This window comes from Diabrotica undecimpunctata, chromosome 11, assembly GCF_040954645.1.
Source record: "Diabrotica undecimpunctata isolate CICGRU chromosome 11, icDiaUnde3, whole genome shotgun sequence".
In the NCBI taxonomy this organism is placed as follows: domain Eukaryota; kingdom Metazoa; phylum Arthropoda; class Insecta; order Coleoptera; family Chrysomelidae; genus Diabrotica; species Diabrotica undecimpunctata.
Window position 1 is genome coordinate 33,002,192 of NC_092813.1, and position 72,089 is coordinate 33,074,280.

Genomic DNA, 72,089 nt, shown 5'->3' on the forward strand with positions numbered 1-72,089 from the left:
CCTGTTGGACTGAGAACTAAATTTGAAATAAAATCCATGGAAACTGTATTTAGTTTTTCATATACAACATTAGATTTATATGTGTTCTGGTTTTTGAAATTCTTTTCTTTGTTTAGTTGACATATTGGGCATTGGGTAGTAATTTCTTTTGCTATACTTATGTCATTCTTTGCAAAATAATTGTCCCTAAATAGCATCCATAGCTTTCTTGAACCAGTATGCATATAATTGTTATGTAAATTTTTCAATATTTTCTTTGCTAAAGTTCTAGTTATTACATATACTTCTATGCCATTTATTATTTTATAATATACTCCATCTTTCCTAAGGACTTTTTGTTTTTCACTCAAATTGATCTAATCTCTTATAATTTCTTCTTTAGAATATAATCCAGTACTTTCTACTAATTGATTTAATCCAATTTTTATTGTTCGCTGCCCTTTTTGTGATGTATTTTCTAACCTTGATAAAGCATCTGCCACTATATTGGATTTTCCAGAAATGTATTTGATTTCAAAGCAGTATTCACTAAGTATTAGACTCCACCGATGTATTCTACTGTTTCCATATTTGTTATTTAATATAGACGTTAAAGCTTGGTGATCTGTTTCTATTGTAAATTCATTACCCAACAAATAAAATCTTAATTTTGTGACACAGTGTATTATACTTGCTAGTTCTAATTCTGAAAATGAGTAACCCTTTTCATGTGGCTTTGTAATTCTTGAAATGAATTGTATTGGGTATTCGACCCCATCATGTATTTGTAATAATACCCCTGATAATCTCTCTATGGATGCATCTGTTCTTAATATGAATGGCTGTGTGTAGTCAGGATAGTATATTTTCAAATTTGACAGAAAAATGTTCTTAATCTCTTGGAATGCTAGTTCTCTTCTCTGATCCCATCTCCATTTTACACCTTTTCTCAGTAGTTCTAGTAATGGAAGTTCTTTTATACTTAGATCTGGTATCATCCTTTTATAATAATTAATTATTCCAATAAATCCTCTTAAAGTTCTTAAATTGTGTGGTGTTTTATATTCCTGAATGACTTGTGTCCGTTCTGGATCCATTTCGATTCCCTTAGTATTAAGTTTATAACCTAAATATATTATTTCTTTTTGAAAAAATGTACATTTTTCTTGATTTATTTTTAGTCCAACTTTGTCTAATCTATTTATTATAATTTTTAGGTGTTTCTCATGATCTTCAGCCGTTTTAGAAAAAATTAAGATATCATCAATGTAGTGAATTACAAAATGTTCATATTGATCCAAAATATCATGAAGACATCTACATAGAGCACTGCAAGATGATTGAAGTCCAAATGGTACTACTTTGAATTGATATACTACTCCATCTATCTGAAATCCTGTATACTGTCTACTTTTTCTTTCTAGAGGTATTAACCAGAAACTATGCTGTAAATCGATTTTAGTGAAAAATGACATTCCTGTAATTCTTCCTAGTATTCCATCTATACTCATTGGTGCTTCAAATTGCTTTTCAGTAATCTTGTTAATATTCCTTGCATCCAAACATAACCTGATTTCACCTGATCTTTTTCGTACTACTACTATGGGGTTAATAAAACGTGTGTCTGCCTTCTCAATGATTCCATCTTCTAACATATTATTAATTGTTTTGTTTACTTCTTCTCTGTATTTATATGGTATTGGGTATGATTTTGTTTTAAAATCTTTTTCTTCTTTAACTTTTATACTATGGATATAATTTTGTGCAATTCTATTTTCTTTATTGACAAGTCCCTTGTGTTGCTGCAATATGGAAACGATTATTGATTTATGTTTTTCAGGGCAATTTACAACTTTCATCATATCTTCTTCATTACAAATAACATTATTCTTCATTATGTACTCATTATTCCTTGCTTCCAATTTTACGCACTCCGCCTCGTAGGCATCCATCTGCTTAAAATTTCCATTCCTTAAATATTCACTACAATAATTATTCTTTACATTCTTTTGGGACATTTCCCTATCATCAAAATACATTTCTTCTTCATAAACATCATTATTTTCTTTTAATAATATCCTATCAACTCTTATTCCTTCTTCCACCTCATCTTTCTGCATAAATTTAATTATTTGCCATTTCAAAGTTACCATTTTTTCTTCAAAATCTATCTTTACTTTCTTCTTTTCCAATTCATCATTTCCCATTAATATATCAACACATAAATCCTTGACAATAAATCCTTGCATATTAATTTCTTTATTAAGAATATTAATTTTAAAATTGGCTAGTTTATCAATTTCACCCAACTTCTTATTATTTGCACCAACAATTTTAATTTTTGGAATCTTTATTATATCTGATAGTTTTAATGTATTAAAAATAAAACTCTCCGAGACTAAAGTACTTTCTGAACCAGTATCTATCTTAATCTTAATCATTTTATTTTTGGCCAAAGCATTTATATAAATTAAATTAATAGATTCAATAATTTTATCTTCATCTAAAGAAATAAATTCAGAAGGTTTTTCATAATAGCAATGGCCTAACTTGTAATTCAGAAAGTTTACTGCACAAAATTTTGATTATTAGAATTGTCAGATTGTATCTGACCACTTGGATCTGATGTCCTATGTCTTTCCCTACTATGACTTCTACTCACATTTTCCTGCCTTGTACTATTTCGTTCCCTGTCTTCGCAGCTTCTATTCCTTCGAACACAATTTACCTGTCTGTTATAGTTAGGTCGCTCTGTAATTTTTCTATTGTTAAAATCTTGTCTATTATTATTAGTACTGTTATTAAAATGTTGTCTATTATAATTAGTATTATTATTAAAATTTTGTCTATTATAACTAGTATTATTATTAAAGTTCTGTCTATTTTAATTACTGTTATTATTATTAAAATTTTGTAAACTATCACCATACCTAGTATTATTGTTATATGATTGTCTATATTGTTGATTATCATTTTTATTATATTGAAAGTTATTGTTGTTTTTTCTGTTGTTATTATTACTTGTCATATTGCCTCTTTGTATTCTTTGAATAAAATTAATAAAACTATCTATTGTTTGAATATTTTGTACAGTTACGGTTTGCACAACATCAGCATCAAAATGTCTAGATACATTTAAGACTGTTTCATCCTCTCTAAGTGGTGGTTCTAAATATTTTGCAACTGTTATCAATTTCAATGCATAATCTACCATATTTGATTTTAAATTTTGATTATACTTTCCAAAATATAGAATTTCTCTAAACTTGGCTTGCTCTAATTCACCCCAATAATAATTTAAAAATTTATTTTCAAATGTTTGAAAATTATCTAAATCATTCTCAATACTAGCAAACCAAGTTGCTGCATTGTCATTTAATGTCACTCTAATATAATCTTTAATATCATTAATATTATTCACAAATCTTAATTTATGTTTTAAACTATTTATGTATACTCTAGGATGCAAATTTTTTATATTACCAGAGAATTTAATCCCAGTCTCATTTGTTAAATTTAAGTAAGGTCTCCCTATGTCTCTCATTTGTGAAATATTATCTATTATCTGTTCCACATTTCTTATTTGATTACAATTTATTTGGATATTTTGTTGTATATCGTCTAATTTGTCTTCTGTGTTTCTCCTGTCTTCGTTAGTTTTTACTTCTAAGTTACATTTCTGTAACTCTATTTTCTGTTCTATATCTATCTTAATATCTTGAATAATCCTCTTTACTTCTGTCCTCTCATTGTCTATCCTTTTCTTGTAGTCATTCCGTATACTTTTTATTTCATTTGCTACTTTTTTCTCTGCAGCTTCAAGTTTTTTATCCATTTGTTTTACAATTTTATTATTATTATCTTCTATTTTCTTTTCTAATTTTCTATAATTCTCTTACAATTTCTGTTCCATTTTTTTCATGTCTTCTTTGACTTCTTTTGAATTCTCTTCCAATTTTTTCGTATTCTCTTCCATTTTCTGTTCCATTTTTTTCATGTCTTCTTTGATTTCTTTTGAATTCTCGTCCATTGTCTTGTTCATCTGCATCATTAATGACATCAAAGCTGCCATATTGACATTTTCCTCTCTTTCTGGATTCATTTCTGCAGTATCTTGTGGAACTTGAACTAAACTCTCCTCTTGTATAGGTTGTGTTTCTACTTCCACATCTTCTTCATTCTTTTTGCTTCTTGTACCTTTCTTTCCTTGAGACATTTTGAGACTTTACTTGTTCAAATATAATTAAAAATAAAATCTTTAATTTTTTCTTTCTACTGATAATTAATTTACTTATATGAGAGCACTTATCTTCCCAAACTAATTCTTTTAAATAGAGAGCCACCGCGTTGGGTGCCAAATTGTTATGATGTGTTTTTTGTTTGAATGATGAGCAATGAGTATTTTTAATAATATACCTATAGGGTTTTTATCGCGGTTCTCAAAGAATTAGTTTGTAAGTACTTTTTTAAATTATCTTTATTATAACTATTATGAAACACACATATATATCTAACCTAGCCAATGTAAATTTAAAATAAACTATCTTTAAATTGATATTCTTATAATACTAATTAAATTCTATAGACAATGTAAAATTTAAACAAACTATCTTCAAAATTGAAATTGTTATGACACTAACTAAATTATATTAACAAAATTTTGTACCTTTCTTTCACTGAATGACTAAATGAACTGTTTTCCACTAAATAGATTCTAATCACCACTGTGAATGTACTTCAGTTATCCTTGTTTTTTGTGAAATTACTTTTTCCAATTATCAGCTTCTACCAATTTAAGATATAGTTTTCTTCACCAGCATTTATACACCACCAGCAAACACCATTTATATTTATTCTTCTTTTCAATATACCAATATCCAATTATTATAAGTTGATTTATACTAATCTCCAATCATAATATAATTTTAATTCCTTCCAATGTCCATCCAATATTCTTCTAATATACTTTTATAATCTTCAATAATTATTTGTGTATAATTATAAATGTGCATTAAATATATGCATAATTTTTAATCTTCATTTAACTCACTATATTAAACAATTGGACTATCTCCAAATAACTTTCATATTTCTTATTAAACTGCTTGACTGACTTACTAAAACTGTGAACAATTGACTTCACTAACTAATCTACTAACTTTCATAATAAACTGCTTGACTTCTGACTAAAAACTCCCTCTTGAATCCAAATCACGGGTATTTATATCCTTTTTGATATTCCAGAACCATCTGGTAAGAGATCATGTTCCAATTTGTTCCATTACTTCTATATAGATGTTCTCGAAAAAATATCTGTTCCATCCACCGACATAATCATTATTCCAGAATGTTCGACCGTAAACAATGGTCACACTCTGCACTCTGGAGAATTCGTTAATGTTCCATTGATAATTTTGTTGACATTTAGGCTTTTCAGATCAGAATAAACATTCAAATTAGTAACTAACACTCTAATTTAATAAAATACACAATTCAAACAATATATTATTATAACCCCACTTATATTCGTAAAAATTCTTAATATGACACTTGGAGTATGTATAGTTGGTTGCCTAGTCACATGGCTCACTTAAATCTATTTACAACATTAAAATACAACTTTTTTCACTTATTATGCTAATTTATTAAAAATGCCCTCACATAAATATATTTTTATTAAATTCTCTAGTATATAACTTATTTAAAACAACCAAATATCTAATATTATGTAGTATATAACTTATAAATTATTTTCTATAAACCCTAATTGTCACAATATATATATATATATATATATATATATATATATATATATATATATATATATATATATATATATATATATATATATATATATATATATATATATATATATATATATATAAATGATGTTTGTAGGTCCAAGAACGATATTTTTAAAAAAGAACTTTATTTACAAGGGACTACTTACTACAGTAAAATGCAAAATAAGAGTGACGCCATACAATGCAAAAGTAAATTTATAAGCTCGGTGACGCCGAGATGTGGCATGCTGACGCTGTCCTTTTATTATAGCTGAATTAGCAGTTCTGGTTTCTTAACTCCTCCGGGGCTAGATGAGAACTATAGGGTGGCATAGTTCGAAGAAATGGAAAATTATCTGGTACCTATTTTTTCTCGTACTGTGGATTCTTTTGGTGATTCTGGATTTGTACTTTTTGTGTATATTTGCCAAATGGTGTAGACAAGGAAAATAATTGCTAAGACATATAAAATTATGGTATAAAAACTGACATGTTGAAAATGAACAGGAATTGTGTCTAGATTGTCTATTTTGTTTTCTTGATCTGCTAAAGCACTTTGCACATTATTTAATTCATCAAATTTTATCGAGTCTATTTTTATTGGTTTAAAGTTTAGATCACTGACCGGCATTTTTAGTAATACTTCTAAATTTGGCAGTTCCATTTTAACAAAATTTGGAGTTTTTAGGTCAAATGTTTTTAAAACGTAATTGTCTATATATTAATTACTATTTAACTGGGAATAAGCCACAATTAAAGGTTAAATACGTTTATTGACGTTTGTTATTATTAAATATTGTCTATATATATTTCGCACGCACTATTGAGTTCGATTAAGTAACTACCGTTTAATGGAATATTGTCCGAATTCTTATCGCATTTTTGAATACTGATCACTTTGTTTAGCGTTATTACGATCCACTTATTATTTTCTAGTTTTTGAATTTTTATATTATTAATTTCTGTTGGCACTGATTGACATTGATTTACAAACTTTGAGTACTGTATGAGTTGAACTTCGCAAGGGGCTGTTGGTGTTACTTCAATTGACTGAACATCGTGGCATAAATATTCTTCTTCTACCAATTTTTGACATTCAACGTTGGCAAGTGCATATTGGTATCGATTGGAAAGTAGGAACTTGGATTTTGGAATAATTGTTCTAAAATGAGTTTGGTATCTGGTCGGAAAGGAATAAAGATGATAATAATCATAGTCATTGATCTGAACAATAGGTAATTCAAGTACAAAAATTATTTTATTTGCTTTACTATAACTTTTTATCTTAATTATTTTTTTGAATAACAAAATATTTTGCAAAGATAATTCAAAAGGGAGTTTGTTATTTTTAAGAAGTTTACTAACGTTTAAAATTTCGAGAAATAGTTCATTTGGGTCGGCTATTGAATTATGAAAGGTATTTAGTTTTGAAAAGCTGATAGCAACTTCGATTTTTTCTAATAGGTCATAAATAATTTGGAAACTAGTGTAAAATTGCGATACAAGTTTTTCTAGTGCAAAATAATGAAATGTCTCAACTTTTTCTATCTTTATATCTTTAATTAAGTTTTGAACTTCTGTTATTCGTGAGCTTAAAATTAACTGGTTATGGGCTAAGATTTTTTTATTATTTTCAAAATTCTTTATTGAAGATCTAAATAAGGTGATTTGATTTTTAACTATAGTTTTAATATTATTTTGATTATTTGTTAGAGTTGATATCGACGGTGTCACGACAGAAAGGCATAAGCGCCATTGACAGTTTTTTTCAGGAGACACAAAAAACGTTTAATATCGCTTAATATTTCTTTTTTTACATTTTTTTGGCATTTTATTATTATCGAACTGAGGCATTCTGACTTACCATATGTTATTTATAAAACAATTATTATAAACATGAGATATTTAACATTTTGGTGCTTACGCCTTTAATGTTAGGTTCTGTGGTGTTTAAGCCTTTTTGAAAGGCGGTTACCATATTTCGAAAAAAGTATTTTGATCAAAAAATGTCGCTTAGGAACTTGTACGCCTTTTAATTTTACGGAATTATAACAAAAATGGAGAATAAATCTTTTCATTTTAAAGCATAACAATTAAGTAAAAATAATACAAATTAAACAATACACAATAATATATTTATGAGTTTCTTAGAGTTATATTGGTGTAAAAAAATACAAAAATAAAAGTTAATATAATTATCACGTTATATTAAGTAAAAAACAACAAAAACTATTAAAACGTACCATTTTTTCTACATTGATAACTAAGTAAGTCGTATTATAAAACTAATAGAAATAAAATGCAAATCAAAATTTGATAAACAGAAAATAACATTTATCAATAACAAAACAAACTAATAGAAACGAAGAACCGATATAACAGAAAATTGAACCAGTTGATGAGCTAGAACGTAGTGAGCTAGAACTAATGCTGTCAGTTTTAGTCTCATTTTTAAAAAATACTGTCAAGGATGATGAATCTGATTCGGAGTTTAAATAATCATTTTGTTGTATAAAATCATTACAACCTATCTTATCATCAACTAATGAACTAAATACTATTGCGGCATTATTACTACTATCATCAGTATCATCACTATCCGAGTAAGGTACAAGCTTTTTATCACAGGTTAATAAATCAGTCTCTTCTTCGGCAGTTTCATCAATATTCGAAAATAAACGGCTGTCAATATTCAAATTTAGACTTGAGGAAAACTGAAATCCACAATGGCATCATCATCTAGAACAGAACTAGGCATTTGGAGTTCTTGTTCATGGTCTTTTAGTACAGGCTCTAAAATAATATAATGCTTTGGCGCTTCATTGAGGACCTCATTTTCAGTGGAAAATGAACCATGGTTTTTATTATTTCCGCTGGATTCCTTAACATTGCTTTTCTGATTTTCACAATGCAAGATTCATTATTTTGTGTTCCCGAGAAAACCATTCTAAAAACCATTAAAAAAAAGAAGTAAGCGCCATTCAAATGTTAGTTTTTTAAAATAATATTACTACCAAAATATAACTTTAAAATTAAAAACAAGAAAACTATACAACAAAGTCAATATATATTTTATTTAGGTTCAAACCTTATTTAAGTCGGTTAAGTAGTAACTTTTCTATGTCAAATCTAAGTCATAGTGTATTTTAAATGGCCAAATGGCGGTTAGATAAACGAAAAAATTTTTTCTGAAAAGGCCTAACCGACAGTCGGTAAAATTGTACATTCTTATGGTATATTATGATTTCTTAAGATAAATAATCTAACTAAACGCTTAACAAAACATTAAATATTAATAATATTTCAAATTATTGTTTACCTTATTGATATAACCACGTTTTCAGACCCAAGACGTAAGCACCACCTTCCACTACGGATCTTGTCGCTTACTAATTTCGGTGTCTCATCTTTTAAGAAACTCGTTTGGCGGTTAGAAAATTCAAAGCTTGTTTTAGTCGAGTTGGAATTTTTTACAGCTGCGTCATTTTAATAGTCGATAGGACGTAAAATGTATTTTATTTTAATACCAAAACATAAATTTATAAATTTTGGCGCTTATGCCTTTTTGTCGTGACGCCATCGATATAGCGTCGTCGTAACGTTTTGCATCGTTTTGGTCCAGGTTTCCAGTTATAAATTTGATTGCAGAACCTACACCATCAAATAGATCTGGTATTCCAAAAGGGATTTAATTGTTTTAACTCAAGATAAATTTTGTTTTCCAAAATTTGAATTAAATGATAGGAGTCTTGAAATTCTTTATTAAAGCTTAGAATTTGAGAAGTAATTGAAAGGGTATTGCATGGAGAGGGCATGGAATCATATTGATTTTGTAGAGTTAAAAAATTTGTAGTAATATTTGTAATGTCATAGATATGTATAAAAGTCCAAACATCTGTCTGAATTCGGGCTGTGCCTAAATGAAGGGGTAAAAGTCCGGGATTGTCGTTTAAGTTATGGAATTTGGATGTGTCTCGTCTTGCGTCGACGTTTGTTGTCCAGAGGATGAACCTGCAATGGGAGGTTTCTTTAGTTCTTTGATATGTATAATTTCTGTCTGGGTAATGTCTTTTTTATATTTAAGTCTTTGTCGTACAAGTTCTACTCGGTTTCTGTCAAGAATTTTAGTTATTTTGTAGGGACCTAAGTATGGTTGATGTTTTTTGTTACGTTTTTGGGTATTAACTTTATAAACTACTTGTCCAATTTTGAATTCTGGAGTTTTATGTACTTTTTGGTAAACGTGTTTCAATTTGTCTTTATGATTATTTATATATTCGGAATAGAAATTTTGAGAAAGAAATAGTTCGTTGGGGTTTCTAGAGTCTGTATGTCCGAAAGTCAATTCAAATGGGGTAAATTTTGTGGAACTATGAATAGAATTATTGTAAGCTATAAGAGCATAGTCCATTAAGTCATCTTCGTTAGGATATGTCTGTTTTAGAAGTCTTAAATGTTCGATTAAAGTAGAGTGTATTCGTTCAACTATTGAATTTGATTCATGGTGGCCAGGAGTAGTAAAGTGAACTTTGATTTTGTGTATTGCTAATAAATCTTTTATTACTTCGTTATTAAATTCTCTACCTTTGTCTGCTATTATTAATTGGGGAATGCCGAAAGAAGTGAAGTATTTTATTAAGGATTTCGCAATGTGAATCGCGTTTTTACCTGGAATACAATAAGCTTGGGCAAATTTAGTAAATGCGTCCGTCATAGTCAAATATTTGTTACCGTCATATGTAAAAATATCTATATGAACAACTTGAAAAGGTTTGCTGGCGGTTTCCGTAAGCATTAGCGGGACATAGGGGGTGTGTCTACCGTATTTATTTTTCTGGCAAATAGAACATTCGGTAATGTAATTAGTAATATATGTCTTCATATTTTTCCAATAATAATTTTGACGTAATTTTTCGAAAGTTTCATTAATTCCTCTATGGTTAGTTTTTCCTTCGTGGTAATTTTTTAATAAAATGATTTGTTTTTCTTCGTTTGCTACTGTATTAATTAATCTAGTGCATTTAATTAGTTTCGGACCATGTTCAGAAAAATGTTTTAGATAATACTTATTAAAATCATTATACAGGTTGTCTTTACTAAAATATAAATAAAATGTATTGTTAAGATCTGTGTATGCCATAAGAAATTCAAAAATATATTTTTCATTATCAGTTTCAGGAATTTTGACTTTAATCATTTTATGGTTTTAATAAGTTTCATGAGTTATGTCGGTTTTTGGGTAAACGTTTGGGTACACTAAAATTTGGTGAACTTTGTTATTTATTATTTCGTCTAAAATGGGTATTCCTTGATTCGTTGTTTCATTTGCGGTTGAATGTTGTGTAGATTCATCTGAGGTTTCATCTGGTGTATCTATTTTGTCTGGAGGTATTCTTATAGGTATCAGAAATAATGTTAATTTGTCTTGAGTCGTTATTGTTACTTGTTGAAGGTTGTGGGTCTAATGGATTCTCTGCAAAATTTTGGAGGTATTTTAAAATATCTTTGTCTACGTCTCCAGGATTATTTACTATTGATTCATCTTCTAATGCGTTAATTGTAATGCGAAATAAACAGTCTGCGTTTGTATTGTGTTTTCCTTTTTTATAAATAATTTTGTAATCGTATTCTTCTAGTTTTAGACGCCATCGTATTAATTTTGAGTTTGGCTCCTTTAGGCTGAAAAGCCAAGATAATGGTTTGTATGGTCTAAAATGTTTACAGGCCCATACAATTGCTAATAGCTCCTTTTCTATAGTTGAATAATTTGTCTCTGATTTATTTAGAGTTCTCGAGGCGTATGCAATGGGTCGATCATTTGGAACATTTCCTTGTGATAATACAGCTCCAATTGCAAAATTGCTAGTATCTGTCGTTAAAATAAATGGTTGGGAAAAATTTGGATATTGTAGAATGGGGTCGTTTGTTAAGATTTGTTTACAAGTTTCAAAACGATCAATAAAATCTTTCTCGTGGTTTACTTTAGAACTTTTTTTCAAACATTTGGTCATCGGTTTAGTAATTTTTGCAAAATCTTTTATAAATCGTCTATAGTAACCTAGTAATCCTAAAAAGCTTTTTATTTCAGTTTGGGTTTTTGGAATAGGAAATCTTTTTATGGCGGAGATTTTATCAGGTTTTGGTTTAACGCCTTGAGGGGTAATTACATGTCCTAAATACATAACTGTTTTTTGTAAAAATTCTGACTTGTCTAATTGTACTTTTAAGTTACTCTTTCTAAGTCTTTCGAAAACTATTTTTAACTTTTCAAGGTGCTCTTGTAAAGATGTACTATAAATTAAAATATCATCTAAATATACTATACATGTTTCGTCTGTTAATCCTCTTAAAACATTATCAATACCACTCTGAAAAGTCGAGGGTGCATTTTTCAAACCAAAAGGCATTCGTTTAAGTTGGAAGTGACCTTGTGGTGTACTAAAGGCTGTTTTTTCAACATCTTGTGGGTCTACTTCTATTTGGTGGAAGCCACTTGCAAGATCTAGTGTCGAAAAGTAATTTGCTTTCCCTAATTTATCTAAAATTTCTGTTATGTTTGGTAACGGGTATTTATCATCTACGGTTCTCTCGTTTAACTTTCTATAATCTATTACTAGACGCCATTTTCTTTTTCCTGTAGCATCTTGTTTTTTCGGGACAACCCAAATGGGACTCGAAAATGGGGAATTGCTGTCTTCTATTATACCTTCTGCTAACATCTTATTTATTTGGGATTTAACTTCTTCTCGGTGAACTTCCGGGAAACGATATGATTTTGTATATATTGCAGAATTACCAGTGAGTTTCATTTTATGTTTAATACTATTAGTAAAACTTAAGGGTATTCCTTCGCAATAAAATATGTCTCTATATTGGAAACAAAGATTTTTTAGTAATTCTCTTTGTTCTTTGTTACAATGATTTATCCTTATATTTTTTAAATTCCTCTTTAACATGTTATCATCATTAATAGACGTTTCTTCATCAGTTTCCATCTTTCTTATAAAATTAATATTTACTATATCTAATGGTTCTATATCAAAGGGTTCAGTAATACTTAACGTTGTCTTATATTCGCTTATATTCGTAATAGTGGTTATAGCAAAATTATTTTTTACGTTAACTACTGCTTTAGGCATTTCGATTCCTTTACCGAAATTCTTATATTCTAATAAACCTAATCCTACATTTAATTTTACCGGTATTTTGACTATTTGCTTAGTTCTAGGGGGAATAATTATTGTATGATTAAAAGTTGATTTGGGATATAATATATTCTTTTTACTGAGTTCAAAAATTATGGGTATCGTTACATAAGGCGTTTTCATTTGTTGCATGTTGACATTAATTGAAGCTTTTAATTTTTGTAATAAATCTATACCAATTAATTCACCAAAATTTTCGATAAATTTAAAAACATAAAACTTCTTATATTGATTTACTTTAAAAATGTTAAAAGCTGGATATTAAAATTTTCGTAAGAAATAAAATTTTTATAAAATTTATGCGCTAACTGTGCAGATATCAAACTTTTGGAAGACCCTGTATCTAATAAAAATCTGGCAATCTGGCAGGAATAATAATATGTGGTAAATCTGCTATAGTTGTATTTAAATATATTATGTCGGATTGTAATTTTCTTGGCGCATGCAAAAATTTGTGTTTTCAACATTTTGAGTGGGATTGTGATATGATCTTTCGTTTGTCTCATTTGGATTGCGATAAGGACTGGATTGAGTTTCATAATTGTTATCGTAAGGCGGTAATGAACTTTGAGTTGGGTGTACGTAATCAGTGGGAATATTATTTTCAAAGGGGTTTTTGAATTGTATTTGATCGTTATTAATTTGTTGATTAAATAATTGGGTGGAGGTAAAATGTGGTCTAGATCTTAAAGAAGTATTTCGTGAATTTGTATCCATCGGTTCTGGCTGGTATTGATTTTCATTTTGGGGTTTATTATTAATATTTCTTTGTTGAAAATTAGGGTTATTAGTATGGAGGTTCCATGGTCGGAAATTAGAATTATTATTGTCGGAATTTCTTGGGTTGAAATTAGAATTATAATTATTGAAATTTCGGAAGTGATTTTGGTGTGGTTGAAAAGTATTGTTGGGATAAAAATTATTATTTTGGTATTGCGGTCTGATGGTTTGATATTGGTAAGGTGGAAATCTCATATTAGGGCGATTTTGTTGAAAATTATTTCTAGGAATAAAAGTTCGATTAGGATTACTGTTTCTCGTAGGATTATGTATTGATGATGGTCTAAAAGAATTTTGTGAGTTTAAATTATTTTCACGTTGTAACGAATATAGAAAATTTTCTTCTTCGATAACGAAGCTCATAGCTTTCTCTAAACTGTCTGGGTTTCTCAATCGTATATTTGTTTGTAACGATAAGGGTAAGCCTCTAATGTAAGTTTTTAAACATAAGTCATCGTAACTATTTATTCTAATCAATTTCTCTTGTGCATTAATATTAAGCGTATTTAATTTTTGTGTGACTAAACTACGTGATTCTTGGCATCGCATGCCAAAATTATAAGGAGTTTCATACTTGAAAGGCCTCAACGTTATCAGGTCTTGGATAAGGCAATCGAGATCTCTCTGGTCTCCAAAACTAAGATTAAGGGCATCTTTTACGAGTTGCCGTGTATTTAATTCTGTCCTAGAACCTATTAACATTTGAGCTCTTCCATTTAAGTTACCTAATATAGCTCGAAGTAAAAATGTGTTTAAGGTGCCGTCTGTTTGGCTAGCAAAATTAGTTATTAAATTTTCACAATTGTCTATAAATATGGTTAAGGTATGTGGATTACCATCATATGCTGGGATAGAATCTAAGTAAAGTTTTAACAATTGGTAGTTTGTTTGAGCCATTTCGTTATTTTTATCGCCATTTGGTTCTAAAATTGAATTTATTTCTGCTACAAGGCTACTTAAATCTAATTTACTATCAGTTTCACTCATTAAATATTTATTCTTTTTTTTTCAGATAATATATCAAATTGTAATAAAATATAAAATGTGTTTCAATATAAAACTTTCAACTTAATATAATCAAATATTTTCAAAAATATGATAATACAATATAGTAATATTAATCTTTCTCTTATTAAAAATATCTCATAACATCATAAAATCTTTAAAAATTGTTTACTCTCGTTAGCTCTCTGACTATAAGTATTTTCAAATATGGGAATAATAAAATGGAAAATAAAATGGAAAAAATAGGAAACACTTACATTAAAATGTAGATTTTTAGTATTTCTGCCTATAGGATTCGACGATTTTGTTCTTCTCCCAGGTCTCGTTGAAACTACTACTTAAATCTGCTGCCTCTAGGGTTCGACGATTTTGTTCTTTCCCCAGGTCTTGGTGATACCTTGTCTAAAGCTGATCTTGGACACTTTCACAAAAGGTTCAAAAAGTTCGGTTTTCCGGTAAATCGTTAAAACGAAAAACTACGCGAAACGGTTCGATTTTTGTAACGGTTAGCGACGTAATTCCCGAAACTCTGTACTGACTGCGCCAATGATGTTTCTACCAAGAACGATATTTTTAAAAAAGAACTTTATTTACAAGGGACTACTTACTACAGTAAAATGCAAAATAAGAGTGACGCTATACAATTCAAAAGTAAATTTATAAGCTCGGTGACGCCGAGGTGTGGCATGTTGACGCTGTCCTTTTATTATAGCTGAATTAAGAATTAGCAGTTCTGGTTTCTTAACTTATATATACAAAAGTAAGTACACAAATATTATTTTAATAGTTGTAGAGGTACAGCAAAAAGTAGGGGTCTTCAAAAATGAACCAGTCTTAAATAATTTAAACTTGTAATTTACCTTTATTAGTTACGGATATTGACAAAAGAAATACATACCTTTGAGGATCCTTGGGAAACGTAAAAAGCGTACCTCCCGTCTTCGAACGTGAATTTTTGCAAGTGTTCACAGCATAATGGTCTCCAGGCATATTGAAATTACAAATATCTCTTGGAAACCACAAAACTAATATAACTAATATATACCTACGTATATAATATACGAAGTTGAAATTTGATAATACAATTTAGTTATAAAAAGAACTATTTTTAGACTCAATTAAACGAAAAATAAAACGACACAAAAATAACCAAACAAATCACGACAGATGACTACACGTCACATTAATACCAGTCGGATGTCACTAGCGGTCGGTCTGTTTTCAATATGGCGATATGGCCTGCGCTAAATGATGCGCGTACTTTTTCCCGCCTGTCGAGTGTATTCATTGTGTTGGTCGTGTGTGTTTTTGGATGTTTTTCTTGTTTTGGATGGCTTCGCTGTCCTGTTTTAGGCTTTTGCCTCTTCAGGACGTGATTTCCTTGGTATTGGGTGTATGGCACTGGATTTTGGTATGTATCCACTGGTGTGCTGCGTAGTGTTTGTTGGTGGTTGTTGCTGCTCTCACTAGTCCTGGACAATCGGGGGCGAAAGGGATACAAGTGAACGGTTCCTTTCAGAATTTTTGGTCTATAACAAAATAAGTAAGTATATGAAAATTTTATATGTTTATTAATTAACAAAATTTTTAAATTATTGTAAGAATATCGCGACGCGTGAGAGCAGCTGTGGACTGGTACCTCAAAAAAATCGACGGGGTATCGTTGTGCAATGGGATCGGAAAACCACAGAAACCCGATCCCCCCCGTCGGTGTCAGTTCGAAGTGAACATTTAGTATTATAATAAGCGACGGTAAAAGAGGGGAGTTGCCTCCTGAATGTCAATGTATTCGTTAGGGAGCTCGTTGCTGGCGAGTTCCAGCAGAATAGCGGGTAGGAATGGGAGTTTGGGTTTAGGTTTTCTTCTATATACATTGCCGAGGGATAAGCAGGTAGTTTTGAGGATGCTTTGGGCTCTGAGGTTTTGGCCCCGGATGGTGCGAATTGTATAACTGCTGCTCAGAGAGGAAAGCCTCTCATTGATGGGCTGGATATTCGACAGGCGATGAATGAGTGCGGAAGGATAGTCGCATCGTTTTCTGTTTAGTTTACGTAAGATTCTCCTTTCCAGTGTGAGTAGTCTATTGCTGAGATGTTTGGGCGTCACAGCACAAATGCAAGATCTGTACTCGATGACCGGTCTGATAAATGTTTTGTATGTATGGATAAGTCTACGTGGGTGTGTGCGGCCGAATTTGCCACAAAGAGCGTTGAGGAGTCCGAGTCGGCTCCTAACCTTATTACAGGTTCTGTCAGTATCGTCTCTCCAGCGCAATGTCTGCATGAACAGTACGCCGACATATTCGACCTGGTTTCGGAGACGGAGTCGTTGTCCTGTCGAACGTCCATACTATTTCTTTTTATACTATGGTAATACTGATTCATCGCATCTCGTGATTTTCGAACAAAGCGACGCGTTAGTAAAAAAAAGACTGACGATCTTCTATCTCGCTCCTACGGCTCCGATTGAAGAGCGTGTTGAACTGTACCTACGCGTTTGGTTCATTTAATTCGTTTTATGATTAAATGTCCACATCCTCATGTTTTGAGTTATTTCGGTTTATTTTTAAAGCAGCGATATAATATCGCACCTTTATTCAGAAAAAGAAATAACTCAAAATTTCAATTTGGTGCGAAAACGCATTTAAAGTTTGATAATATTTTATAGACAACTTAATTTGCAAAAAAAAAATATAAAAATGGTTTTATAGTAATTCCAAAAGTAGGAGTGGGTAGTGTAACTAATGCATTATTATATTGTGGTTCCATATTATTATATTTTTAAACTGTAATACGTATAAATTAATTTTATAAAAAAAGTTCATATGTATTTTACTCTTTGTTGAAAAATATAATATCATAATTTAGACAAAGTCGAAACAATTATAAATAATGCAGTTTTATATTAAAGTCACGTATCATGTAGGTGAACTATTTAGACTTATTGCGGTATTGGCTTATACTAAAAAAATAAACCACTAAAATATTAATCTTTGTTCACAAATATAATACGATTGTTATAGAATATAATACGATATAGAATTATAAAACCCAGCATAAAATGAAGGAACTAATCCTTTTGAAATTAGTTCTTGTAAGTCTTTTTTCTTATTGTCACTTATTTTTTGTTTATCACAATAGGCTGCTTGAAGTTCTATTTCTGTAATTAGTTTCATTTTCTTCCGTTTATTTCTAACATTTACTTCCCGGTAATTTTCATCTTTGTATGATGTTTTATAATAAATAGAAAAAGGATTTTCTTTAGCGATTTTCAAAATTTTAATTTCCTTCCAATTAACATTATGTCCCTCTGTATTAGTTGAATAATTATATCCCCATTCTTCTTGCAATAATTTTAAATCGTGAAATGATTCAAAATTTAGTTCATGAACAATTATCGAAGGTGGAGACTTTTTGGCATTTTTAATTAAAGCAATATATTGGTCTGGTGTGTATATCGGACCAGATTTTAAATTTTTTTTAATTTCCTTTTCAATTAGGCTATGGACACTATCAGCCTCATTCTGCGTATGGCCCCTTATTAAATATTTATGTGTTATGCTTTTTATTGTCAATGTTTGCACAGCATGAAGATAAAGAGATGTTAAATATTTATTTTTATTCTGGCCACAACAATTGTTCGAATAGAAAATTACTTCCTTTTCATCATCGTCTTCATCAGTTATAGCTTTTATATATGCCCATATACATGATCCGATTTCTATAGCCCCACGTTTAGCCTCACTCTCCGACCAAAAATAGCAATGTACATTTTTGTAGGCTACCTTAAAATCCTGTGGTGTTAATTCGGTTAAAGTTAAGTTGTAGCAATTAAGCTTAGACTTATAGTAAAAGGAAGAAGAGTTACCTCTTGGGCATTGCAGCACCGCTTCTAAATCAAACACAACTACTTTGATATTTTTATTTATTTCTCTGCGATCATTAAACTTTTCAATCCTACTATAGTTTTTCTCTTTTATATGCGTTTGGTATTTTTCTTCCAGGTTCTTCTTTTGGTCAGGATTAGAATTATTATACGAGGTGCATAGATCACATTGATCCTTTTTTGGTTGAAAAAAGGAGAGATTAAATTCCGTTGTAAATATTTTATAATATTTACTATAAGTACCTGCGTCTCTATTGTCATTTTCTTATTTTAGCTTAAAATCATTGAACAAATCTTTGATATTTTTGCTGCCATCAATATATTCCTTTGTTGTAGAAGCTCAAAGGTAGTGTGATTCAATTTTAGGGATAGATTGAATGTGCTCAATGATTGCAGCTCGTAATTCTGGACTAATTTTTCGATGACTGTCATGTCTGCCTCTAAAATCAGTTTGCGAAAAATCGTTGTTGTTCATTTTATTCTGTACCGTAAATATCATCCTATCGGAGATGTCCAATGTAGCCTTGTAAACAGTTTTACAAACTTTAATCGTCGCATTATTTACAATGAAATGAAATGATTTATTGTTGTGTCTGGGTCTCTGAGCATTGCTATGTTTGTATTTGGGCTGAATACAAAAAACTGAAAAACTTCTTAAAAAGGTCGTACCTACACTCTATATTAATATTTGTAGTGCATTTAAGTCTACATTTTTCTGTACATGGTTCTTTAAGACACCTGGCTGGAATAGTCTTTTTTGTTTGCGACATGGATACATATGATTTTCTGTATTACGCCTGCGCTTAAGATTATTCTGTTTCCATTGGGAAGGATTTTTAGTCCATTTACGTCCCTTTTTTGGAATATAATTACCAGAAGAACGATAGGAATCTGCCGAACTGGTGGAAGAAGATCTCCAAAAAAGTAGTTTATCTTTCTTTTAGATTCAATGTTAATGAATGTTGGATCTGAATCGCTTAAGTCAACATCACTTTCATCAGTACATAAAGGAGAAATACAATAATCTTGAACCTTTTGTAACTCCCTGGGACGACGATTTACTACCTAAAAGATCAATATAATTTAATAGTATAAATTATCTATAATAACTATCAACAGCCATAAATAATAACTTACAACGCAATCACTGTCCAGTTGATCAACAGTCACGTTTTGAGTAATATGGGTTAGTAAGTTTACTTTTGCTGGTAATGGAGAACAATTGGACGAGCCCGAAGATGAACTATCGGATGAATCCAAAGATGAAGCTGACGATGATGGACTATTTGATGCAGACTGAATAAGACGATGTCCTTTCTCCGTAGTTAAGCATCCAGTAACAATATCTTCATTGTCAGATAAACTACCGTCAGTGTCATCATAAGGTACTAAGGGTTGTATGTTTGCAAACTGAGATTTCTGTAATTAAACAGCATAATTATTATAATTTATGGTTATGGTATTAAAATACTAATTAAACAGTAAATTTGTGATTCAGTTTACAAGCTTTAAGTACTTACTATTACAGCTACTTCAACTGAGTTATCGTTACTATCCACTGGTTCCGGTACCATTTTAACCTCCATGTTAACATTCTTCTGGATCTCAACAGCGAAACTATTTTCACTTAATAACTAAAATCAAAAGAGGAATTAGAGGCAATGCTCAGGTAAATATTATGTAAAAATTTTAAATACTCACCTCATGATTAGATTTCTCAGTTGAATTATAACCCGATGACATATTTTTAGAATTCAGCACAGTATTTTCAACAACTAAGCCGAGTATTTTTCGTGCTCTCGAAGACATCTTAAAGTCTAAAAATAAAGATACCGCTGAAAATGTTTTATATAATAAAAAGTATTAAATAACCACTTACTAACAATAATTAGTTTTCAAGTTTAAATTATAAAATAATTGGACAATAATTATTAAACAGAAGTAACACAAAAAAATTACTATTTTTCTGATATCTAAATAATATAATACTGAAGCAATACTTAATCACTCATGATTTGGTTAAATATTTTAATCAAAAAATGCAATAACTTAAAATGTTTTTTATAATCCTCTGATGTAATTTATACTAAACTGTAATAAGTCACAATGTTACAGGAAAAACGATGTCAACCATTAGTGAAACAACTCTAAATTAATGCACTTTTGGAAAAAATAAACGTATATTAAATAATTACCTGATAATATAACACCAAATGATTTCGAGTTACTTCACCTTTTTAACTCACTGCACAGCTCTTACCTCTCCTAACGCCGACTCATTACTAAATTTGATCACTTTATCGGTATCAACTTGTTCCCGCCTGTTAGTCAAAAAGAGAAGCACTGTCATCTATCTCCTCCATTTTTCATCGTAAGGCGCCAAAGGTTGAACTAGACATTCTCCTTGCATAGTTATTTCACTTTATGATGAAAACTCAATAAACGCAAATTTTTAGTTATTTCTCTTTTTGAATAAGGGTGCGATATGTCGGCTATAAAGTTAACCTAATGTCATTATGTAATGTTTATATTAGGTACGAATACTGTGTTTTCTGTTGTAATAAAATATTATAGGTACGGTTTTTTTTGTTTGGTTTCTCGTCTCTTTTGCTTTGTGCATATGGGTCTTTTCCTAAATAAAAACATCTGCATATTTTGCTTTTTTTTTTCGCTGGGCTTTTTTTCTTCCATATAACAATTATAAAATTTTTCCTGGTTTTGTATTTTCGGAATAAAACTTCTAATTTATATTTCTCGATTATTTACATTTATGATTCCTATAGATAACATACCCTTAATCGGTTTATCTATTTATCCTTCTGTACATTCCTCCGCAACTTCTTGTTTGTATATTACTGTAACTGTTTCCTCTATTTTTCAGTTTGATCTCGAAATTAATTTCGTCAAATATGTAATCATACTGACATATACTTTTCGAAATAATCTGTTCATCATTTTTCGCCTTTGTGCGTACTTAATTTACTTAACATATTTTCTTCTCTTTCTTTCTTTCTTTCTTTCTCCCCTTCCTTTTACCCTAACAGGGTGTCGGATTTGGGCTAGCTATTTTAATTTCCATTTACCCACCTCTTCCATTCTTTTCTGTTTCCTGCCACTATTTTCAATTCCTCGAGTGATTTTTGTTTAAGTTTTCCCGCCTCTACTACTTGCTGTATCCATTTTTTACTTGGTCTGCCTCTTTTTCTTTTTCCGATGTTTTTTGCTTCATAAATTTTTCTTGTTATTTTATTGGATTGCATCCTCATCAGATGCCCATACCAGTTCATTTGTCTCATTGCTATTTTGTTCATTATCGGTTCCTGGTTGACCATTCTACTAATAGTCTCGTTGCTTAATCTATCCCATTTTGTCTTTCCAACTATCCTTCTTAGATGTCTCATCTCCATTGCGTTTATCCTGCTCTTATGTTTTTCCAGAATTGTCCAGTTTTCACTTGCATAGAGCACAGTCGGTATCACTATTGTGTTATATATTTTTATTCTTGTTTCTCGTGCAAGTTCTCTTTTTCCCATTATTGGGGCTAACGCATAATATAACTTGTTTGATTTCTTTGCTCTATTTGTTATTTCCCAGTCTATTTTTCCATCATTAGTTATTATACTTCCCAGGTATTCGTAAGTTGTTACTATTTCCAATTCTGAGTTTTTACATTTTATCTTTATTTGATTATCTTCCTTATCTCCTTTGCCGCTGATTATCATTATCTTACTTTTTTCCTCGTTTATCTCCATTTTAAGTTCTTCTATTTGTTCTACCCATATATCCATTAGTTTCTGCATCTTATTCTCGGAACCTGCTATTAGTACTACGTCGTCTGCATACATTAAGGACTCTATTGTTACCGGTTGTAATCTGCGGTAACCTATTGTTGTCTGTAGTTGATTAGTTCTGACTCTAGTGTTTCTTATCAACTCGTTCATTACTATTATGAATAGCAAAGGGCTGAGACTATCTCCTTGTTTAATACCTCTCTTCCAATTAAATTCTTCCGATCTTTCCCCTGTTATTTGTACCCTTCCTTTTACCTCTTTGTAAGTACTTTCTATAATTTTTATCAATGCATTTGGTACGTTAATTTTCCTCAAGCATTTCCCTATAATATGTCTTTCTATCGTATCAAATGCTGCTCTTAGGTCTATGAATGCTAATACTAGTTTTTCCCCGTATCTATGCTTCTTTCTATTAGGTTTCTAATGATATATATGTTGTCATTTGTCTGTCTTCCCGGTCTAAATGCCATTTGTTCTTCTCCCAATACCATTTCTACTTCTTGTCTCAGTCTCTTCTCTATTATTTTCGTATATATTTTAAAGCACACCGATGACAGACATATTGCCCTATAGTTGTCGCAGTTTACATGTTCTCCTTTTTTGTATATTGGCACGATGATATTGTTCTGCCAGTCTTTAGGGATTGTTTGTTTTTCCCACGCCTCTTTATATATTTTCCATAGCCAGTTTATTCCTTCTTCTCCCATGTATTTTACCATTTCCGGTTCAATTTCATCATCTCCACCTGCCTTGCCTATTTTTATATTTGATAATCCTTCTATTACTTCTTCTCTACTTATTTGCTCTGGCTCTGTGTTTTCTTCTCTTGCATATAAATACAATAATCGTAGGGAATCGTCTTTCATTGTGACAAACTTCTTTTTCAATAATTTTTTCATTTACTTCATTAAAAAAAAATCATAATTCCAAATTTGTTTCTCCATTTTATTCCATTATGTAGTTACTATATTGTCGTGTTGGAGCCGCAGGACTCTTAGCGGGTTGGGATTCAAGTACCACCCTAGCTTATCCTCTTAGCAGCCTCCTGCTCGACGTAGGTTTCAACCCTTAAGGTCGAACCATATGCAGTTTGCCTACCTTCCTGTCAAAAAAATCTACTTCTGGCACTGTATTCGTATTCGCATGCGGTGCGAAATATGCTCTCGCTGTGCCTCTATTGCTGTGGCATCTCACCTGTGTCCATTGATTATTCTTTCTTCTTCGTTGTGATTGCCAATCTCCTCTGTTTCTATAACATCTATTACGATATATCCTCGTAGAATGTCTTTCATATTCACTTATATTTCCATAATTTTTGTTCCTATATTCTTTTCTTCCTTCGAATTTATTTTTATAATATTGTTACGTAAAAATATGAGTCATAGTTTTAACCTGTAAACATGTTTTTATTCACACGCTTATGTTTTAGATTTTACGAGAGGCGTCTATTTACCTGAACGACCTTACAGAAAAAGGTCGAACCGATGCGGGAAATCCAGTTTGCCTTTACCGTTTCGCCGTCTACTCAAGAATGTTTTGGACTTTTCGAGATAACGGCGATTTATGTATAAAAATAAAACATTTTTATATGGAGGGACAGTTAATTCTGAAGACGCGCTCGCGAATTTATTTGTACCGTTCGGATACATAAATTATGTAATTATTAATCAAATAAATTGTTGATATAAATTATCGTGCTTTTCAATAAATCAAAATAAGGACCTTTTGATAAAGACATTATAAATTAAATAGACATAAATAAATATCATTTCAATGGTGTCGGAAGTGAAATAAAAGTAAATTAGACTTATAGTAATCATAACAAGTATTGTTCCGAAGTGAATATAAAATAAATTGTGAAAATGGCTACGATTTATGAGCTGACAGTGACTAATTTAAGAAGACATCTTGAAGACAGAGAATTAGCTTCTACCGGAAAAAAGGCTGTGTTAGTCCAACGACTAAAGAACGCTTTGCTAGAAGAAGGACTAGATCCAGAGACTTATATATTTGAAGATGCTGTCCTCTCGTCTATTTCGAAAGTTTCTGGTGACATCGCATCATTAGAGAACAAAGTTTCTGGTGACATCGCATCATTAGAGAACAAAGTTTCTTCTGATGTAGCCAAAGTTTCTGGTGACATCGCGTCATTAGAAAACAAAGTTTCTAACGAGATTTCGTCCCTGGAAAGCAAAGTTTCTGCTAACATCTCTTCGGAAATCTCTAAAGTCACTTCTGAGATGTCTGCCCTCGACGATAGAATATCTTCGTTAAAAAACCAAGTTGTTGCCGATATGTCGGCCTTCGAAGAAAAGATGAAAGAGATGGAAAAGAAGCTGGAGGAAACAGGGACAGCAGAGAGAGGAAACAATCCAATTACAGCAGAGACAAAAGAAGACGAAACCAAATGTAAGTTGGAGATACGGCCGAAATTTGAAGGAAGTGGAGGTTCTATTCATGTTAAAGTCCCAACTTTCGACGGAAAATCATCATGGAACAACTACATGAAACAGTTTGAATCAGCTGCAAGAGAAAATGGATGGTCTGAAAAAGAAAAGGCTGTAAACCTGACTATCGCTCTTCGAGGAGATGCCTTAGATGTGCTGCAGACCATAGCCGTAGAGGAGACCGATGATTTCGAACAACTCAAGAAGAGGCTAAATATGCGATATGGCCACGAACATTTGGAGCATGTATATCAGTCACAGCTTAAAAATCGTAGACAGTAGAAAGATGAGGCTCTTCAAGAATACGAGGTAGATATTGCCATAGTACGATACGCTTATCCAACAGCTCCCGAAGACATGATGGAAAAATTGGCCGTTCAAACGTTTATTGATGGTCTTCGTGATCATGAAATGCAGAGAACACTGCGACTAGCTCGTCACAAGACGCTGGTTGATGTCTTATCCGCCGCCCTCGAATACGAGTCAGCTACGCTGGCCTCTGGCGGGTACAGTAAAGTTAGGACTGTAAAAGAGGAAGGAGATGAAGATAAACTTGACCAGCTCGTTAATATGATGAAAAGCATGACATATAAGAAAACGAAGACCATCAGATGCTGGAATTGTGGCGAAATAGGACACGTACGAAGCTCCTGTAAACACCCTAGGTACGACGCAAATCAAGAAACTCACCATCAGGAAAACTAGAACGGGTCAGCCTTAGGGGGGCAGCTTCGACCCAGAACTTTTCCAAAGACCCTCTCATACTAATAGCTTCTTTGAAATGTCGTGAATATAGTGTATATGTAGATGGAGACATAAATGGTAAAAAGCATACGTTGTTGGTGGATACCGGAGCGACCAGAACCATTATACGCCCAACAGCAGAAAAGTTTGTCCATACTGTTATAGTTGCTGACATCGAAGAGGATGTTATATTAGGAATGGACGTAATGAATATGCATGGATTCCAATTGGATTTTAAGAATAAGGTAATCAAAGTTGGCAATGAGGAGGTATTTCTCCATCCACATAATGACAACACTGTGCAAGCAGCCATTAAAGAAGATACAGTCGTGCCTGCGAGAAGCGAAACGATCATAGTAGCGCGGCTACAGGGAATTGTGGACGAAGGGAGACCTGTTATGATGGAGCCTTGGAACCACGACGATGAGGTTGGCCGTGGAATCATAATTGGAAAGGAATTGGTGACTTTGGCTAAGGAAATTCCTGTAAGGCTTATCAATGTCAATGACTACCCAGTGACCATCAAGAAAGAGACAAAGGTAGGAACTTGTGTACCTGTGACATCCATAATCCGTCAGGCGACAACATCTGATAATTCCAACGACAAATTCGACCAAATGATTGCAGTTGCAGGACAGTCTCTAAATCAGATGGAGAAAAGGAAATTAAGGGAATTTCTTCGGCAGTATCGTGATATTTTCGTACCGAAAGGAGGAAAGACGGGGAGAACTACCGTTGTTAAGCATAAAATTGATACTGGTAATGCTAAGCCAATTCGTCAAACAGCTCGACGATTACCACAGGCGAAAAGAGAGGAAGCTGAAACGATTGTTTAGGAAATGAAGAAAGACGGGGTGATAGAACCTTCTACGAGCCCATGGGTCTCTCCGGTGGTCCTGGTTAAGAAGAAAGACGGAACGACGAGGTTCTGTGTGGATTACCGTTTGCTGAACAACGTTACCAAGAAAGATAGTTATCCTCTGCCTCAGATCGATGACACATTGGACACATTGGCTGGAAGTAAATTGTTTTCTACTTTGGATTTGAAGTCTGGATACTGGCAGGTAGAAATGGACCCAGTAGATAAAGAAAAGACAGCCTTCACCACAGGATCTGGATTGTGGCAATTCAACGTTATGCCATTTGGACTCTGTAATGCTCCTGCGACATTTGAGAGGCTTATGGAAAATGTGTTGAGAGGGTTATCTTGGAAAACATGCCTGGTTTATTTAGATGACATAATCGTCTTGGGAGAGACATTCGAAGAACATTTGAAGAATTTAGAAAACGTTTTTAATCGACTTAAAGCTGCCCAATTGATGCTAAACCCCAAGAAGTGCCAGCTATTTCAGGGTAAAGTCAATTATCTGGGTCATATAGTCAGTAAAGAAGGAGTGGCCGTGGATAAGGGAAAAATCGATTCCATTAAGGAATGGCCAAAACCAACTGACAAACATCAAGTGAGAAGTTTTCTTGGACTATGTACTTACTACCGGAGGTTTATTAAGAAGTTTGCAGATATCGCTAAGCCATTAACGCGACTTACAGAGAAAGCAAGAGAATACCGCTGGGATACAGACTGACAAAATGCCTTTGAGACCTTAAAAAAACATCTAATAACAGCACCAATTTTAGGGTATCCACTGCCAGAAGGAGAGTTCATCTTAGATACGGATGCAAGTAATGTGGGAATTGAAGGAGTTCTGTCTGAGATTCAAGGAGGACAGGAACGAGTCCTCGGATATTTTAGTAAAGTTCTTTCAAAACCTGAGCGGAATTATTGCGTTACGAGAAGAGAACTTCTAGCAGTAGTTAAATCAGTAGAGCACTTCTATCAATACCTCTATGGCAGAAAGTTTCTAATCCGAACCGACCATGCCGCCCTTAAGTGGTTGATGCAGTTTAAGAATCCAGAGGGTCAGATAGCCAGGTGGATCGAACGACTCCAAGAATACGATTTTAAGATTGAGCACCGGGCCGGAGTTAGCCACAGAAACGCTGATTCTCTTTCCAGAAGGGCATGCCCAGCAGAGTGTTCCCACTGCAACAAAACGGAATCCAAGGAAGCAGCAGTGCTAAGAACGACGATTGTCAACGACGACTGGACGCCTACTAAGATCAGGGAAGAACAAGAGAGAGATCCATGTTCAATTTTTTCACATGCGAAAAATCATGTCATTTTTTCGCTGTATTACTAGCTACCATTCTACCACAATTTTACAATTATTTCCCGTTCTCCAACCCTTCCTACTCACATTTTAACCCCACTCCATTAGAAATACAGACAGTTGTAAGATAGCAAAGAAAGTCTCACTCTCTTCCCTGTCGTCTCTCGATGATAACGGACACTCTCTCTTGACTGCTGACTGTTGCTAGAGACAGTCGTCCTCTCTTTCGTCTGCTGAGTCCTACTAGGCAGACGTATTATCTCTCTATCGCTACCTATCGCTTGGTACAGACTTACCACGCTTTTTCTCTACTCTAATTATCTCTCTCGCTTATAGTTACGCGAAAAATACCGCAAGTACTATTTTAAATCGTGTACAGACGCAAATGTGCTATATCTCGTGTGATCTAAGTGTTAGTACCGCGAAACACGTCTTCAGAAACCGGTAACCGGACAGTTTCCCCGTATGAAGAACAACCGCGACTGAAAGCCTCTAAATACCGCGAGTGTGTGTATGTGCAGCAGAAGAATTGGTAAGACTTTATATAAACTTAATTTGCTATAATCTGTATAACCTTTTACCACATATCCTAATTTATTTGAACCAGCCCTATGTAATACAGTCCACTTTAACTGAAATTATATTCATAATTTCACATATGTACACCCTTTTTGTACATATTGTGGTCTATTCGAGTCGGATATAAATCATAATCTCTGTCTCACTCTCTATCTCTCTGTCTCACATCTTGATTCTACATAGTTTGGTACACTTTTGAGTCATATGTAAATCCTCATTCTCTCTGTTTTATCTCATGCTTGATTGAACATATTTTGATCCAATTAGGTTCAGATAAATCTTATCTCTGCTGTAAATCTCATTAGATTTGGTCCTTCGAAATTATGTATTTCTATATATGTGTATATGTTCTTTGATATATATGTATATACGTATGTATTGATAAATCGATATATTGATAGATCGTTGTTTAATAATTCTTATCTGTGTAAATTCCAATTTTATGATTCTATTGTTAAAGGACGTTAGAAAGTCAGGTAGAATTACCCATTGATAGATACCTGTGACGTAGTAAAAACCCCTGCCTTTGTCAACAAAAATACTCATTATAATCCCAACTAATTGTATTGTTCTCTGACACGTTTTGCCAGAGGTACATATCTAGGTAAATAATTTGGGATTTTGTCCTATTGTTCTGAATAATAAATTTTTACAAGAATTCTCCGCTGTTATTGTCATTAATCCCTATTATAATAATCGCTTTATTCAAATCGCTTGATGATACAAACTAAATTTTTACAATAATCTCTGCTCTTAGAAAGTATTTGCATATTAATTGCTTTATTAAATCAATTAAAATTATCTCAGTGTTAATTTAAATTAAATTCACGACACCAAATATAATTTTCACACAAAAAAGAAACAAGAAACTGATAATCTCATTACACTCTTATATACATATTTTTTCTCTTCTCTTTGTACCCTTTCCAAGGGTCGGTAGGTTTTATTCTCTTTATCATTCATCTCTGACTGGTACACTCTTATTATACTCTTATACTCCAATTCAAAATGGCAGAAATTGCAGAGTATTTTTATGCAATGCACGTTTCACAAAGAAATATCGCCAGAATTGCGAACGTTGTTAGTTCAAATGAACAAGGCCTCTCTAAATGTAGAATTAGGGAATATATTACTCAGCTTAGGGCAGCTTATAAATCGTATTTGGATGCTTTGGAAAACCTGGCTGACGACGAAACTATTCTCGAAAGTGAGGAAGTAGATATTACTTATGAAAAATATATGGATGCTTTATGTTTCTTAGAAGAAAAACTGGAAGCTAAACAGGCTTTTAAATTTGATACAAAATTTAAGGCGAATACTTCCAGTAAACACATTGTTAAAAGTACTGATTTGAATATAAATGGCGAAAAAGAAGTTAAAAATACATTTTACTCTGACTCCCTCCCCAATCAGTTCAAACAGATGAAAGAAATAACTGTAAGTACTTCGTTTAGTTCTGCAATTGTTCAAGCTCAGACGCAAGAGCTTCAAAAGCCGACTTATAAAAAGACTTCTAATAACATTAGTACTCAAGATGTAATAGGCCAGCATCTCTTAAAAAATGTGTTACCAGCACAAACAGTCACTTTTTAAACTACTCCAGAACAAAATATGATTACTGAAACTGTAATATCTGCATCTCCCGTGCTTCTTAACATTTCTCCCCCACAAATATTACAAGAATCCAATATCTTGGTTTCAAGACAAGTTTTACATACACAAAATGTTTTAGTCTCTGCTCCTATTCTAAAAACTGTCAATTTGTCTCCATTGGTTATTGAAAACTTAACTCAAGTACCGCCTTCTTGCGGTGTGCAAGCGGAATTGGCACAAAAACCTCCCCAAACTCGTATACAAATTCAAGATATCTCTCAACCTGAAACTTTAAATGCTCTAAATATACGACAGGTTAATAAACTCTCTATTCAAGCTCAGAATATATTCACTCCCACTTTCTTACATTTCAATAAAATTTCTACACAAAAATCTATTGATTTATTATCAATTGCAACACCTTGTGAAGGTGATGTACATGTCAATTTTTTGAAAATTATCCCTTCTCGGAATAAATCCATAGGTCCTCCACTAATAAACGAAAATCAAATACTCCTCTCACAGCCTCGTATTGACACGGATGTCATCAAATTTCCCTCAATACAAACTGTTCTTACTCATACCACCTCACAATCTAATTCATTAGATTCAGTAGAACCTGCCTTTTCTTCTGTTACCGTGGCCCTACCATTCGTAGAGGGCCAAGTAACAACAGCTCCTGCAGTGCCCAACAATATTTTGTTACTGGAGGCCCAGTCTGCGTTGCCGCCTCCTGATATGGTGAACGTTAATGTAACGTGCCCTACTTCGTTGTTTACTGTCCCTCAGGTTCAAACTTTTGTTAACCAAACCACACACTCAGTAGCCTCTCATACTATAAAAAATTATGCAAATATCGACAATATCGTGACCAGCGCCAATAACTTGGAAAGGTTACACATACTTTATTCTCAACTACGCTCGCTTCTGAACATTCACGGTTTCCAACTCTATAAAATATATTTAAATTCTCGTGCCTTTTCAAATGAGCATAATATGATCTTCACTTCAGAAGTCAATCTTGACTTAGTTAGTAGCTTCTCTAAGGTCCTAGGTATTAACAGGTCACCTTATCAAGACGATTTCTCTTTTAAGTTGCCTATTTGTGAAGAGGCGCCTCCCTTAACAAAAAGAAAATTATGTACCTATGTTTCTCGAATGTATAACTCCTTAGGAAAACTCTTATCTTTTAGAGTACACTCTAAATCTTTCTTACAACGTATCTGGTCATTACCCTTAGACTGGGACAGTGAGATACTGGATGACCTATTGGTCTTAGATTGGAAATCAATATTGGATACATTCCAATCAATATCTAAAATTACATTTCCCAGATGTCTGACACTTCCACTGCCTATTTCGGATATGCAATTACATTGTTTCACCGATGCCTCTCAGGACATTTATGCTGCTTGTGTGTATCTTCGAGTCGTGTATAGTGACAACACAGTCACGTCTCGCCTCATAGCATCAAAAACTAGAATAGCTCCACTAAAAAATAAACTAACTATTCCTCGGTTAGAATTGTCTGGTATCTTATTAGGTGTCACTCTTACTAGAAAGGTACTTGAGGTTCTTTCAAAAAACGTCACAATATCTGAAGTTCACATATTTTCAGACAGCCTCATCGCTTTAACATGGATTTTAACAACTAAATTTACATGGAATCCATTTGTACTTCATCGTGTCAGTCAAATCAAAGAATTAAGTAAATCCTTTTTATTTCATCATGTAAGTTCCTCTTTAAACGTAGCAGATTTGCCCTCTAGAGCCTCAGATATCACTCAGTCAATTTTAAAAAAATTGTGGACCGAAGGTCCCCCCTTTTTAGTTTCCAGTGTAATAGACTACTCTCAATTCAGGATAAAAGAATGGACGGGAGATTTACTGGAACTCAGACACACTCAGGTTACTTTAAGCACAACCTCTGACATATCTCAAGTGAATAATACGCTTGAAACCCTTTTTAATAAATGTTCGTCATTTTCAAAAATTCAGAGAACTCTGGCATATGTTTTTCGTTTTCTCTCAAATCTAAGAAAAAGACATACTAATTCACCTTTAGAATTAGGACCACTGCAGGTTTGTGAAATAAGCTCCTCCACCACTGTGATTGTTAAGTACATACAATCACAGGCCTTTCCTAAAGAATTTCATGAGTTAAAACATCGGAAAATAATCTCTGATAAAACTATCAGGGCACTAAACCCCTTCCTCTCTGAGAAAACTGGACTTCTTCATGTAGGTGGTAGATTAGAATTTGCCCCTATCTCTTTCGAACAGAAACATCCCTTGCTACTACCATCTAATCATTCAGTTGTCAAATTAATGATAAAACAAATGCATGTTAAATTGGGACATGCAGGTGCCTTGACCACGTTGTCAAATTTTCGTTCGAAATATTGGCCTATCTCTGGACTAAGACAAACAAAGAAGATAATACACGACTGTGTGAAATGTTTCCGTTTCATGACACCCAAGTCAACACAACTAATGGCAGATCTCCATCCCGATCGTGTTCTCTCGACAAGACCTTTCCAAAAGGTCTCAGTAGATTACGGAGGTTTTTTCATGATCCGATCCTCTCATCTTAGAAAGGCTCCATTATATAAAGCATACATAGCCTTCTTCATATGTATGACCACCAAATGTGTTCATATCGAACTTGTCACCGGCTTAACAGCTGATGCTTTTATTCTCACCCTTAAAAGATTTATTGCAAGGCGGAGCGCTCCCGAGATTATATGGTCAGACAATGCTACTAATTTCTATGGTGCCCGCAATCAGCTTCTTGAGTTAAACGAACTCTTTAAAAGTAAGAACTTCTCGCAGAGGATTACTAATTTCTGCTCTGAAAACTTTATTCGTTTTAAATTTGGAGTGCCTCGTAACCCTTCTCAATTTGGGCTGCATGAGGTAGGGATTAAAGGTGCCAAATACCATCTTTATCGTCTTGTAGGAAATCTGCGTTTTACCTTTGAAGTTTTTTATACAATAATTTGTCAAATCGAAGCCATTTTAAACTCAAGACCTATCACTCAGCTCTCAAATGATCCAAACGATCTCTCAGTCTTAACGCCCGGACACTTCCTTGTAGGAAAAAGTCTCACAAGTCCACCAGAACCAGATCTCTCAGAAATACCACAGAACCGTCTTTCTCTCTTTCAGCATATCTCGAAAATTCATCAAACCTTTTGAAAAAGGTGGTCGGTGGAATATTTGCATATGACCCAAAGTAGGAGTAAGTGGAACATCGCTACTGATCCTTTAAAGATAGGTGATGTTGTACTAATTAAAGATGAAGAGACTCCCCCACTCCTCTGGCCTCTGGCAAAGATTATCGAAGTGCTCCCAGGCAAAGACTCTCTTGTTCGAACTGTTAGGGTATCCACACCTAATGGCGAATATCTTAGGTCAATAAAGAAAGTAGCTAGGTTACCCTTTAACCAATAGTGGTACTTTCTGCCAAACATGTATATAGTTTCTATAGACTTTAGTTTCTCTAGATTTTAAATAGTTTTTAGTTATCTTAGTTCATTACAACAGTACCTCTAATGTATACTGGTTTACCCTCGTTCTCGAAGTAACTATTTGATACCCTATCCCAGTGGCGTAACTCTTCTCGCCCGCCCCCAGTATGTTCAATTTTTTCACATGCGAAAAATCATGTCATTTTTTCGCTGTATTACTAGCTACCATTCTACCACAATTTTACAATTATTTCCCGTTCTCCAACCCTTCCTACTCACATTTTAACCCCACTCCATTAGAAATACAGACAGTTGTAAGATAGCAAAGAAAGTCTCACTCTCTTCCCTATCGTATTATTATCTCTCTATCGCTACCTATCGCTTGGTACAGACTTACCACGCTTTTTCTCTACTCTAATTATCTCTCTCGCTTATAGTTACGCGAAAAATACCGCAAGTACTATTTTAAATCGTGTACAGACGCAAATGTGCTATATCTCGTGTGATCTAAGTGTTAGTACCGCGAAACACGTCTTCAGAAACCGGTAACAGGACAGTTTCCCCGTATGAAGAACAACCGCGACTGAAAGCCTCTAAATACCGCGAGTGTGTGTATGTGCAGCAGAAGAATTGGTAAGACTTTATATAAACTTAATTTGCTATAATCTGTATAACCTTTTACCACATATCCTAATTTATTTGAACCAGCCCTATGTAATACAGTCCTCATTTACTGAAATTATATTCATAATTTCACATATGTACACCCTTTTTGTACAATCCAGTTATACAGAAAATCCGAAAATGGAAAGAGGAAAACCGTCGACCACCTTGGCAGGAAATATCAAACCTATGCTCAGTAGTTAAGACGTATTGGGCCCAGTGGGACTCATTTATCATCGAAGATGGCTTGCTCAAACGAGTCCTGGAAAATGATGACGGTTCAGAGAAGAGAAGACAGTTGGTGATCCCAAAGAGCAGAATAGCCGAAGTACTTCGTCAGTTACACGACAGTCCATCGGGAGGGCATTTTGGTGTAAGGAAAACCCTTCAGCGAATTCGGGAACGGTTTTATTGGATGAACAGTTCCGACGATGTAAAAGACTGGTGTAAGAAATGTACTATTTGTGCCACGAGTAACGGGCCTCACCGAAAAAGGAGAGCTCCTATGAGACAATATAATGTTGGAAGCCCGTTTGAAAGAATAGCTTTGGACATTGCAGGGCCATTTCCAGAAAGTGAAAATGGGGGCAAGTACATGTTGGTAGTAATGGATTACTTCACTAAGTGGGTCGAGATTTACGCACTTCCAGACCAGAAGGCCGCCACCGTTGCAGATAAGTTGATCCAAGAATATATCAGCCGATTTGGAGTGCCTTTGGAGATACATAGTGACCAAGGCAGGAACTTCGAAAGCGATCTATTCCAAGGAATATGTGATAGACTAGGCATGAAGAAAACAAGAACTACCGCGTATCATCCGCAATCGGATGGTATGGTTGAACGAATGAATAGGACAGTTGGCAAGTATTTGACAAAGATGGTGTCCGATCATCAGCGAGACTGGGACCAATACCTTCCGTTCTTCACAATGGCCTACAGATCTGCTTGTAACGAATCAACAGGCCAGATACCAGCCAAAGTCCTATTCGGACGCGAAATGCGACTACCTTGTGATCTCGAGTTTGGATGTCGACCTGGAGAAGATGTAGCAGGTGAAGATTATGTGATCGAATTACGAAGAAGAATGGACGATGTACATGAGTTAGTCCGTTCCCACCTTCAGATCGCTAGCGACCGAATGAAGAAACGGTACGATACACAAGCCGAAAAGGGTTGCTTTAAGAAGAACGACAAAGTATGGCTGTATAATCCCAAGAAGCGAAAAGGTTGTTCTCCCAAATTGCAGCAGTTTTGGGAAGGTCCATACCTCATCATGGAGAAGATCAACGATGTCATCTATCGAATAAGCAAGATTCCGAGGGGAAAGCCGATGATAGTACACCATAACCGGTTGGCATCTTTCGAAGGTGACCACGACGTAGATGGAGAAGTGGAAGTAAACCAAGTCCACGATGTGTCTGACCTCACGTTTGAGGAATTCATGGGTGCCTATGGAGGTACCGGTAAAGCGAGACATGGTGTTACCACTGAAGAAAAGCAAGATCTACTCGCGCTCCCCGATGACTACTCGCTGGCCCTTACCATTCCGGCCAGTATCAAAGACGCACCAGGGTTGGCATCCGTCTTTCGAAGGAAGTTTGGTCGAGTTGCAGAACTTCAATACCAGGTGCCAGCTCCCGGTAAAACCTTGAAACTCCAAGATGTATCACGTTACCTTTTCTACCTGGTAACAAAAGACACTGCCCGTGACCAACCTACCTACCGAGATGTATGGGAAGCCTTACTTCAATTGAGAGAGCACGTACTAGAGTCCGACGTGCAAAAGTTAGCCATGCCAAAGTTGGAGTGCCGCCAATTAGATTGGAGGGTTATCCGAAATATGGTGGAGGAGATCTTTAAAGACACCGAAGTCCAGGTGTTAGTCTGTTGCAATCCGCATAGTTACTGGTGCGGAGAGAAAACCGTCCCTTGTCATTTTTATACAACTGGAAGTTGTAAAAGAGGGTCCAGTTGCCGATACCAGCATACCGTTCCAGTTCTAGTCCCGACCAGGTTCCAGGAGGAACCATCTTTTGAGAGGGGGGCAATGTTACGTAAAAATATGAGTCATAGTTTTAACCTGTAAACATGTTTTTATTCACACGCTTATGTTTTAGATTTTACGAGAGGCGTCTATTTACCTGAACGACCTTACAGAAAAAGGTCGAACCGATGCGGGAAATCCAGTTTGCCTTTACCGTTTCGCCGTCTACTCAAGAATGTTTTGGACTTTTCGAAATAACGGCGATTTATGTATAAAAATAAAACATTTTTATATGGAGGGACAGTTAATTCTGAAGACGCGCTCGCGAATTTATTTGTACCGTTCGGATACATAAATTATGTAATTATTAATCAAATAAATTGTTGATATAAATTATCGTGCTTTTCAATAAATCAAAATAAGGACCTTTTGATAAAGACATTATAAATTAAATAGACATAAATAAATATCATTTCAATATCCATATATTGCATTCTTACCTTCTTTTCTCATATCAAAATCGTATTTCTTCCTGTAATTTAACAGTATTCCTTGTGTACTATCTTCTGTCTCGTCGATCTATAAAAATTTGGACATTACCTCTTGTGGGGTTATTAAAGTTGCCTGCCTCTAATATTAGCTTGGCTTTGTCTGTTCTGGCATTACGTTTCATTGTAGCCACTACTGCCTTTGTTGTGTATTTCTGAGCCAAATCTCCTGGCATTCCCTCTGCTATGTATGCCACTTTTAGTTGTTCGGCTAGTTTCTCAACCTCAGATGCGTTGACCTCTGCATCTTTATGTCCTTGTCTTTTCTTCGCCAATTTAGCTATTATTGTCTTCGGATTGTAGCCTCTTAGTTCTCTCTTTAGTGTCTCCACTATTCTTGGGATTGTATTCTCTGTAGTTATAAGGTTTCTGGCCTTATTGGTTAATCATGTCTTTATTAATGCTGTTTTCTCGTGTCCTATCGCTATTTTCTCAAGGAGTTCTAATGCATCTAAAAATGACTGCAGTTTACCTGCGCTTCCATCAAACTCGCTGGGTAACACCTTGCTTGCGATATTTAAAAATTCGTTGATTGTAAAAGTTATACTTATTTCTTGCTCTGTGTCGCTATGTTCTTCCTTCTTTATAGGTTGTTGTTTCTTTATCACAGGTAAAGAAACTGGCTTAAAATCTTCTACATTTTGGGTATATTCTTCATCCGAAATTTCCATAATGTCATTATCGTTTAAAACTTTTCTATCTCCAGTGAGTCCTTGTATTTGCAATGATTCGGCCGTTTCAATGAAGGTATTTAAATCTTCTTATCTAATTTGTACTTCTCCATGATATATAAATTGTACTAAGTCTCTTAGTGCTTCATAAGTCACGTTTGTCAAAATTACTATAGGATATTGACAGGGATTTGCCATAAAAATTTCCTTAAAATATGGGCTACAAACTGAAAGAACCATTTTATGTGCATTTATGCATTTTTCTTGCACTGCAAGCGTTACATCTACAAAATCTTGACTCTCCCAAAATAAATTTATTCCTGAACTCATATTTTCGCGGAAATTGTTCCAACATAATGAAAATTTTTCTGACGCCATGGTCAATTGTTTTTAAAAAGTTCTTTTAAATTCTTTTCCTTCCTTATAAATGTAACAATAATTCTAAATATCCTAATTTATTGTTGCTAAATAGTAAAATAAAAAGTCATATCCGATTTCTTCGTCTATATTAATTGAAGAATTTGTCATTTAAGCAAATTGATGTCGTAATTTAATATTATTTAATTTAATTTAATATTATAATATGATATCGACTTATGTCACAGTGTATTTTCATGGTCAAATATAAATATTTTTAAAACTATACCGTAAGCAAATAAAATTATATGGAACATTTTTTCATTAAAAAATAGAATTTGATATATAAACAGTTATTTAGCGATAATTTAAAAATAAATTATATTCTGTACTACTTTTAAAAGCAATAAAAATTGTGTACTCAACATTTTGAACTTGAATTAGTTAAATTCTTATATTCAAATACTAAGTAATAATTTCTGTTAGACTGCATAATTTATATAAGGGATGAAAAATAAAATTTACTTACATAATATATTTCATATATGGTTTTTGTTAATTCACTTTTGTCCATTTATCCATTTTTATATTTATTGTCCATTATCATAAGCTGGGATGCTGTCGCGAGCTCCTGGCGGATTTGGTCCGGAATTTGGCGGGAATATTCTTAACTGCTGATGCATTTTCTATTTCAAAACTGGTACAATGGCTTCCATATATCATCTATTATGGTGATGGATACTTTACCCCATTTTTCCATTTAAATTTCCAGTATGTAGTTGCCATTTTTCATTTATTTCTTCGGATCAGAAGACTTCTAATTCAAAAGGTAGGATCGCCATGTAATAAATAATGCTTCACTTATGGTCTCGTATGGTACATTTATTTAAACACACTAGATACTCATGATTTGGCTTATTAGTTATCTAAGTACAATACTAGATAGTACTCAGCTGACGTTGACAATATTAACCTCGACCAGTCTCTTGATTCTTTATTCTTAACAATAATGATAATACTAATAATCCCGTGATTTCCAGCTATTTAACAGACGTGAGTTTGTTATCATAATACGTTTGTTATTTGTTAATTGATACACGTTAATAATCTTTCAACTACATTGCAAATTCCACTAGGTCAGAGTGTGTCCTCGTTACAACGATATTTTCAATGCCGTAAACAAATAATATATTTTCGCAAATGTGTGTCACGTCATTAAAAAAATTACTTCGATCTGATGCTTGATTAAATCCCGTTACATTTTGTTGTTGCCCATTCTGTGGACGCGTCCACACCAGTGTAGTTGCGATGTCCTTCGTTATTCTGTGTTTAATGCTCATAATTTCTTATATTCTTTCATTTCTTACTCTGCCAAATTTTGTTTTTTCTGACATATGTTCTTTAGCGATTGTTCTGTATCTTGCGTCTGGTATACGTCTGATATGGGTTAGAACGCGTCTGCTATATGTTCGATCGCGTTAGATATCTGTTACAGTTCGTTAGGGTATCCGTACGTTACATGTTTTTTTGTCCAAAGGTGAAAATTGCTAGAAACATCGATAGATTAACTGTGAATTATTTTCTAGTTATTCTGATGCGATATACCCATCGTATGTCCTTTGAGAATATCACGTTTTTTCTATATTCTATCACCTATTACGGTATTTCGAGTATTACGAGTATAGTGTGGTAGACTGCAACAAGTGCTGAATCAAGCGCGATATGTTGTTTATATGTATATTTCGATTTTATTATGGATATCTAAACATTACATTATAATTCATTATTCCATGATTAACACATTTAGATTTACCAAACAACCGTTCCGATTCTTTGTTGGAGCAAAATGCTGTGAATTGGTTATTTTTCTTTACATGTTCTATAAGTTTGCATGCGTAATTTTTTTTTCGATGATGAGGTAATGTATATACGTAATCTAATACTCTTGGTACATCATGCTGTCCGAGCGGATCAAACGCGCACCTTGATAATAGAACAAACGATACTGGTTCTCCGCTGATATAAAAGATATCAGCGCAGGTAACTTCTGTGTTTGTCATCCATTGATCAATAAATATGTCATCTAAATTTAAGCGTTTTATTTTTCTGACTGCGTTCGGACCTCTGAACAACTTGATTTTATCCATCTTACTTCTTAGAAGGCTTGATACATACTGGATTTTATTCAAATCATGTAACCTCTATCAGGTCGACTTTTATCCCACACTACTGCACGCCTTGGGGTGGAATCTCTTTGGTCATGACTTTCATTCTCATTGTACCGAGGATCGTTTACATGTAACCATTCAGGCGTTTACTTAGCGTTCCTATATCATCATTGGTCGATATATGTTGGGGCGTGGTGCATGAGGGTAAGTATTGGTTAGGGCGTGGGGATGTGAGAATACGTAACACCACGGTTCGGGGGTATTTACATGTCACCATTGGGCGTTTACATCTCGCCATTCAGGCGTTTACTTGTGGATGTTCCTATACCACCATTGGTCGAAGTACGTTCCAAGGGGGGATCCCTATGTCACCATTGGTCGAGGATATGTTCTAACATCACGAGTGGGGGTATTTCTGTGTCGCCATTGGTCAAGTGGCGTGGGGCATGAGGATACGTATTAGACGAGGCGTGGGGATATGTGACTCTATTTTGTAATCTCCATAAAAATGTTACGCATATAGCTATGTATAGTATATTGTAGACCTATGTATAGTAGTGATCGTTCAGATAAGATTTATGTTGAGCAGTGATCAAGCAGATGATATCTATATTAAGTAAGATGTGTTTTTATTATGTAGCCATACCTCTTTATAAAGAGCAGAGAAGATTATATAGTGAATGATTGTTGGTTTGGTCATATTTTAAGAATGGTGTACATTCCTATTCGTTTCATTTTCGGGAAATAGCCTATGGTGTACGTTATTCCTATTTCAATAACATGAATTGTTTCGAGATAGATAGAGAGAGAGGTTTTTTTTCAATGATGTCTGTTTTTATATATTCATTATACCGTCCTTGTTTATTTAACGCTTTTATCGTTAAAATCAAACAACTATCACAGAACATTCTAAATTATGTTATGGTCGTAGATAAAATATAGTATGCAGCTCGTAACGGTTAGTTATTGGATTAAATAACATAGTATATACGTCCCGCACTGTTAACATATCACAAGCTTTAAATTAATATCGGGATATAATACCGTTGTTGGCAATACCCCCGCTTACCCCTCCCCATTTACAACGACCCCTTTGTACGTCACGATCCGCCGAGCCAACGCACCCTTTTTCCAACAACCCCTGTTACGCTTTAAAAGAATTGACGCTATTTTCAAGTTTGAACGATACGAAAAGAAGAAGAATTCACGCTATTTCCACGTTTGGACGATTTTTCACAAAAGAAGAAGAATTGACGCTATTTTCATGTATCGACGACACTTCGAGTACCCCAGTCCCCCAGCCCCTCTCGCCCCCTCGCCCTAATACCCCCACCCCGTAGCCAAAACAGTATTACCCATAGCTGCTCGAAACCCGTTGCGCGTACGGTTCCAACCGCCACGGCTGCTCATCGGCTCCAACGTCAGTGAGCATGACGTCACTCGAGTACCTGAGCAGGTGCAAACATCAAAGGACGCCGGCAAACATCAAAGGACGCCGCTTTTTCCCATGCCCAAGCGACCCATACTCTACTAATATGAGATCAAAGATGACCGGCGACCAAGCTTTAATGAATTTATGTCAAATTCCGCAGGGAGAAAGAGTGCTAGATTCGGCGTGACCACAGAAGTTCAGCAGGATCTTTTTAGTGTTCCGCGAAACGTCTCTCTAGCCCACTGTGTTGTCCAAGATCCTGAGATTACTAAAGGAATTTCATCTGTATTCTATAGGAAGTTCGGTCGTTTGGACGAGTTAAAAAACCAGCAGCCTAAAGTTGGAAGAGTACTGAGATTAGAAGATGGTTCCCCATCTTTGCTGTATATGGTGACCAGGAAGTCGTATACAGACAGGGCAAGCTACGAGGATATATGGCGTTCTCTAACTAATTTGAAGAAAATCGTGCGCAATTATGACATTAAGAATTTGGCCTTACCCAAGATAGGCCATGCACTAGATAATCTGGACTGGAAGATTGTCAGAAGCATGCTTGAAGTGATCTTCCGAGAAACCGGCGTACGAATTACTGTGTGTTGCATTAACCCGATGAGATCGTATCCTTCAAAGTCAGTAGACTCTTATTTCTTTCTAAGGGGTTCATGCAGAGCTGGAGAGCTCTGTAGATTCCGCCATCCTGGGCCTACATCTGAAGTTACTGATCAAGACGCTCAGATCTAAGAGGGGAGCAGTGTAACGAAATAGCCCATCTCCGATGCGTCATAATTCTTAGAAGTAATGTTAGAGAACACAAGAATTGGCATTTCAATACCGCCCGTCTTCATGCGCTTTCGATGAGACGAATTAGAGGTAGGACTACGCCAGAATATTCTCGAACAATAACTTTATTACATATATATGTAACGATGTTATGAGTGAGTTAGTTGATAAGAGAGTAGCGAACTGTAAACTATAAATAAATATATTTATATAAATTCGAACCGCTCGTTTTATTTAATCTCGCTACAATAGCTTCTTCGGGAAAAACTCTAAAAAAACAAAAATTTAAAAAACTGACGTACACTTAGATTTACAATACTTACTGAAATTAAAAGATTACACACATAAATAAAATTGAACAATAAAATAACATTATTGCTGATGTATATATACATCCATTAAAATGCATGTTAAAATTTAAATATTTTTGAGCACGTTCGTTAACAATAAATAAGATGGAACAAGTAAAAGTTATTTCAAAATACAAAACAAACAATGTAAGGAAACATTAGAGGAATATTATTTCTTTAATTAATCAATAAGTCTAGTTAGTATGATTAATCATTAAGGTAAGTTTAGTTTTAAATTTTGTTCAATATATTGCAATATATTATGTTGCTTAATTGCCCCGTGTCTGTTTTATAATTTAAAGTTTGTTGATTTTTGTTAATGTGGTACATCTTCAAAAATAACCTACTTTTGTAACTTTCAGTCTGTACCAAAATACGAGCATCGTTGTAGTCTAACAGATGGCCGGTGTTTTTATAGTGCTCGACTACTGCACAAGTATTTTTTTCTAAGCGGCAATCATTTTATGCTGTGTGGTAAGTTGTTTTAGCCACTGCGATGTATGGCCAATGTAGTTTTTTTTCACATCCTACACACGGTATTTCATATATAATATTACTCCTTTATAAGGTTGGTACTGAGTCTTTAATTTTAGAAAAAAAGTTGTTTGCTATTTATGGTATTGTATTTAGATATATTAATATTGGAAACATCTTTAAATATGGATATGAGAGACTGAGTTAGACTGATTATATTAAAGATTCTATTTGGTAAGAAGTTCACCCTGGATCTTTCAGTAGTTTGTTCCCTCTTTAATTTGTATCGATGGCCTCTTAATCTTTCGTCTTGATTCAAAGTGAATATGGTGCTAAGGTTCCCAAAATTATGTTTTAAAATACGGAAGGACATAATTAGATCACCTCGAAGACGTCGCTGCTCGAATGTCGTAATATGAGCAATGGATAACCTATCATCATCGTTAGGTCTTACACGGCCGAATGCCAGTCTTGTGGCTTTACGCTGAACATTTTCAAGTTGGATATTATCGCGAATGAGATGTGGATTCCACACCGGTCCGGCAAACTCAAGAATAGGTCTAACGTATATTGAGTAACGTTTACTCAATTTACTCAAGTTTACAGAACTTACAAATATACGTGTAAAACATTTTCGGATCAAAAACAGTTTCGAGTTTGCATGTTTACACATCGACACTATGTGATCAGACCAATTTTAGTCACTATTAATTATCACTTCGAGATCATTGTGGGAGGTTACCGAGTTTAAGGGATGTCCATTAATAAAGTACGGCAGTGATGGGTTGTTTTTGCCGATATGTTAAACAACGCATTTTTCAATGTTAAGCGGAAGTAACCATTCTGAGGACCATTTGAATATTGCGTCAAGATCTTGTTGAAGAACATGTTGGTTAATAGTTGGATTCACATATAAATTCGTTGGATTCGTGTCATCAGCGTAAATGGAAACCTTACTCGATACGATGAGCGAAAGATCACTAGTGTAGACACAAAATAGTAGCGGTCCAAGTACTGATCCTTGTGGGACTCCACTCTCGACTGGCTTATCTAATGAGTGGTCTTCCCCAACATGAACCCTGAAGTATCTGTCGGATAGAAAATCTTCAATCGAAATGTTCAACTTTCTGCGGATACCATAGTGATCGAATTTAGCTAGTAATCGACATTTTGGAACTCGGTCAAAAGCTTTGGAGAACTCTAAGTAGACTACATCGACAGGATTCCGATTGTTTAAAAATAATGACCAATCATTTACACAATGAAGTAAGTTTGTGATCGTTGAACGACCTTTGATAAAGCCATGCTGTTGGTCAGGGATCTTCTTGAAGAAGAAACTCAGATATAGCTTCCGAAATAATAGATCCATGACCTTGCCGACAATAGGAACTAGGCTGACTGGACGATAATTATTGCAATCAAGTTTATTTCCTTTCTTGAATATAGGAGTAACCGAAGCCAATTTCCAGGACGAGGGGAAAGAACCTTGATTAAAAGAAGCATTAATTATAAGAGACATAGGGATGGCTACAGATTCTGCACATTGTTTGAGGAAAAAAGAGGTGAGTCTGTCTAATCCAGGTGATGAATTATTTCGTAGTTTCCTTAAATGATGTCAAGAGTTTTAGACAAACGTGGGCACATTATTTAAGGAATAGTATCGTTAGGTTCATTTGTAAAAACCTGAGAAAAGTACAACGATAAACATTCCGAAGATTCGTTATTCGAAGAACATAAAGAGTCGTCAGCTTTTGAAGTAACGGTATGGAGACTTTAGAAGATAAAGATGTACGAATATACCGATAAACTTTTTTACTATTACCACTTGCAATCATATATTCTTTAAATTCTGTTCTTAACTTTAGCACAGATTATTTGACTCGATTAGGAAAATTATGGTGGCGAGAAAATCATCAAGGGAACCAGTAAGTTTATATCTTTGCCAAAGCTTTCGCTTGTGTCAAATTAAATGGGTAGCTGAGAGGTTCATCCGAGGTTTAAGTCGATCTCTGTATAGCTGCCGTTCGGTTTTATGATCAGAAATTGTTGTAGTAGCAGTATGAAGAAAAGAGTCCCACATTGACGATGGATCAGAGTGATTAGGAAAAATAGATTCCAGTTTAACTGGGATAAAACTAAATTTACATTAAATAAATCAGTAGTGGCATACGTTACGAAATTATTTTTGCAAGGCGGTGTTAAACTAAATTGAATGTGAGCAGTAATAAGCGAGTGGTCAAAAAGACCCAAAGGAGAGGACACTTTAAGTGTAGAAATTAGTTGATCGTTATTTGTGAAAAATAAGTCTAAAATTAAAGGATTATTGTTGGCTCTAAATCTTGTAGGTTTAGTTATCAGTTGTAATAAATTTGAGTTCATGACAAAGTTTTTAAACACATTTTGGGAAGGTTCGGCCCTGATAGAGATCAAATCTACAACGTTATCAGCTGTCCCGAAATATAGTCATTTTAAATTGTAAAAACAAATCATAATTTAATATTTTATACCTCTACGACAAATTTAAGTGCATTAGTTAGTGCTGACAATATTATTTCAAGTGAGTTTCAAAAAACACTGTTGATGCTCTTCTTCATTCTTATAAATATATCGAAATAAATGGATGTCAAGTCGAAGTAAGAAGATTAATTTCTCCAGCCCAGAGACTTCTAATATCTAATGCATGTCCTACAATCCCGAACGAAATAATTGAACAAGAATTACAAAAACTTGGTATTCACACTGTATCTAAAATGACTTTTCTTCGAGTAGGTATGTCTGCAAGTGAGTACAGTCATGTTCTGAGCTTTAGAAGGCAATCATTCATTACACTTCTGGAAAATATGTCTATTCCTGACTCTTTTACCATAACTCATGATAATACTTCCTACCGAGTATTTCTCTTCATAGACGGATTCAGTTGCTCCAAATGTAAAACCATTGGTCATCAAGAATCAGAATGCGCTAACATTTTAAACCAAACTAATTCAACTACCCTCTTCGATTCAACTTAAACCACATCAACATTATCTAAACATCATCAACCTAATGATACCCCTTCAACTCCCCTCTCAAATTCAACTCTAACCACATCGTCATTATCTAAACCTAATGAACCTAATGAAAAAATATATCAATCTACGGAAACCGACCTTATCCAAAACATATCTAAAAATAATCCAAACACTTCGTCTTCTTCTTCCAAAACAACATCACCAGCTGTAAATAGCACTGAAAATACTACGGAAACCGACATCATCCTAAACATATCTAAAGATAATCCAAACACGTCGTCTTCTTCTTCCAAAACAACAGCACCAGCTGTAAATAACACTGAAAATACTACGACACCAAAAACATCAATACCCTTAAATAAGGCAGTCAATTCTAAACAGCTAAAAAGACATAGCATATCATCTCCTGAAATTAACGATGACAACCCAAAAACCGACTCATCCGTTTTTAATACCCCTAAACAAAATAAATCAAAAAAGAAACCCAAACCTTCTTCCAAAACCCCCCGCGAAGATGTCATTCACTCCCTAGAATCCATCAAAGACAAAATCGAAAATAGATCACCTCCATTTATACTAAATTTTAATGAAATATGTGATTTTATGGAAAATGTTTTAAACTCTCATAACCCTGAATTAACTTCTAAAGATGACTCCAATGAACCAGAGGAACTAATTCAAATCCTTAATTTTGTTTATTGTTACACCCAAAATTCTAGGTTAAGAAATAATATCACCCGACTAAAGAAAAAAATAAACCCTAACCCTTCTTCAGCTGACGAAACTGAAGAATCGTCACTAGTTGAAGAATAATTAAGGGATGACTAATTCATTTATAGTGCAATGGAACATAAATGGGTTTTATACCCATTATGAACAGTTAAAACTACTAATCGGCGAGCTTTCCCCTTTAATTCTTTATCTTCAAGAAACCCACTTTAAACAAAATAACATAAATTTAAAAAATTTTCAATGTTTTAAAAAAAATCGAATAGCTCAACAAGCTAGTGGTGGAGTACTAATCTTGAAGCTGTAGCAGTCTCTATTACCTATCATAAAAAGATTAACATATGTAACATTTATTTACCACACCCTAGTAATCTAGATATGCACGAATTAAATAATTTTATAGACCAAATTCCACATCCTAAATTAATTTTAGGAGATATGAACTGCCACCACCCGGCATGGGGAAGTCACAAAACTGATAAATACGGTAACTTATTGAAAAACCTAATTGATTGTTCTGATTTATTGTTACTTAATACAGGGAATCCAACTAGATTTAATTCTTATTACGGTTCATTTTCCACCATTGATATATCCTTATGCAGTCAATCACTCTCAACTACATTGTCACGAAACACTTTGAACTCATTATATAATAGTGACCACTTTCCAATTTCTATAACATCAGATCACATTCATCCCCCTTGATTTCCCAATATATCAGTCCTGGAAATTAAAAAATGCAAATTGGGCATCCTATCAATCCTATATCAATAATAAACTTGAAAACTTCCATTTAAGCAATGATATAAACTATGATATCACCTCTTTAAATAATATTATTATAGAAGCAGCTTTAGAAAATATAGGAAAGACAAAACCCTGTAAAAGCAACCCGTACCTTGGTGGAATAGTGAAATTGCAAAAGCACTCTCATCTTGTAAACATGCCTTTAATAAACTTAAAAAACATAATACAGACCAAAACTTACTTAATTTTAAAAAACTCAGAGCTGAATCAAGATATCTTATGAAAAAAAGCAAAAAAGATACTTGGAAAGACTACGTATCGTCCATAAATTCGGAAACTTAAAGGTACCAACTCCTTTACGTATATCAATGCACTAACATATAATAATGAGATCATCACCTGTAAAAAAGCTATTGGTGAAACTTTAGCCGAAGTTTACCAAGAAAATTCTAGCGACCAAAATATAACGCCGCAATTATTATTTCATAAACAAAATATAGAATCAGTTGAAATCGTTGATAAGGAATCTGGTGATCCATTAAATGCTACCATAACTCTTCAAGAACTAGAATACTCTATTGTAAACTCCAAAAATACATCCCCAGGACATGATGATATTCCACCAATATTCATAAAACACCTACCTTTCAGAGCAAAAATAATATTGTTAGATTTATTCAATACCTGTTTTTTAAATCATAAATTCCCAAAACCCTGGTCTCAGTCAATAACTATTCCCATTCATCATCATCATCAGTGGTGCTACAGCTCTAGTTGAGCCTTGACCTTCCCCAGTCTATTTCGCCAGTCGTTTCTGTTCAACGCCAACCGTTGCCAATTTGCCGCGCCGATTTTCCTTGCGTCCTCGTCCACACCGTCCCTCCATCTCAGTCGTGGTCTGCCTCTACTCCTATTTCCCGCTGGGACCGATAATAGAGTTCGTCTGGGTGGGTAATTTTCATTTGCTCTTGACACATGTCCAGCCCATCTAAGCCTACCTATTTTTATGAAGGATATTACATCTCTACCATTTACTATTTTTTTATACTTCTCGTACAATTCGAAATTATATCGCCTTCTCCAAATACCATTCTCACGGAATGCGCCCATTATTCTTCTAGTATCTTCCTTTCGAAGACGAGCAGAAGATTTGCGTCTGTTTTGGAGATGGTCCATGTTTCTGACCCATATGTCAGCACTGGTAGGATGAGTGTTCTATATATTATTAGTTTGGTTTTCTGGCCTAAATTTCTGTTTTTTAGCTGCTTGCGTAGTCCAAAATAACATTTGTTTGCTAGCAGTACCCTCCGTTTTACTTCTTCAGATGTGTCATTATCGTTTGTTATGAGAGAACCCAAATTCTAGAACAGAACACTATTCCCATTATTAAACCCAATAAGCCCGAAGATATACCCTCATCGTACCGTCCTATTTCTCTCACATGCAGCATGTGCAAAATACTGGAAAAAATTCTAAATCTCCGTCTAACATGGCATTTAGAAACAAAAGATCTCCTTACCCCATTTCAGAGTGGTTTTCGCAAGGGACGGTCTACATTAGATAATCATATTTCACTGCAAATCTCAATCAATGAAGCCTTTGCAAACAATCAGAAGTTGATTGCAATATTCTTTGACATAACCCAGGCTTTTGATAGGACATGGGAACACTCTATATTAGCAACACTTATTAATTATGGAATTCAAGGTAACATGCTTGCTTTTATAAAAAAATTCTTAAGTAATCATTCTATACAAGTTAGAATAAATGGAATCATAAGTTCTCCAAAAATGCTAGATAATGGAATCCCTCAAGGATCCATTTTAAGTCCAGCCCTATTTTTAGTGGCTTTTAATAGCATCATAAATGTAATCAGAGCTCCTATTAAAGCTAGCATTTACGCGGATGATATTGTTATTTACACCAAATCTAATAACCTAGTTTCAACAACCAATTGGCCATTACAAACCGGATTCAATTTTTCTGCAGAAAAAACTCAATACTTAATGTTTAGTAAAAATAACACTCACCATACAATTAATTTAAGATTAAATGATTTACCTATAAAACAGTCAACAGAAGTAAATTTTTTAGGCCTAACTTTCGATAAAAAATTAAATTGGAATATGCATATTAATAAATTACAACTAGCATGCCAAAACCGGTTAAACATACTTAAAATATTATCTAATAAATTTTGGGGTGCCGACTGTAAAACATTAATTAACCTATACAATCACTTATTAGAAGTAAATTAGATTACGGTTGCATATCTTACGGTGCTGCAAGCAAAATTGCTTTAAAAAAACTAAATAGCATACAATCTACAGCTTTGAGATTAGCACTGGGTACCTTCAGAACTAGTCCTATTAGTAGCTTACAAGTTTTAGCGAGAGAACCACCTCTATATATTAGACGCCAACAATTATCCCTAAAGTATATAGGGAAAATATCAGCACAGAAACAACATCCAGTATTCTCCCAAATTTGCCATCCGAATATTGGTTCTAGAAAACCAACTAAAAATAGTACTCCCCTTATAAAACGAATGAAATCTTCTAACTTTGATATGGATAAGCTAAATCGATCTCTACAAGTCAGTGTAAATTTTCCTCCATGGATAATCCAACCACTTACCATTGATTTAACCCTCACAAAATACCCCAAATCAACTACAAATCCGATTTTCATTAAACACAATTTTCAGTGATGCCTCTAAAGCTCATGACGGACATGCTGCTGCATACTACTGTAAATACACTACTCACACTATATCCATACCTACATCCATCCATCCAATAGAAGGGATCAAGTAATAATTAACCGACTAAGAATTAGACACACTGCACTGACCCATAGATTCTTAATCATATGTCCATATGATATTAATCATGTGACCATATTTAGTGGAATGTTTGTAAATACGGTCACGGACATTATAGAATCAAATTGGAACCTTATAAAAGACTACATGACATTATCTAAAGGTAATTGTTTACTAATTCTCAGGTTCATTTTTAATAACACTTATTTCAGTTTCAATGAAAAATTTTATTCCCAAATTTTTGGAACACCTATGGGTTCCCCGATTAGTCCTATCCTTGCTACTATTGTAACTGATCATCTCTTAGACAATGTGATCACACAATTACCTTAGATTAATAGGAATATTTTGAAACGGAATGGGTACCGTTGTTTTAAAGTTTCAACAACTCAAGAGTTATTAGCCGAGGACAATTTCAAACGTATGGAATTTTGTGAACTGATGATGAATAAACAAAATAATAATGAACATTTTTTAAAAATCATTTTGTTTACCGATGAATTGTTATTTTCGTAAAATCGGAAACATAATCCTTCTATCGTATGATATTGGTCTCAGCATAATAAGCACTTGAGTATTCCAGTACGAACACAATCTCCCCAAAAACTTAATGATTTTGACAGGTATTTTAGGGGACTACATCGTCGGTCCATTTTTTATTGATGGTAATTTAACAGGAAATGAATATTTAGAATTGTTGCAAAATCAAAGTATTCCAGCAGTTCAATTGCTTCCTGTCAATTTTGAGGATATTTGGTTTCAGCAAGACGGCTGTCCTGCTCACAATACACGAGCAGTTCAAAATTATTTAGAAACCATTTTTGGAAATAAATAAATTTCTTCTCGTGGTACGATCAAGTGGCCTCCCAGATCATCAGACTTATCCCCAAATGATTTTTTTCTTTGAGGATATTTAAAAGCAAGTGTTTATCGACACGATTTTAAGAGAGTCCAAAATTTAGAGGAATTGAGGGACAAATAATTCATCTTTGTGAAAGCATTAAACCGGAACTGCTCAGAGATATGAGAGTATCTTTGTACAGATTTGATTTTTGCTCTGCAGAAAGAGGCGGAATATTTGAACCTCTATTACGTTGGATTTTTTTTTAATATTAATATTATGTTATTTTTGGAATTCGTTTTTATTTTAATTTTTAGAGGTAGGTTTTTGGCGAATTGGCATGTAGGTACCCCACCTATGTTTCGTTTTTATACTGGCGGCTTGGCGAGATGCGAGATGCGAGATTTTATTATACGATAATTATTGTTTGCGTTTGGTAACGTGCCCACGTGCGCAGCAGTCGAAAAGTATCGACTGGAGAGGGAGTCCAGTCGAACAAATGAAATAATTAAAAGAATCGCGACGTTTTATTGATACTTACACTGGGTAATTGCAAATCAGATAATCATTGTATAGTTATAAAATTACTATATTCCGCAAAATTAATTCCAAGTATATATATATATATATATATATATATATATATATATATATCTACGGCATAAAGTGGACTCCGCCCATGTTAAAATTCAGGTTCAAGTGAGCTCCGTGGTCAAGTGGCGACCGATATACAGAGCTCACTTGACCATTCCATAATATTGGCTCTGTCGATTCGTCAACATGTATAGTTTCACAATTTTTAAAAATTTTGTGGAGCCCCTAAGTACCCCTGTATCATGAATGTATATCGCTTAGTTCACGTGTATATATTATAGGGGTCGTTCAGATCTTGTTCCGTGTATATTGGAACCATACGTATATCGGTTTAAGTAAGCTCTGATAGTTTGGCAACTATGGGATTAAGCCGTTTATTTCCAGCGTATATTCTAAACGGTTCATATAGACTCCTTACTTTTGTTATCATTCATACGCATTACAGTATGTAACAGATATGTGTACTACCAAATACCTCTTTTTGGTAGGTACGTGCTTTTCTAAAAATAGATTTATAGATACAAAAGGATTTCATTACCAAGTTGGATGTGTTTTTTCATATGCGAAAATTTCCTAATGTATTTTGTTAACGTGAGTATGTCTTTATACGTTTTATTTAAGAATCCGGTTAATAAGAACTTCTTTTATTTCATCCATTGTTTCATGATATCTTATATACAGCTTTTTTATTATTTTATTTCTTCTATTTTATTATTTTATATTTCTCTGGATTCTATTTCTTATTATTCTATTTTTTAATTCTGGATAGAAGGTTATCTCAAAATAAATATTTAAGTGCTAAAATACGAGTAGATATTTTTTTGTTAAAATGGGTAGTAGTGCACAAAAAAGGAAAGAATGATTAATTTTTCTAACATGAATTATACCACTTCACCAATATTACATATTTCTGAATGTTTTATTTCGTATTTAGGGGTAATATGTATTCAATATAAGTGGAGTTAGTGTCAAATTTGCAATGATCTTTATAAGTAATAGCTTACTGACTGTACTTTACGTGTTCAGTTCACATAAATAAACCTTGTCCCTTCAAAAAGAGCGATTTGAACGGTAAAGTTAACTAAGAAAGTGTGATAAGTCTTGTACCACCCCACATGCACACAAGTTAACCGGCAAGAGTCCTCCTGGCAGATTTAAGGAAGATAACTACCATAAGGAAGTTCCGTTCGAGGGATCAGATGGCGAGGAGCAGCTTATTTTTGTTTTTATATCTTGCAGATGTGTTGATATAGCCAGTTTTTCCTTGATTCTAGTCATAAAATGGGCTGGTATTCGTGAAGTGGATGTCACGAATCTGGACTTTGTTTTTTTTTGCTCTCTAGCTACTTATCTTCGGATATTAGGTGGATTGATAGCTACAATATTGTAGAGCTTATGTATGGATGTGAGTCTTAATATTCCCTGAATTTGGCTGACTAATTTATAACTAAATATTTTATAAGTTATTTAAATAACTATTTATAAGCGGCATTTAGATTGACAAATACCACTCCTCATACCTGATATTTTTCGTACTTCTCTTCGCTGTGTTGGGCAAGATTTAGTATTTGTGACATATAGGATCTAACCTGTCATATATAGCCACTTTTATCTTTTAATTTGAGTTTTTCTTCTATTATCGGTTTATATTAAGGATCATGTACAGAAGTATTCTGTATAGCTGACAAAATAAATAGATATATTGGCCGATAGCTTTTGTGGTCGTTGGAGTTTTTGCCAGGTTTAAGCAAGGCAACAACTTTGTCGTTGCTTTGCTTGTCTAAAGACTTTGGATATTAGCCATTGTTGTATTTTTAGTTCAAATTTTATAGTTAGTTTTGTGCTCAGATCCTCAGCCAGGAGCCGTATATTGTTCATTATATACGTGGATAGCGGATCCAAGCTCAACATCGTTGAAAGGTTCTCTCAGCTGACTGGTTTTGTTTTTTCTCATTATAAGTTTTTCTTTGCTTCTTTGCCTGCATTTAATATGTAATTTTCAGCGATTAGCTTAATACCAAATACCATAGGATTGGCCATCTATGTGCTTCCTGCATTTTGTTAAGCGCATATGTAAAGTGGAGTGTCTTTATCTCTAGATATACTCTTAATATTTTTACACATAATTAGAATAGTTGATCCTAAAAAGGACCGATTTGACAAAAAACATATTGAACGGGTGATTTAAGAATTAACGATTACCTAATTATTCATTACCCAGGGTACGCCCGATTGCGGTGGTCTTATTAGTACTTCAATTTTCGTGAACGCTTCTACTTTAAACTTCATAAAAAATGACTAATCTTTCACTTTTCTGTTACTGTTATTTTAAGACGATATTTCGAGTCAGATGTGTATAGTAATAACTATAGTCAATATATAGTCTTTATAAGTAAATGAGTTTGTGGTATCGGTTACAACTCATATATATTGATAATGAGGAAATAAACAGGTTAAAATAGGTGTAGAAAATTTTACCTACATATATCGGCGGTTTATCCCAGATATCAAAGGTTACATACTTTTACAGGCGTATTCTAGGTTCTATTTATATATTTTTATTACTAAAAAAGTGTATTTATAATAAAGGCCTTAAGCTATCTGTAGATTCCATGAATATTAGAATCTATGGAAATTAGAAAATTAAAAAATACAGACATAATTCTGAATGACCAACTTGAGACAAACAGTTATCCCCTCCTCAACTTATTCAGTTACAAAATATGACGTGTAAACGCAATGACTCTTGTGGCGGCCAAAACCGCAGCATTAAAATAGTTTTGATTCTGAAAATGATTTTGGAAACTCATCCTACCATTGAAAAAATTACATTACGCTATTACTTTCCTAGTCATAGCTTTTACCCAATGGTAGTGATTTTGGAGATTTTGAAAATGCCCTAAAATTTCAACAACGTTTATATACCGTTGACGATTACCTAAACGTGGTGAAAAAATTTCGTAAAAAGAACCCACTAGTAGTTCACAGAATGAAAAAAGAAGAATTCGTCAAGCTAAGAAGAAATACAAGCGAATCAACAGAAGAGACCAATTTAATAGATCTTGATAAAATATTAAAGTTAACAACTACAATTTCGTAAATATGGAACACTTTAAATATCTTAGATAAATAATCACGGTTAATAATAATGCCACTAAAGAAATACAGATCATAATTTAAACTTTTTACCTATTTTAATACATAGATGCTAATCATGGACAATGACTAAAACGGATAAGGAAGAACTACGAATATTTGAAAGGAAAATAATAGGAAAATTGTTTTAACCTCATTATCATATCGCTACAAATCTGTATAGAAGAAGAACACATACTGAATAAAGAATTCCATCAATTGAATTTCCATCAAGTAACGGTCGAATCTATCACTTACTAAAAGAGTACGAAAAGACCTGCTTATGCTTTAGAGTATAGGTACTTTAGTACAAAGTACCCTTTGCTTTTGCCAATTGCTTTGTCACTTTCTCAGCGATGGGTCTCCCTTTTGCTCATCAATAATGTTCCCGCTCGATATAGTTATTCTAAGATATTCAGATTTCACTATATGCTCTACATTTGGTTTTATCTCCTATTAATTTACAACTACGACGAAATCTTTATAATATATCTGATGCATTGATAATAAAGTGGAGTAGAATACTTGGTAGATAATATTTATTTGTTTTGAGTATACTTATTTTACGACCTAGTACATAAAAAAATTAATACTTGTGTGCTCAGTGCTTTCTAAGTCTGTAAAACATAAATATGCTTCCATATTAGATTATACATTTATTAAGAATGTCCAGTCTCTGAATTGAAGTTTTTATCTTAAAATATGACTGTGTCCCACAATCTTTCACAAAAGTTATTCTTTTCTGAAATTTTCTGAATAAGGTTCAGTAGGTTTTTATATTTTGTTTTACATTTTAATCTTTAAATCGGCGTTCATTTTTTGAAAAACTATAAACATGTGACAACAAATTGCTATATGAACGGCGTTATGCATCACTAGACCCAGCCCCATTTCCTTAAATTGTGGATTATGGCGCTTTCTGGTGGAAAAGAGGAACAACAGGATAACATCAGATGTAGACCAAACAAAAGAAATTAGGACACGCATTGAAATAGCACGTGAATTATTTTTTTAACTTAAAAAGTTTCTTTGTTTTCGGGATATAAAGTTAGAGCCTGAGAATGCTTCGATGTTACGTGTTCTCTACTTTTCTTTATGGCTTGGAAGCGTGAACACTAAAACAAGTCCATCTGAATAAGTTGGCCGCCTTTGAATTTTGGTGTTACAGAAGAATCCTACGAATATCATGGATTCAAAGAATGTCAAACGTGGAAGTAACTAGAATGATAGGAAATGGGGCGGAAATATTATTAACTATCAAAAGACGAAAACTTGAGTAATTAGGACATGTGATGAGAGGGCAAAAATACGCATTATTACAACTTATTATGCAAGGCAAAATCCGAGGAAAGCGAAATGTGGGAAGAGGAAGAATATTCTGGCTTAAAAACTTAAGGGAATGGTTTGAATGCAGTAGTGCAGAACTTTATAGAGCGGCAGTCAACAGAGTCCGTATAGCCATGATGATTTCCAACCTTCGATAGAAGATGGACCTTAAAGAAGAAGATAGAAAAAAGCATAAACTATCTACGTAGTAAATCCCATTAACCTGTTAGTAATGGATAACCAGATATATTTAAAAATATTAAGTACCTTTCTTTTTATTTTGGATTTTGAATTTTGCATAACTAGAGCAAGCGACTAATTTTTGTGTATTAGTTTTGGACCAAGCGCCTCTTGCGAGCGTTTTAATGATTTTAAATCGAATATTTGGCAACATATGTACATAAACGTGGTTAACAATGGTGACGTTGGCAACTTGTTGAGGCGTTTAGGTTAAGAAGTAGTTTCAGTTATTGCTTAAATTTTTCTATAATAGTCACATTACAGAAGAGCTAACACAGAAAGAGAATACTTAACAAAAGACATAACATTGAGTAAAATGTATGAATTGTATATTAAAGAAGCAGACAATGACCTTGTTAAATTTTCGTTTTACAAAAAAATGTTTTTAACACGATTTAATCTTCAAAGAAAAAAGTTGAAAAAAGATACTTGTAGTAGATGTGATTGTTTCGAATTAGAAATTAAAAATTGCGCAGATAACGAACATGTAAGCGTTAAAAAAAGAAAAAATGTGCACTTAGAAGAAAGCTAGACATGAAGATAAGCAACGATCAACCAGAAGTGAAAACCTTTTGTTTTGATTTAAAGAAAAACTCTTCCCCTTTCGAGAATTCTAATAAATATTGTATATTATAAGCGTCAATTATGTATTTACAACCTTAGTATCCATAGCGCCAAGGATAAAAAAGGTCATTGTTATATTTGGATAGAAGGTGAAGCTGGTCGAAGAGCCCAGGACGTAGGCATTTGTCTTAAGAAACACATTGAAGAAAATGTTACTTGTGCAAAACATGTAATTTTGTGGTCAGACTCTTGTGGCGGCCAAAACCGCAGCATTAAAATAGTTTTGATTCTGAAAATGATTTTGGAAACTCATCCTACCATTGAAAAAATTACATTACGCTATTACTTTCCTAGTCATAGCTTTTACCCAATGGTAGTGATTTTGGAGATTTTGAAAATGCCCTAAAATTTCAACAACGTTTATATACCGTTGACGATTACCTAAACGTGGTGAAAAAATTTCGTAAAAAGAACCCACTAGTAGTTCACAGAATGAAAAAAGAAGAATTCGTCAAGCTAAGAAGAAATACAAGCGAATCAACAGAAGAGACCAATTTAATAGATCTTGATAAAATATTAAAGTTAACAACTACAATTTCGTAAATATGGAACACTTTAAGTATCTTAGATAAATAATCACGGTTAATAATAATGCCACTAAAGAAATACAGATCATAATTTAAACTTTTTACCTATTTTAATACATAGATGCTAATCATGGACAATGACTAAAACGGATAAGGAAGAACTACGAATATTTGAAAGGAAAATAATAGGAAAATTGTTTTAACCTCATTATCATATCGCTACAAATCTGTATAGAAGAAGAACACATACTGAATAAAGAATTCCATCAATTGAATTTCCATCAAGTAACGGTCGAATCTATCACTTACTAAAAGAGTACGAAAAGACCTGCTTATGCTTTAGAGTATAGGTACTTTAGTACAAAGTACCCTTTGCTTTTGCCAATTGCTTTGTCACTTTCTCAGCGATGGGTCTCCCTTTTGCTCATCAATAATGTTCCCGCTCGATATAGTTATTCTAAGATATTCAGATTTCACTATATGCTCTACATTTGGTTTTATCTCCTATTAATTTACAACTACGACGAAATCTTTATAATATATCTGATGCATTGATAATAAAGTGGAGTAGAATACTTGGTAGATAATATTTATTTGTTTTGAGTATACTTATTTTACGACCTAGTACATAAAAAAATTAATACTTGTGTGCTCAGTGCTTTCTAAGTCTGTAAAACATAAATATGCTTCCATATTAGATTATACATTTATTAAGAATGTCCAGTCTCTGAATTGAAGTTTTTATCTTAAAATATGACTGTGTCCCACAATCTTTCACAAAAGTTATTCTTTTCTGAAATTTTCTGAATAAGGTTCAGTAGGTTTTTATATTTTGTTTTACGTTTTAATCTTTAAATCGGAGTTCATTTTTTGAAAAACTATAAACATGTGACAACAAATTGCTATATGAACGGCGTTATGCATCACTAGACCCAGCCCCATTTCCTTAAATTGTGGATCATGGCGCTTTCTGGTGGAAAAGAGGAACAACAGGATAACATCAGATGTAGACCAAACAAAAGAAATTAGGACACGCATTGAAATAGCACGTGAATTATTTTTTAAACTTAAAAAGTTTCTTTGTTTTCGGGATATAAAGTTAGAGCCTGAGAATGCTTCGATGTTACGTGTTCTCTACTTTTCTTTATGGCTTGGAAGCGTGAACACTAAAACAAGTCCATCTGAATAAGTTGGCCGCCTTTGAATTTTGGTGTTACAGAAGAATCCTACGAATATCATGGATTCAAAGAATGTCAAACGTGGAAGTAACTAGAATGATAGGAAATGGGGCGGAAATATTATTAACTATCAAAAGACGAAAACTTGAGTAATTAGGACATGTGATGAGAGGGCAAAAATACGCATTATTACAACTTATTATGCAAGGCAAAATCCGAGGAAAGCGAAATGTGGGAAGAGGAAGAATATTCTGGCTTAAAAACTTAAGGGAATGGTTTGAATGCAGTAGTGCAGAACTTTATAGAGCGGCAGTCAACAGAGTCCGTATAGCCATGATGATTTCCAACCTTCGATAGAAGATGGAACTTAAAGAAGAAGATAGAAAAAAGCATAAACTATCTACGTAGTAAATCCCATTAACCTGTTAGTAATGGATAACCAGATATATTTAAAAAGATTAAGTACCTTTCTTTTTATTTTGGATTTTGAATTTTGCATAACTAGAGCAAGCGACTAATTTTTGTGTATTAGTTTTGGACCAAGCGCCTCTTGCGAGCGTTTTAATGATTTTAAATCGAATATTTGGCAACATATGTACATAAACGTGGTTAACAATGGTGACGTTGGCAACTTGTTGAGGCGTTTAGGTTAAGAAGTAGTTTCAGTTATTGCTTAAATTTTTCTATAATAGTCACATTACAGAAGAGCTAACACAGAAAGAGAATACTTAACAAAAGACATAACATTAAGTAAAATGTATGAATTGTATATTAAAGAAGCAGACAATGACCTTGTTAAATTTTCGTTTTACAAAAAAATGTTTTTAACACGATTTAATCTTCAAAGAAAAAAGTTGAAAAAAGATACTTGTAGTAGATGTGATTGTTTCGAATTAGAAATTAAAAATTGCGCAGATAACGAACAATTAAGCGTTAAAAAAAGAAAAAATGTGCACTTAGAAGAAAGCTAGACATGAAGATAAGCAACGATCAACCAGAAGTGGAAACCTTTTGTTTTGATTTAAAGAAAAACTCTTCCCCTTTCGAGAATTCTAATAAATATTGTATATTATAAGCGTCAATTATGTATTTACAACCTTAGTATCCATAGCGCCAAGGATAAAAAAGGTCATTGTTATATTTGGATAGAAGGTGAAGCTGGTCGAAGAGCCCAGGACGTAGGCATTTGTCTTAAGAAACACATTGAAGAAAATGTTACTTGTGCAAAACATGTAATTTTGTGGTCAGACTCTTGTGGCGGCCAAAACCGCAGCATTAAAATAGTTTTGATTCTGAAAATGATTTTGGAAACTCATCCTACCATTGAAAAAATTACATTACGCTATTACTTTCCTAGTCATAGCTTTTACCCAATGGTAGTGATTTTGGAGATTTTGAAAATGCCCTAAAATTTCAACAACGTTTATATACCGTTGACGATTACCTAAACGTGGTGAAAAAATTTCGTAAAAAGAACCCACTAGTAGTTCACAGAATGAAAAAAGAAGAATTCGTCAAGCTAAGAAGAAATACAAGCGAATCAACAGAAGAGACCAATTTAATAGATCTTGATAAAATATTAAAGTTAACAACTACAATTTCGTAAATATGGAACACTTTAAATATCTTAGATAAATAATCACGGTTAATAATAATGCCACTAAAGAAATACAGATCATAATTTAAACTTTTTACCTATTTTAATACATAGATGCTAATCATGGACAATGACTAAAACGGATAAGGAAGAACTACGAATATTTGAAAGGAAAATAATAGGAAAATTGTTTTAACCTCATTATCATATCGCTACAAATCTGTATAGAAGAAGAATACATACTGAATAAAGAAAGCTCTTATAACGATATTGTTTAGGAAAATAAATTGCTTAAGGTAGATGCAAAACATCCAATCATATCTCAAAAAATTAACATCGTGAAGGTTCTTCTCTGAACCCCATAACAAATGGCTAATTTTTACTTTTCATTAAAAATTTAAATTTTAATAAGTCACGTAAATAACGTTTTAAAAGTGCCTTTCCTGAGATAACTTTTTTTAAGCCTGGTTTGTTTGATTACATGTAATTGATTTGATAGTCTCCAACAGATGAGTATTAACTATAGGTAGGATAGCAGGTAGTTGAACAGGCATGTGTTGATAAATATGATGGGTCGGTAGATAGTCTCATTATTCCTAAATCTGACCTCATGTTACCTTCCCCCTTCATTTGTGGAAGTCCTAAAGGCATTTTTTCTCTTGGGGCATCCTCCCAATTTAACTTGGCAATGTAGTTATTATAGAGCCTTTGGATATAGCCAGCGCAACTTTAGCATTGAGATTTAGCTTCTTACACGACGTTGTTGTCTTTATATATGTGTTTGGCCTTGGCATTAGTTCCGTTTGGTATTGGTTAGTACGCGGACCTTTGTAAGTCGGAAAATACTTCTGATGGCTTTTCTAGCAATCCTGATCTAATTAATACCTGAGTTTTACGTACATTGTTTTGTTAGCGTTCTGGCCACATATCCACACATTAGCACTGGTTTAATCACTTTTTTATATATCCTGATTTAAGAAAGTCGTATTAGACCTCTGAATTTAAAAGTATTATAAGAGTTATATATACATCAGTTAGCTACCTGAATAGTCCCTTTTATTTCTTATGTTACAACGTTATCTACGATATCTAAAATGTTGCAATCCTTTAAAATTATATGGGTCTATTGTTACGTTATGCCCTACTCTACGTCATCTCTTTTGTATGTTAAAGAACATTTATATGCTTTATTAGACCGTTATATTAGACCGTTTTTTTATGCTAATATCATTATTTTATAGCATTCTAATAATTTATGGATTAAATCCGGATAGCAAATTGATATTCGTCACTTTCTCGGAAAAATAATATTCTAACACACAAAATCCTAGTAAATTGCCAAAACCTTCCTTGCATATTCTATTCACTCATGAGGGGCAGCAGCAATATCAGTACCATAATAAGGCGTATAGTACTGGACTGGCTAATCGTTGGATAATAGGAAGCATGAGTTTTAATGTTTTCGGGACTGCCATGTGTTAGCGGAGAGCAGAGATATCAGTACCAAGTTAATGCATATAGTAAATGTTGCTTGAACTTTATTATTATTAAACAACACTATATTTTCTAGTAAAATCATCATGACTTTACAGTAAGACAAATTTTCGAACGTTGGTTATGGAAACATCATGTACATACCACCAGGTTCCCTATGTCGATATCCAGCAAAATCGTTGTAATAAGAAGACGGCAAACAAAAATCCGGAGATAAAAATATGCACCAAGAAAGTCTGTTTTATTCAACAGTCGAATAAACTACAGATTCTTGATTCAAATAGTCAAAAAATCAATAAACAGCTTAGTAAAATAGAAATAACGCCTATTTAAGATGTAATCCATTAACGGGCCAAGGTACAAAGCACTCCTGGCATATGCTAATGATATGAATCTCATAAGAAACTCTCTCCGGTCCGCAAACATCTTTAACAAAGTGCACGAAAAATGTTTCACTTAAAATCAACGAAATGAACACCGAATACAAGCGAATCAACAGAAGAGACCAATTTAATAAATTTAGAAAAAACATTTAAGTCAACAACTACAATTTCGAAAGTATGGAACACTTTAAATTTGCTGTGGCAAAAATCATCATACTTGGGTTACATTGACATATTTATGTGGCAATCAGCTGTAAAAGTCATTGCCTTTTTCCTGTCGGATCATATTTTAGCATATCATATTTTGAGTGAAATTGATCCTAAATGCGTCTAATAATATTAAGTTTGTAAAACAGCTGTCCTTCACCTTTTGTAAAACAGTCTGTGTAAATATAAGGGATTTATATAATCTTTTCATTTCGTAATCTTTTCGTTTTATAATTATAGTTCTCTTGCTTTTATTTTCTATGGTAATACATATACATACCCAATTCAAAAGGGAGAAAACCAGCGACTTCTAAATTAAACATAAACATTATTCTCTCTTTCTCCCGATATGTTATATAAAGATCATCGTCATCGTATAGTCAGAACGGAACAAGATTCTATTGCCTTTTCTTCTTTTTGTCTTCTCTTTCCTATTGAAAATACAGCCAGGTAAATGACGTTTTTAAAATTTATGTCAATATTTCTGAAGTGCCTTTCCTTCGATAATTTTTTTAAGCCTAGTTCGTTTGATTACATGTAATTGATTTGATATTCCACAACAGATAAGTATTGATTGTAGGTAGGATAGCAGGTGTTGATAAATATAATGGGTCGGTAGATAGTCTCAATATTCCTAAATCTGACCATATGTTACCTCCTCCTTCATTTGTGGAAGTCTTAAAGGCATTTTTTCTCTTGGGGCATCCTCCCAATTTAACTTGGCAATGCAGTTATTATAGAGTCTTTGGATAAAGCCAGCGCAACTTTAGCACTGAGATTTAGTTTCTTGTACGACGTTGCTATCTTTATATATGTGTTTGACCTTGGAATTAGCTCTGTTCGGTATTGGTTAGTACTCGGACCTCTGTAAGTCGGAAAATACCTCTGATGGCTTTTCTAGCAATCCTGGTCTAATTAATACGTTCTCGTCACGTATTTTATATATCCTGATTTTAGAGATTCGAATTAGACTTCTGGATTTAAAAGAGGATTATATATACATAAACATCAGTTAGCTACCTAAATATTCCCTTTTATTTTTTATGTAACAACATTACCTACGGCATCTAAGACGCTGCAATCTTTCAAAATTATATGGCTTTATTGTTCCGTTATGCCCTACTCTCGATCCTCTCTTTTGTATGTTAAAGAACATTTATTTGATTTTCTCATTAGTGACTATTAGACCATCACTCAGACTATCAGTCAGACTATCAGTCAGTCCCACGGATTCTGGGGGGGCAAAATTCTGACATATTTTAGAAAACCATCTAACAGATATATATTGCAACTTTCAATGCAAGAACCCTGCTATCAGAAGAAAAATTCATAGAAATGGAATCTGAACTTAATAAAATCAATTGGGACATTGTTTGAGTCGCTGAGGTCAGGTTCAACATGCCCTCAAACATATGAAAAATAATAGAGCTCCATGGGAAGATGGTGTAGTCATTGAGACAATTAAACTAGGAGGTCCACTTTTGATGTCCCGAATCCAAACACTTTTTAATCTATGTCTGAATAGTGAAAACATTCCAAGTAAATGGAAAAATTCGGTTACAATCCTCCTCCACAAAAAAGGGGATAAATCAGATCTCGAAAACTATAGGCCAATTAGTTTGCTTAACTACCTATACAAGCTCTTTACTCGAATACTGACAAACAGATTAGAAGCAAAACTCGATTTCTATCAATCAGAAGAACATGCAGGATTTCGAGCGGGACACGGAACAAACGACCATTTGCAATGCCTTAAAACTCTAGTTGAAAAGTCTATCGAATATAACAGACCCCTTGCTCTTATCTTTGTCGACTTCCACAAAGCATTTGACACAGTCGAAACAGTTGCTATCTTAAAAGCACTATCAGAATGCAGAATAGATCACAGGTATGCAAATATTATTTCAAATATATACGAAAATGCGACAACAACCGTTAACCTCCATTGCACTGAGAAGATAAAAATTGGCAGAGGGGTGCGGCAGGGAGATACCTTGTCGCCAAAACTATTTATAACAGTTATGGAGTACGCATTTAAAAGGCTAGAGTTTGAATCAAAGGGTATTAGAATGGATGGAAAGATATTCAATCATCTCAGATATGCCGATGATATTGTTCTCATAACAGACAACTTAGGAGAAGCCAGAGTTATGCTACAACAACTACAGCAAGTAACCCAGAAAGTCGGTTTAAAAATAAACTATGGAAAAACAAAAATGATGACCAATCTCGTCCCCAATGAGCTAATAGAAATCGAAAAGTCGCCCATAGAACTTGTGGAAAAATATGTGTATTTGGGTCACGAAATAAGGTTAACGCGAGATAACCAAACATGCGAGCTACTCAGAAGAATAAGTCTGGGTTGGGTTGCATTCGGAAAAATGAGAGACGTATTTAAAACAAATATACCGATCAATTTAAAAAGAAAAGCTTTTAACCAGTGCGTTCTACCAGTCCTCACATACGGAGCAGAAACCTTAACTCTCACAAAAACATCAGCCGAAAAATTGAGAAGGACACAACGAAAGATGGAGAGATCAATGCTTGGAATAAACTTAAGCAATAGAATAAGAAACGGGGCAGTTCGTAGACGAACCGGAGTGGAAGACATTATCGAACATATTACAAAAAAAAAATGGAGATGGGCAGGACATGTTGCAAGAATGAAAGACAACAATTGGACAAAAAAATTGCTTGAGTGGAGACCACGGGCTGACAAGCGAAGCCGAGGAAGACCCCCAAAGCGATGGACCGACGACCTCAAAAGAATCGTGACCAATTGGATAGCAGAGGCGCAGAACAGAAGCAGATGGAAAAGTCTAGAGGAGGCCTATGTTCAACAATGGACAACTCAGGGCTGATTGATGATGATGATGATGACTATTAGACCGCTTTTTTTTGCTGCTACTAGCATTATTTTAGAGCATTCTATTATTTAATTTATGGATTAAATCCGGATAGCAAATAGATATTCTTCACTTTCTCGGAGAAATAATATTCTAACACACAAAATCCTATTAAATTGTCAAAACCTTCCTTGCATATTCTATTCACTTATGAGGAGCAGCAGCAATATCAGTGCCATAATAAGGCTTATAGTTCTGGACTGGCTAATTGCTGGATAATGAGAAGCATGAGTGTAGCAGTTTTAATGTTTTCGGGACTGCTACCTGGTATCGGGGAGCAGAATTATCATTACCGAGTTAATGCATATAGGAATTGTTGCTTGATATTTATTATTATTAAACAACACTATATTTCCTAGTAAAATAATCATAAATTTACAGTAAGAAAAATTTTTGAACGTTGGTTATGAAAACATCATGTACATACCACCGGGTTCACTATGTCCATATCCAGCAAAATCCTTGTAATAATGATACTGGAAACCAAAGATGAAAATATGTTCCAAGAAACTCTGTGTTATAAAACAGTCGAATAAACTACAGATTCTCGATTCCAATAATCAAAAAATTAATGAACAGCTTACTAAAATAGAAATAACGCCTATTAAGGATGTAATCCATTAACGGTCCAAGGGACAAAGCACTCCTAGCATATGCTAATGATATAGAACTCACAACTCTAATGAGAAACTCTTCCGTCCACAAACTTCAATAAAGTGAAGAGAGCACAAAAAATGTTTGACTTAAAATCAACGAAATGAAAACCAAATACAAGCGAATCAACAGAAAACCAATCAACCAATTCAATAAATTTAGAAAAAACATTAAAGTCAACAACTACAATTTCTAAAGTATGGAACACTTTAAATATCTTAGATCACTAATCACGTTTACCTAATAATAATGCCACTAAAGAAATACAGAGCATAATTCAAACTTCAGACCTATTTTAATACATGGATGTGAGTCATGGAGAATGACTAAAACAAATAAGGAAGCACTCCGAATATTTGAAAGGAAAATAATCAGAAATTTTTATTTAACTCCATTATCATAACTACTATTTAAATGGGAATAAGCAACAATTAGAGGTTAAAGTTAGTTTATTGACGTTTCAATTTCCACTTCGGAAATCATTCTCACTAATGTTTGTATTTTGAGAACGATTTCCGAAGTGGAAATTGAAACGTCAATAAACTAACTTTAAGCTTTAATTGTGGCTTATTCCCATTTAAATAGTAATTACTTTAAAATGCCACAAAAAAATAGCTTAAGAACTCATTATCATATCGCTACAAATCCGTATAGAATAAGAAAACATACTGAATAAAGAAAGCTCGCATAAAGATATTGTTCAGGAAAATAAATCCCTTAAGGTATATCGGACACGTGCATAGACGCCAAGATGTCAAACTTGTAGAACTGGTGTGGAAGGAAGTTAGCACAGAAGAATGCCACTTGGGCATGTCAGTATACAATGGAGAGAAAACATCCAATCATATCTCAAAAAATGAACATTTCATTTGATTGCAGATTCGTGGAAAATCGATCAACTTGGAGATAAGTTGTAATCAGCGAAGACCTACCCAGTGTTGTAGCGCTACGTATTAATAATGATAAAGAGAAAGGAGAAACAGTGACAAAAAGCAACAAAAATGGACTATGGAGAAAAGCTGCTTCAAAATCTTTGATTGGAGAGGATTTAAATGAAAGTATAAGAAATACAATGGATGATTGATGGATTCGAGAAACTTGAGACTTGAGAAAGGCACTCTCCCAAACAGCTGTAGTGATAAGATAGAAATAATTTTGTAGAAGTTTTGCTGTTTTATTGTTAAACAAAATGGAATTAACATACGTCATTATATACGCTAAAATAACTAGACAACTTATATGATACGGACATATAAGGAGAAAGTTTAATGATACAATAATCTACCCAATATTTGTTATGAGTAAAAACGATATGAATAAGCAAAATAAAGAAAACCATGGCAAAAGGCAAAAAGAGTAATGATTTAAAAATGAGAGAGGTATCCTGTGGATAACATGTGCTTAATTAGGAAGGAATGGAGATGAAGATCAGAAGATGACAAAGAACGTTTTAAATTGATAAATGTATACAATTTTTAACAATGTATATTTATAGGTCATTATTAGGGCCAACGTTCTTATTTTATGTAAAATAACACTTTTCAAGTTGGATCGGTTACAGCACGGTGGAATCAAATACACCCAAAGTTAAAAACTATCGATGTTTATATGAAAGATGAAACCTTATGGCACATGACCGTACAATCTTGACACCTACACATTATCACATAATTGTGAACGGTATATTGTACCAAATTATTAAGAAGTTTTTTATTTTATTCTAAGAATAAGTTTAATAATTTACGGGAGATTTAATGTATTTAAAATTTTACAGGATCCGGTATCGTAATAAGAAGTCAAATTTCACTACAACTCCATTAAAACTTGTTAAATTTTACGTTGGATATTCTTTTTGTGAATATAATAAGTAAAAATACAGTAAGTTTCATATTCTTATTGTGCCGTATTCTAATTAAGGTTAGCGATTACTTCTTTAAACGCTTCCCATAAATTATTATAGTTTAAATTTAACTACTTTATCAAACAAATATTGCACGTCATAAATTGCAGGAATTGAAAAATTACAAAGACAAAATTACAATTTTATGTAGTTTATTATAATCCTACCGAAGGGCTTCTACTTTCTTAAACTGTTACACGACTACTCTACTCGATGTTAGTACATTTAGAGACTAAATGTTTAAGTGCATATATATTTTAACAAAAAATAATAATAAATAAAACGAAAACTAGCCATTTCCAAGTTTATAATAAATACTTTTTTAAGTTTGAAAATAATTAAAGCAAGTAATATAAATAACCACCATAAAATATTTAACTACATTAACCAAGTACCTATTTGTGAAATTTCTCGATGACTGATTGATATTAAAATAAATTTGAAGTTCCAAAACGTACCTGCTGAAAAATTTAAAAATCTACGACTAATCAAATTATTGGCAACATCGGAGGAGTTTAGTTGTGTACGCAAAGAAATGTTTACGGATCCCAAAAGTGTTTTAACCTATTACGGAGTCCACTTAATCCGACGTGTTGGTCGGAGTCCACATAAAGCGCTACCCAGATAATAATATACACGATGTATATTCGCCTGGAGTTAGTATAATACCGTTTTTTTAGTACGGAGCCCCCATTAACCGCTAGATCTATATATATATATATATATATATATATATATATATATATATATATATATATATATATATATATATATATATATATATATATATATATATATATATATATATATATATATCTACGGCATAAAGTGGACTCCGCCCATGTTAAAATTCAGGTTCAAGTGAGCTCCGTGGTGAACTGGCCACCGATATACGGAGCTCACTTGACCATTCCATAATATTGGCTCTGTCGATTCGTCAACATGTATAGTTTCACAATTTTTAAAAATTTTGTGGAGCCCCTAAGTACCCCTGTATCATGAATGTATATCGCTTAGTTCACGTGTATATATTATAGGGGTCGTTCAGATCTTGTTCCGTGTATATTGGAACCATACGTATATCGGTTTAAGTAAGCTCTGATAGTTTGGCAACTATGGGATTAAGCCGTTTATTTCCAGCGTATATTCTAAACGGTTCATATAGACTCCTTACTTTTGTTATCATTCATACGCATTACAGTATGTAACAGATATGTGTACTACCAAATACCTGTTTTTGGTAGGTACGTGCTTTTCTAAAAATAGATTTATAGATACAAAAGGATTTCATTACCAAGTTGGATGTGTTTTTTCATATGCGAAAATTTCCTAATGTATTTTGTTAACGTGAGTATGTCTTTATACGTTTTATTTAAGAATCCGGTTAATAAGAACTTCTTTTATTGTTTCATCATATCTTATATACAGCTTTTTTATTATTTTATTTCTTCTATTATTTTATTTTATTTTTTTCTGGATTCTATTTCTTATTATTCTATTTTTTAATTCTGGATAGAAGAATCTCAAAATAAATATTTAAGTGCTAAAATAGATATTTTTTTGTTAAAATGGGTAGTAGTGCACAAAAAAGGGAAGAATGATTAATTTTTCTAACATGAATTATACCACTTCACCAATATTACATATTTCTGAATGTTTTATCTCGTATTTAGGAGTAATATGTAATCAATATAAGTGGAGTTAGTGTCAAATTTGCAATAATCTTTATAAGTAATAGCTTACTGACTGTACTTTACATGTTCAGTTCACATAAATAAACCTTGTCCCTTCAAAAAGAGCGATTTGAACGGTAAAGTTAACTAAGAAAGTGTGATAAGTCGTGTACCACCCCACATGCACATAAGTTAACCGGTGTTTGCAGGCAAGAGTCCTCCTGGCAGATTTAAGAAAGATAACTACCATAAGGAAGTTCCGTTCGAGGGATCAGATGGAGAGGAGCAGCTTATTTTTGTTTGTATATCTTGCATATGTGTTGATATAGCCAGTTTTTCCTTGATTCTAGTCATAAAATAGGCTGGTATTCGTGGAGTGGATGTCACGAATCTGGACTTTGTTTTTTTTGCTCTGTAGCTACTTATCTTCGGATATTAGGTGGATTGATAGCTACGATATTGTAGAGCTTATGTATGGATGTGAGTCTTAATATTCCCTGAATTTGGCTGACTAATTTATAACTAAATATTTTATAAGTTATTTAAATAACTATTTATAAACTGCATTTAGATTAACAAATACCACTCCTCATACCTGATATTTTTCGTACTTCTCTTCGTTGTGTTGGGCAAGATTTAGTATTTGTGACATATATGATCTAACCTGTCATATATAGCCACTTTTGTCTTTTAATTTGAGTTTTTCTTCTATAATCGGTTTATATTAAGGATCATGTACAGAAGTATTCTGTATAGCTGACAAAATAAATAGATATATTGGCCGATAGCTTTTGTGGTCGTTGGAGTTTTTGCCAGGTTTAAGCAAGGCAACAACTTTGTCGTTGCTTTGCTTGTCTAAAGACTTTGGATATTAGCCATTGTTGTATTTTTAGTTCAAATTTTATAGTTAGTTTTGTGCTCAGATCCTCAGCCAGGAGCCGTATATTGTTCATTATATACGTGGATAGCAGATCCAAGCTCAACATCGTTGAAAGGTTCTCTCAGCTGACTGGTTTTGTTTTCTCTCATTATAAGTTTTTATGTAAAGTGGAGTGTCTTTATCTCTAGATATACTCTTAATATTTATACACATAATTAGAATAGTTGGTCCTAAAAAGCACCGATTTAACAAAAAACATATTGAACGGGTGATTTAAGAATTAACGATTACTTAATCATTCATTACCCAGGGTACGCCCAATTGCGGTGGTCTTATTAGTACTTCAATTTTCGTGAACGCTTCTACTTTAAACTTCATAAAAAAGACTAATCTTTCACTTTGCTGTTACTGTTATTTTAAGACGATATTTCGAGTCAGATTTGTATAGTAATACCTATAGTCAATATATAGTCTCTATAAGTAAATGAGTTTGTAGTATCGGTTACAACTCATATATATTGATAATGAGGAAATAAACAGGTTAAAATAGGTGTAGAAAATTTTACCTACATATATCGGCACCATTGTTCAGGAGATGGGTTTATCCCAGAGATCAAAGGTTTCATACTTTTACAGGCGTATTCTAGGTTCTATTTATATATTTTTATTACTAAAAAAGTGTATTTATAATAAAGGCCTTAAGCTATCTGTAGATTCCATGAATATTAGAATCTATGGAAATTAGCAAATTAAAAAATACAGACATAATTCTGAATGACCAACTTGAGACAAACAGTTATCCCCTCCTCAACTTATTCAGTTACAAAATATGACGTGTAAACGCATACCTGTTTAATTGTTAGATAAAATGAATTTCCATCAAGTAACGGTCGAATCTATCACTTACTAAAAGAGTACGAAAAGACCTGCTTATGCTTTAGAGTATAGGTACTTTAGTACAAAGTACCCTTTGCTTTTGCCAATTGCTTTGTCACTTTCTCAGCGATGGGTCTCCCTTTTGCTCATCAATAATGTTCCCGCTCGATATAGTTATTCTAAGATATTCAGATTTCACTATATGCTCTACATTTGGCTTTATCTCCTATTAATTTACAACTACGACGAAATCTTTATAATATATCTGATGCATTGATATTAAAGTGGAGTAGAATACTTGGTAGATAATATTTATTTGTTTTGAGTATACTTATTTTACGACCTAGTACATAAAAAAATAAATACTTGTGTGCTCAGTGCTTTCTAAGTCTGTAAAACATAAACATGCTTCCATATTAGATTATACATTTATTAAGAATGTCCACTCTCTGAATTGAAGTTTTTATTTTAAAATATGACTGTGTCCCACAATCTTTCACAAAAGTTATTCTTTTCTGAAATTTTGTGAATAAGGTTCAATAGGTTTTTATATTTTGTTTTACGTTTTAATCTTTAAATCGGAGTTCATTTTTTGAAAAACTATAAACATGTGACAACAAATTGCTATATGAACGGCGTTATGCATCACTAGACCCAGCCCCAATTTCTTAAATTGTGGATTATGGCGCTTTCTGGTGGAAAATAGGAACAACAGGATAACATCAGATGTAGACCAAACAAAAGAAATTAGGACACGCATTGAAATAGCACGTGCATTATTTTTTAAACTTTAAAAGTTTCTTTGTTTTCGGGATATAAAGTTAGAGCCTGAGAATGCTTCGATATTACGTGTTCCCTACTTTTCTTTATGGCTTGGAAGCGTG

At 33.4% G+C, this 72,089-nt stretch overlaps 1 protein-coding gene and 1 long non-coding RNA gene across 2 annotated transcripts in view; both read left to right on the forward strand.

The window, feature by feature from the left end:
* LOC140452900 (uncharacterized) overlaps positions 1-1,276 on the forward strand; it is a 2,426-nt gene extending 1,150 nt beyond the window's left edge. The window contains exon 3 of the long non-coding RNA XR_011952238.1: positions 1,197-1,276. This is a non-coding gene — a long non-coding RNA (uncharacterized lncRNA). The remainder of the gene's footprint in view (positions 1-1,196) is intronic.
* Positions 1,277-29,374: 28,098 nt separating this feature from the next.
* LOC140452866 (uncharacterized) lies at positions 29,375-33,157 on the forward strand. The gene is made up of 2 exons (XM_072547200.1): positions 29,375-29,573; positions 30,567-33,157. The coding sequence occupies exons 1-2, from the start codon at positions 29,375-29,377 to the stop codon at positions 33,155-33,157; spliced, it is 2,790 nt and encodes a 929-aa protein (XP_072403301.1).
* The last annotated feature ends 38,932 nt before the right edge of the window (positions 33,158-72,089 follow it).

What these genes read in the sequence shown, in the direction of transcription:
- LOC140452866 (XM_072547200.1), top strand. Translation starts at nt 29,375, where the DNA reads ATGGCAGAAATTGCAGAGTATTTTTATGCAATGCACGTTTCACAAAGA. An exon ending in CGACGAAACTATTCTCGAAA is followed by an intron (nt 29,574 to 30,566) that starts GTGAGGAAGTAG and finishes CTAATTCATTAG; the next exon opens with ATTCAGTAGAACCTGCCTTT.